This window comes from Oncorhynchus gorbuscha, linkage group LG13, assembly GCF_021184085.1.
Source record: "Oncorhynchus gorbuscha isolate QuinsamMale2020 ecotype Even-year linkage group LG13, OgorEven_v1.0, whole genome shotgun sequence".
Taxonomy (NCBI): Eukaryota; Metazoa; Chordata; class Actinopteri; order Salmoniformes; family Salmonidae; genus Oncorhynchus; species Oncorhynchus gorbuscha.
The window spans coordinates 84,621,532-84,682,479 of NC_060185.1; the positions used below are offsets into that span (position 1 = coordinate 84,621,532).

The 60,948-nt window shown below is 46.7% G+C and overlaps 1 protein-coding gene across 3 annotated transcripts; it reads right to left on the bottom strand.

Annotated features, from left to right (window-relative positions):
• Positions 1-32,771: 32,771 nt before the first annotated feature.
• Positions 32,772-56,892, bottom strand: LOC123993633 (LON peptidase N-terminal domain and RING finger protein 1-like). Of its 3 annotated transcripts, XR_006831483.1 has the most exons (12): positions 56,196-56,892; positions 52,764-52,882; positions 48,938-49,060; positions 46,128-46,461; positions 45,869-45,944; positions 45,651-45,765; positions 44,569-44,690; positions 42,334-42,492; positions 41,984-42,146; positions 37,044-37,193; positions 34,647-36,899; positions 32,772-34,474 (listed from the first exon to the last, which is right to left on the bottom strand). XR_006831483.1 is itself a non-coding variant. In XM_046295993.1 (11 exons), the coding sequence occupies exons 1-11, from the start codon at positions 56,491-56,493 to the stop codon at positions 36,750-36,752; spliced, it is 1,737 nt and encodes a 578-aa protein (XP_046151949.1). In that variant the 5' UTR covers positions 56,494-56,892; the 3' UTR covers positions 34,506-36,749. The 3 variants fall into 3 exon arrangements, 2 of the variants coding, with proteins under 2 accessions (XP_046151949.1, XP_046151948.1); XM_046295993.1 differs by lacking the exon at positions 32,772-34,474 and having other exon boundaries at positions 34,506-36,899; positions 44,569-44,618; XM_046295992.1 differs by lacking the exon at positions 32,772-34,474 and having other exon boundaries at positions 34,506-36,899.
• Between the last annotated feature and the right edge of the window lie 4,056 nt (positions 56,893-60,948).

The window sequence follows — 60,948 nt, forward strand, 5'->3', positions numbered from 1 at the left end:
CTGTATACTCTCTGTTTGAGGTCAACTAGCATTATAGTTTGCTGAGTTTTTTTGTAAATTCTTTCCAATGTGTCAAGTAAAAAAAAAAAATTATCATAATTTGGTTGGGTTTAATTGTGTTGCTGTCATGTTCTGTGTGGTCTGTTTGTGAATAGAACCCCAGGATCTGTTAAGAGTAAATGAGTGAAGAGGTGTGGAGTCAGGCGCAGAGAGCAAAGGATGTGGGAAAAACAACACGCTTTAATGTCCTGGAAACATAACATGAACAAAAGTGGAAACACAAATGAACAGAAATATAAACGGACAGCGTGAAACCCAAAATGCCAACAAAAATACACTCAAACAAGGAAACAGGAGAACAAGCCCGCACGAAACAGAAGCGGGCTGAACAGACTATATATAACCCTATCCTAACAACCAAACTAGAAACAGGTAAACCAATTAGACAAAACTAAACGAACACAGAACAACGGATCGGCGATAGCTAGTAGACCGGCGACGACGACCGCCGAGCGCCGCAAGAAACAAGAAGGGGAGTCACCTTCGGTAATATTCGTGACAGGACCAGCTTGCTTAGGGCCTCTTCTCCAGGTTCATCTCTCTGTAGGTGATGTCTTTATTATGGAAGGTTTGGGAATCGCTTCCTTTTAGGTGGTTGTAGAACTTAATGGCTCTTTGCTGGATTTTGATAACTAGCAGGTATCGGCCTAATACTACTCTGCATGCATTATTTGGTGTTTTACATTGTACACAGAGGATATTTTTGCAGAAGTCTGCATGCAGAGTCTCAATTTGGTGTGTCCCATTTTGTGAATTCTTGGTTGATGAGCGGACCCCAGACCTCACAACCATAAAGGGAAATGGGTTCTATAACTTATTAAAGTATTTTTATCCAGATCCTAATTGGTATGTCGAATTTTATGTTCCTTCTCCAGGTTCATCTTTCTGTGGGTGATGGTGATGATCAATTTGTATAGCAGACCCTCATGCCAAATTGAGTCAAAAGCTTTTTTGAAATGAACAAAGCATGAGAAGACTTTGTCTTTGTTATGTTTGTTAGTCGAACAAGGTGTACAGGGTGAATATGTGATCTGTCGTACGGTAATTTGATAAAAAGACTATTTAGCATTTGGTCAGTATATTGTTTTCATCGAGGAGATGTGCACGTCTGCTATTAATGATAATGCAGAGGATTTTCCCAAGGTTGCTGTTGACGCATATCCCATGGTAGTTATTGGGCTCAAATTTATTTCCACTTTTGTGGATTGGGGTGATCAGTCCTTGGTTCCAAATATTGGGGAGGATGCCAGAGCTGAGGATGATGTTAAAGAGTTTTAGTATAGCCAATTGGAATTTGTTGTCTGTATATTTGATCATTTCATTGATCATTTCATTGAGGATACCATCAACACCACAGGCCTTTTTTGGGTTGGAGTGTTTGTATTTTGTCCTGTAGTTCATTCCAGGTAATTGGAGAATCCAGTGGGTTCTGGTCATCTTTAATAGTTAATTCTAAGATTTGTATTTGATCATGTATATGTTTTTGCTGTTTGTTCTTTGTTATAGGGCCAAAAAGATTTAATAAGTGTGACATGGTTAGGTTGAACCCAGGTGCAGAGAAGAGACCAGACGAGGAATCAGTGGTTAAAGATAAATATAATAATTTACTGAGAAACGGTAGCCGCAGGATCACAGTACACTAGAAAAAACAAACACTAAGTCTCAAAAACTCACTCAGGAAACGAACGCACACGGTAAACAATTACATTTTCTGCAAATCATAAAACACACCTCTTTTAACACCCCCCCTTCTAGGAGTGGCTTCAGCTGTGGAGCCAGGGCAACCACCAATGTAGTTGGTTGAAGTACCGAACAAGTCCCTAATCCAGGATGTCCTGGCCAGGCACCCACACCCGCTCCTCAGGGCCATAGCCCTCCCAGTCCACCAGGTGCTGCAGGGTGCTTCGAACCCGACGAGCCTCCAACAGACCCCGGACATTGTAGGCTTGGAGACCATCAACAAGTCGAGGGGGCAGAGGGGCAGGTGTGGGAGGGAGAGAAGGGACTGGTCCTTACCAGCCTGAGATGGGAGACATGGAAGGATGGACAGACCCTAATAGACCTAGGAAGCTGGAGATGATAGGTGACCGGGTTGATGCGACTCATGGTCTTGAATGGTCCTATGTAACGTGGAGCGAGCTTCTGTGAGTCCACTTTTAAGGGAAGATCACTGGTGGACAGCCACACCCGTTGCCCGGGTCGGAGGAGACGAAGAGGCCTTCGGTGCCGGTTTGCCTGATGTTGGTGTTGGGCAGAGGAGAGGAGCGGAGTGGAGCAAGGAGGATTGCACTCTGATCCAGGTGCGGCAAGATTGTTAAATGAACGCCTCGGGTGATGGCACCCCCGCTTCGGCCTCTTGTTCAGGAAACAGGGGGAACGGAAATGACACTCGAATGGCAACAGTCCAGAAAGAGTTTGGCAGTGTGATCATACTCCACCCAGACATTTGCCCATTCAGCGAATGTCCAGTTTTGACTGGGCTGAGCGGGAACTGTACTTCCTCAGTGGTAGGGAGGCGAGCAGGCCAGAGGTGGATGAACGCAGTGCCCTTGTTTGGGTGTAGGGCCTGATCAGAGCCTGGAGGTACTGAGGTGCCGTTCCCCTCACAGCTCCGTAGGCAAGCACCATGGTCTTGTAGCGGATGCGAGCTTCAACTGGAAGCCAGTGGAGAGAGCGGAGGAGCGGGGTGACGTGAGCGAACTTGGGAAGGTTGAACACCAGACGGGCTGCGGCGTTCTGGATGAGTTGTAGGGGTTTAATGGCACAGGCAGGGAGCCCAGCCAACAGCGAGTTGCAGTAATCCAGACGGGAGATGACAAGTGCCTGGATTAGGACCTGCGCCGCTTCCTGTGTGAGGCAGGGTCGTACTCTGCGGATGTTGTAGAGCATGAACCTACAGGAACGGGCCACCGCCTTGATGTTAGTTGAGAACGACAGGGTGTTGTCCAGGATCACGCCAAGGTTCTTAGCGCTCTGGGAGGAGGACACAATGGAGTTGTCAACCGTGATGGCGAGATCATGGAACGGGCAGTCCTTCCCCGGGAGGAAGAGCAGCTCCGTCTTGCCGAGGTTCAGCTTGAGGTGGTGATCCGTCATCCACACTGATATGTCTGCCAGACATGCAGAGATGCGATTCGCCACCTGGGGGAAAGGAGAAGATTAATTGTGTGTCGTCTGCATAGCAATGATAGGAGAGACCATGTGAGGTTATGACAGAGCCAAGTGACTTGGTGTATAGCGAGAATAGGAGAGGGCCTAGAACAGAGCCCTGGGGGACACCAGTGGTGAGAGCGCGTGGTGAGGAGACAGATTCTTTCCACGCCATCTGGTAGGAGCGACCTGTCAGGTAGGACGCAATCCAAGCGTGGGCCGCGCCGGAGATGCCCAACTCGGAGAGGGTGGAGAGGAGGATCTGATGGTTCACAGTATCGAAGGCAGCCGATAGGTCTAGAAGGATGAGAGCAGAGGAGAGAGAGTTAGCTTTAGCAGTGCGGAGCGCCTCCGTGATACAGAGAAGAGCAGTCTCAGTTGAATGACTAGTCTTGAAACCTGACTGATTTGGATCAAGAAGGTCATTCTGAGAGAGATAGCGGGAGAGCTGGCCAAGGACGGCACGTTCAAGAGTTTTGGAGAGAAAAGAAAGAAGGGATACTGGTCTGTAGTTGTTGACATCGGAGGGATCGAGTGTAGGTTTTTTCAGAAGGGGTGCAACTCTCACTCTCTTGAAGACGGAAGGGACGTAGCCAGCGGTCAGGGATGAGTTGATGAGCGAGGTGAGGTAAGGGAGAAGGTCTCCGGAAATGGTCTGGAGAAGAGAGGAGGGGATAGGGTCAAGCGGGCAGGTTGTTGGGCGGCCGGCCGTCACAAGACGCAAGATGTTATCTGGAGAGAGAGGGGAGAAAGAGGTCAGAGCACAGGGTAGGGCAGTGTGAGCAGAACCAGCGCTGTCGTTTGACTTAGCAAACGAGGATCGGATGTCGTCGACCTTCTTTTCAAAATGGTTGACGAAGTCATCTGCAGAGAGGGATGAGGGGGGATGGAGGATTCAGGAGGGAGGGGAAGGTGGCAAAGAGCTTCCTAGGGTTAGAGGCAGATGCTTGGAATTTAGAGTGGTAGAAAGTGGCTTTAGCAGCAGAGACAGAGGAGGAAAATGTAGAGAGGAGGGAGTGAAAGGATGCCAGGTCCGCAGGGAGGCGAGTTTTCCTCCATTTCCGCTCGGCTGCCTGGAGCCCTGTTCTGTGAGCTCGCAATGAGTCGTCGAGCCACGGAGCGGGAGGGGAGGACCGAGCCGGCCTGGAGGATAGGGGACAAAGAGAGTCAAATGATGCAGAAAGGGAGGAGAGGAGGGTTGAGGAGGCAGAATCAGGAGATAGGTTGGAGAAGGTTTGAGCAGAGGGAAGAGATGATAGGATGGAAGAGGAGAGAGTAGCGGGGGAGAGAGAGCGAAGGTTGGGACGGCGCGATACCATCCGAGTAGGGGCAGTGTGGTAAGTGTTGGATGAGAGTGAGAGGGAAAAGGATACAATGTAGTGGTCAGAGACTTGAAGGGGAGTTGCAATGAGGTTAGTGGAAGAACAGCATCTAGTAAAGATGAGGTCGAGCGTATTGCCTGCCTTGTGAGTAGGGGGGGAAGGTGAGAGGGTGAGGTCAAAAGAGGAGAGGAGTGGAAAGAAGGAGGAAGAGAGGAATGAGTCAAAGGTAGACGTGGGGAGGTTAAAGTCGCCCAGAACTGTGAGAGGTGAGCCGTCCTCAGGAAAGGAGCTTATCAAGGCATCAAGCTCATTGATGAACTCTCCGAGGGAACCTGGAGGGCGATAAATGATAAGGATGTTAAGCTTGAAAGGGCTGGTAACTGTGACAGCATGGAATTCAAAGGAGGCGATAGACAGATGGGTAAGGGGAGAAAGAGAGAATGACCACTTGGGAGAGATGCGGATCCCGGTGCCACCACCCCGCTGACCAGAAGCTCTCGGGGTGTGCGAGAACACGTGGGCGGACGAAGAGAGAGCAGTAGGAGTAGCAGTGTTATCTGTGGTGATCCATGTTTCCGTCAGTGCCAAGAAGTCGAGGGACTGGAGGGAGGCATAGGCTGAGATGAACTCTGCCTTGTTGGCCGCAGATCGGCAGTTCCAGAGGCTACCGGAGACCTGGAACTCCACGTGGGTCGTGCGCACTGGGACCACCAGATTAGGGTGGCCGCGGCCACACGGTGTGGAGCGTTTGTATGGTCTGTGCAGAGAGGAGAGAACAGGGATAGACAGACACATAGTTGACAGGCTACAGAAGAGGCTACGCTAATGCAAAGGAGATTGGAATGACAAGTGGACTACACGTCTCGAATGTTCAGAAAGTTAAGCTTACGTAGCAAGAATCTTATTGACTAAAATGATTAAGATGATACAGTACTGCTGAAGTAGGCTAGCTGGCAGTGGCTGCGTTGTTGACTTTGTAGGCTAGCTGGCAGTGGCTGCGTTGTTGACACTACACTAATCAAGTCGTTCAGTTGAGTGTAATAGTTTCTACAGTGCTGCTATTCGGTAGACGGTGGATGTTTGCTAGCTGGCTAGCTGCTGGGCAGATAGCAGTGTAGACTACGTTAGGCCGACGAAATACGATAATTACGCAATTATCTTTGATACAAAGACGGCTATGTAGCTAGCTAAAGAAGAAATTGCTAAGATTAGACAAATCAAACCGTTGTACTTTAATGAAATGTAATGAAATGTAATGAAAAGTTATACTACCTGCGGACCGAAGTGCGGATGCGACCACTCGCTCCAACCCGGAAGTAAGAATACACTACTTTCCTTCCATCTATAGCATGTCTGAATATTATTCAGTTCCTTTGTCTTGAATGCCTCATGATTGAGTATTGCTCTGTTCAAGTAGACTGTGATTTTCCGATGATCTGATAGTGGTGTCAGTGTAAACTCTCTGAGAGACTCTGGGTTGAGGTCAGTGATAAAGTAGCCTACAGTACTACTGCCAAGGGATGAGCTATTGGTGTACCTGCCGTAGGAGTCCCCTATCCTCTCTATGTCTTTCTCTCCACCCCTTATCCCCTCTTCCTATCCTCTATATGTCTCTCTCTCCACCCCTTATCCCCTCTTCCTCTCCTCTCTATGTCTCTCTCTCCACCCCTTATCCCCTCTTCCTCTCCTCTCTATGTCTTTCTCTCCACCCCTTATCCCCTCTTCCTCTCCTCTCTATGTCTTTCTCTCCATCCCTTATCCCCTCTTCCTCTCCTCTCTATGTCTCTCTCTCCACCCCTTATCCCCTCTTCCTCTCCTCTCTATGTCTCTCTCTCCACCCCTTATCCGCTCTTCCTCTCCTCTCTATGTCTCTCGCTCCACCCCTTATCCCCTCTTCCTCTCCTCTCTATGTCTCTCTCCACCCCTTATCCCCTTCTTCCTCTCCTCTCTATGTCTCTCTTCCACCCCTTATCCCCTTTCCTCTCCTCTCTATGTCTCTCTCTCACCCCATATCCCCTCTTCCTCTCCTCTCTATGTCTCTCTCTCCACCCCTTATCCCCTCTTCCTCCCTCCTCTCTATATCTCTCTCTCCACCCCTTATCCCCTCTTCCTATCCTCTCTATGTCTCTCTCCACCCCTTATCCCCTCTTCCTCTCCTCTCTATGTCTCTCTCCACCCCTTATCCCCTCTTCCTCTCCTCTCTATGTCTCTCTCTCCACCCCGTATCCCCTCTTCCTCTCCTCTCTATGTCTCTCTCTCCACCCCTTATCCCCTCTTCCTATCCTCTCTATGTCTCTCTCTCCACCCCTTATCCCCTCTTCCTATCCTCTCTATGTCTCTCTCCACCCCTTATCCCCTCTTCCTCTCCTCTCTGTCTTTCTCTCCACCCCTTATCCCCTCTTCCTCTCCTCTCTATGTCTTTCTCTCCACCCCTTATCCCCTCTTCCTCTCCTCTCTATGTCTTTCTCTCCACCCCTTATCACCTCTTCCTCTCCTCTCTATGTCTCTCTCTCCACCCCCCCTCTTATCCCCTCTTCCTCTCCTCTCTATGTCTTTCTCTCCACCCCTTATCCCCTCTTCCTCTCCTCTCTATGTCTTTCTCTCCACCCCACCCCTATCCCCTCTTCCTCTCCTCTCTATGTCTTTCTCTCCACCCCTTATCCCCTCTTCCTCTCCTCTTTATGTCTTTCTCTCCACCCCTTATCCCCTCTTCCTCTCCTCTATGTCTTCTCTCTCCACCCCTTATCCCCTCTTCCTCTCCTCTCTATGTCTTTCTCTCCACCCCTTATCCCCTCTTCCTCTCCTCTCTATGTCTCTCTCTCCACCCCTTATCCCCTCTTCCTCTCCTCTCTATGTCTCTCTCTCCACCCCCCCTATCCCCTCTCTCCTCCTCTCCACCCCTATCTCTTCCTCTCCTCTCTATGTCTCTCTCTCCACCCCTTATCCCCTCTTCCTCTCCTCTCTATGTCTCTCTCTCCACCCCTTATCCCCTCTTCCTATCCTCTCTATGTCTCTCTCCACCCCTTATCCCCTCTTCCTCTCCTCTCTATGTCTCTCTCCACCCCTTATCCCCTCTTCCTCTCCTCTCTATGTCTCTCTCTCCACCCCTTATCCCCTCTTCCTCTCCTCTCTATGTCTTTCTCTCCACCCCTTATCCCCTTCTTCCTCTATCCTCTCTCCATGTCCCCTCTTCCTCTCCACCCCTTATCCCCTCTTCTTCCTCTCTCTCTATGTCTCTCTCTCCACCCCTTATCCCCTCTTCCTCTCCTCTCTATGTCTTTCTCTCCACCCCTTATCCCCTCTTCCTCTCCTCTCTATGTCTCTCTCTCCACCCCTTATCCCCTCTTCCTCTCCTCTCTATGTCTCTCTATGTCTCTCTCTCCACCCCTTATCCCCTCTTCCTCTCCTCTCTATGTCTTTCTCTCCACCCCTTATCCCCTCTTCCTCTCCTCTCTATGTCTTTCTCTCCACCCCTTATCCCCTCTTCCTCTCCTCTCTATGTCTTTCTCTCCACCCCTTATCCCCTCTTCCTCTCCTCTCTATGTCTTTCTCTCCACCCCTTATCCCCTCTTCCTCTCCTCTCTATGTCTCTCTCTCCACCCCTTATCCCCTCTTCCTCTCCTCTCTATGTCTTTCTCTCCACCCCTTATCCCCTCTTCCTCTCCTCTCTATGTCTTTCTCTCCACCCCCCCTTATCCCCTCTTCCCCTCTCTCCTCTCTATGTCTCTCTATCTCTCTTCTCTCCACCCCTTATCCCCCCCTCTTCCTCTCCTCTCTATGTCTTTCTCTCCACCCCTTATCCCCTCTTCCTCTCCTCTCTATGTCTTTCTCTCCACCCCTTATCCCCTCTTCCTCTCCTCTCTATGTCTTTCTCCCACCCCTTATCCCCTCTTCCTCTCCTCTCTATGTCTTTCTCTCCACCCCTTATCCCCTCTTCCTCTCCTCTCTATGTCTTTCTCTCCACCCCTTATCCCCTCTTCCTCTCCTCTCTATGTCTTTCTCTCCACCCCTTCCCCTCTTCCTCTCCTCTCTATCCCTCTCCACCCCTTATCCCCTCTTCCTCTCCTCTCTATGTCTTTCTCTCCACCCCTTATCCCCTCTTCCTCCCTCTCTATGTCTTTCTCTCCACCCCTTATCCCCTCTTCCTCTCCTCTCTATGTCTTTCTCTCCACCCCTTATCCCCTCTTCCTCTCCTCTCTATGTCTCTTCTCTCCACCCCTTATCCCCTCTTCCTCTCCTCTCTATGTCTCTCTCTCCACCCTCTTATCCCCTCTTCCTCTCCTCTCTATGTCTCTCTCTCCACCCCTTATCCCCTCTTCCTCTCCTCTCTATGTCTTTCTCTCCACCCCTTATCCCCTCTTCCTCCCTCTCTATCCTCTCTCTTCCCCCTCTCTCTCTCTCTATGTCTTTCTCTCCACCCCTTATCCCCTCTTCCTCTCCTCTCTATGTCTTTCTCTCCACCCCTTATCCCCTCTTCCTCTCCTCCTATGTCTCTCTCTCCCCTCTTCCTCTCCTCTCTATGTCTCTCTCTCCACCCCTTATCCCCTCTTCCTCTCCTCTCTATGTCTTTCTCTCCACCCCTTATCCCCTCTTCCTCTTCCTCTCTCCCCCTCTTCCTCTCCTGTCTATGTCTCTCTCCACCCCTTATCCCCTCTTCCTCTCCTCTCTATGTCTCTCTCTCCACCCCTTATCCCCTCTTCCTCTCCTCTCTATGTCTTTCTCTCCACCCCTTATCCCCTCTTCCTCTCCTCTCTATGTCTCTCTCTCCACCCCTTATCCCCTCTTCCTCTCCTCTCTATGTCTTTCTCTCCACCCCTTATCCCTTCTTCCTCCTCTCTATGTCTTTCTCTCCACCCCTTATCCCCTCTTCCTCTCCTCTCTATGTCTTTCTCTCCACCCCTTATCCCCTCTTCCTCTCCTCTCTATGTCTTTCTCTCCACCCCTTATCCCCTCTTCCTCTCCTCTCTATGTCTTTCTCTCCACCCCTTATCCCCTCTTCCTCTCCTCTCTCTCCATGTCTCTCTCCACCCCTTATCCCCTCTTCCTCTCCTCTCTATGTCTCTCTCTCCACCCCTTATCCCCTCTTCCTCTCTTCCCTCTGTCTCTCTCTCTCTCTCCACCCCTTATCCCCTCTTCCTCTCCTCTCTATGTCTTTCTCCACCCCTTATCCCCTCTTCCTCTCCTCTCTATGTCTTTCTCTCCACCCCTTATCCCCTTCCTCTCCTCTCTATGTCTTTCTCTCCACCCCTTATCCCCTCTTCCTCTCCTCTCTATGTCTCTCTCCATCTTCCTCTCTCTTATCCCCTCTTCCTCTCCTCTCTATGTCTCTCTCTCCACCCCTTATCCCCTCTTCCTCTCCTCTCTATGTCTTTCTCTCCACCCCTTATCCCCTCTTCCTCTCCTCTCTATGTCTCTCTCTCCACCCCTTATCCCCTCTTCCTCTCCTCTCTATGTCTTTCTCTCCACCCTTATCCCCTCTTCCTATCCTCTCTATGTCTTTCTCTCCTTATCCCCTCTTCCTGTCTCTATGTCTTCCTCCACCCCTTATCCCCTCTTCCTCTCCTCTCTATGTCTTTCTCTCCACCCCTTATCCCCTCTTCCTCTCCTCTCTATGTCTTTCTCTCCACCCCTTATCCCCTCTTCCTCTCCTCTCTATGTCTTTCTCTCCACCCCTTATCCCCTCTTCCTCTCCTCTCTATGTCTTTCTCTCACCCCTCTTCCTCCCCTCTTCTCTCCACCCTCCCCTCTTCCTCTCTCTATGTCTTTCTCTCCACCCCTTATCCCCTCTTCCTCTCCTCTCTATGTCTTTCTCCACCCCTTATCCCCTCTTCCTCCTCCCCTCTTCCCCTCTCTATGTCTTTCTCTCCACCCCTTATCCCCTCTTCCTCTCCTCTCTATGTCTTTCTCTCCACCCCTTATCCCCTCTTCCTCTCCTCTCTATGTCTTTCTCTCCACCCCTTATCCCCTCTTCCTCTCCTCTCTATGTCTTTCTCTCCACCCCTTATCCCCTCTTCCTCTCCTCTCTATGTCTTTCTCCCACCCCTTATCCCCTCTTCCTCCTCCTCTCTCCATGTCTTCCTCTCTCTCCACCCCTTATCCCCTCTTCCTCTCCTCTCTATGTCTTTCTCTCCACCCCTTATCCCCTCTTCCTCTCCTCTCTATGTCTTTCTCTCCACCCCTTATCCCCTCTTCCTCTCCTCTCTATGTCTTTCTCTCCACCCCTTATCCCCTCTTCCTCTCCTCTCTATGTCTTTCTCTCCACCCCTTATCCCCTCTTCCTCTCCTCTCTATGTCTTTCTCTCCACCCCTTATCCCCTCTTCCTCTCCTCTCTATGTCTTTCTCTCCACCCCTTATCCCCTCTTCCTCTCCTCTCTATGTCTCTCTCTCCACCCCTTATCCCCTCTTCCTCTCCTCTCTATGTCTTTCTCTCCATCTCTTTCCACCCCTCTCCACCCCTTATCCCCTCTTCCTCTCCTCTATGTCTCTCTCCCACCCCTTATCCCCTCTTCCTCTCCTCTCCTTTCTCTCCACCCCTTATCCCCTCTTCCTCTCCTCTCTATGTCTTTCTCTCCACCCCTTATCCCCTCTTCCTCTCCTCTCTATGTCTTTCTCTCCACCCCTTATCCCCTCTTCCTCTCCTCTCTATGTCTTTCTCCACCCCTCCACCCCTTATCCCCTCTTCCTCTCCTCTCTATGTCTTTCTCTCCACCCCTTATCCCCTCTTCCTCTCCTCTCTATGTCTTTCTCTCCACCCCTTATCCCCTCTTCCTCTCCTCTTTCTCTCCACTGTCTCTTCTCTCCACCCCCACCCCTTATCCCCTTTCCTCTCCTCTCTATGTCTTTCTCTCCACCCCTTATCCCCTCTTCCTCTCTCTCTATGTCTTTCTCTCCACCCCTTATCCCCTCTTCCTCTCCTCTCTATGTCTTTCTCTCCACCCCTTATCCCCCTTATCCCCTCTTCCTCTCCTCTCTATGTCTCTTTCTCTCTCATCCCCCTTTCCCTCCCTCTCCTTTCTCTCCACCCCTTATCCCCTCTTCCTCTCCTCTCTATGTCTTTATCTCCCCCCTTACCCCTTATCTTTCTCTCCACCCCTTCCCCTCTCCTCTCTGTCTGTGTCTCTCCACCCCTTATCCCCTCTTCCTCTCCTCTCTATGTCTTTCTCTCCACCCCTTATCCCCTCTTCCTCTCCTCTCTATGTCTCTCTCTCCACCCCTTATCCCCTCTTTCTCTCCAAACACCAACCTTTTCAGTCTCTTGCTCTCTCTTGAATAAAACCCCCCCAGAATATATTTATATTCAGGGGCAGCTTCTGAACCATCACACCGGTGGAATGTAAATTGATTGGTTGTCGCCGGGCGGAGTGGCAGAGGAGGGTGAAGGGGAAGAGAGGGTTGGGGTGGCGTTGCGGGTTCCATTGTGTGGTGGTTTTTTAAAGTCATGGCATTTTTAGATGATTATACTAATCCACCCCACCCAGGACCTCTCAGCCCCTCAGACCCCTTATCGCTCCTCCAACACACTCTGTCACTCATTAAAAGGCAATCACACGCCACCAACTCTAACAAACCTTAAAGCTAAAGGGAAGATGAAGGGGGGAAGTGAGAGGGGGGAGATTGGGAGAGAGACAGCGAGAGAGAGAGAGACACAGAGAGAGAGAGAGAGAGAGAGAGAGAGAGAGAGAGAGAGAGAGAGAGAGAGAGAGAGAGAGAGAGAGAGAGAGAGGGTGAGAGAGAGAGAAATTACAGTTGGTCGGGCATCCAGCGTTCCCTCTCTTCTGAACGTGACACGAGGAACAGAAATGTTCTTTCTAATCACTTCTGTTGGAAAACATGTTTAAGAATCTCTTGGCCGTTTTCGTTGTTTTGTTAATCCGTGTTAACAGGATGTCCTTTAAATGAAGGGGAGGGATTATAGGAAACGTATGGTTGGGGTTTAAGGCAGCTGGTTGCACGTTGATTGTTTTTACTAGGCTTCTGAAACTCACTTGCATTGCACTTTTGAAGTCTCAGAGATTCAGACAATTTCTAAGCTGACTCACCCTGAGCCAAACACCTGAGAGCCAACCAACACCTCTTGATCTTGAAATCCCACACACACACACTTATGTCCAGGCGTTAGACACACACGCATGCACGCACCTCTGTCCCCCCTACCACCAGTCTAGTCCTCTAAATAACTCTGAATCCCCCTACCACCAGTCTACTCCTCTAAATAACTCTGCCTCCCCCTACCACCAGTCTAGTCCTCTAAATAACTCTGCCTCCCCCTACCACCAGTCTACTCCTCTAAATAACTCTGCCTCCCCTACCACCAGTCTACTCCTCTAAATAACTCTGCCTCCCCCTACCACCAGTCTACTCCTCTAAATAACTCTGCCTCCCCCTACCACCAGTCTACTCCTCTAAATAACTCTGCCTCCCCCTTCCACCAGTCTAGTCCTCTAAATAACTCTGCCTCCCCCTACCACCAGTCTACTCCTCTAAATAACTCTGCCTCCCCCTACCACCAGTCTACTCCTCTAAATAACTCTGCCTCCCGTACCACCAGTCTACTCCTCTAAATAACTCTGAATCCCCCTACCACCAGTCTACTCCTCTAAATAACTCTGCCTCCCCCTTCCACTAGTCTAGTCCTCTAAATAACTCTGCCTCCCCCTACCACCAGTCTACTCCTCTAAATAACTCTGCCTCCCCTACCACCAGTCTAGTCCTCTAAATAACTCTGCCTCCCCCTACCACCAGTCTACTCCTCTAAATAACTCTGCCTCCCCCTACCACCAGTCTACTCCTCTAAATAACTCTGCCTCCCCCTACCACCAGTCTACTCCTCTAAATAACTCTGCCTCCCCTTCCACCAGTCTACTCCTCTAAATAACTCTGCCTCCCCCTACCACCAGTCTACTCCTCTAAATAACTCTGCCTCCCCTACCACCAGTCTACTCCTCTAAATAACTCTGCCTCCCCTTCCACCAGTCTACTCCTCTAAATAACTCTGCCTCCCCTACCACCAGTCTACTCCTCTAAATAACTCTGCCTCCCCTACCACCAGTCTAGTCCTCTAAATAACTCTGCCTCCCCTTCCACCAGTCTACTCCTCTAAATAACTCTGCCTCCCCCTTCCACCAGTCTACTCCTCTAAATAACTCTGCCTCCCCCTACCACCAGTCTACTCCTCTAAATAACTCTGCCTCCCCCTACCACCAGTCTAGTCCTCTAAATAACTCTGCCTCCCCCTACCACCAGTCTTGTCCTCTAAATAACTCTGCCTCCCCCTACCACCAGTCTAGTCCTCTAAATAACTCTGCCTATCCCTATCACCAGTCTACTCCTCTAAATAACTCTGCCTCCCCCTACCACCAGTCTAGTCCTCTAAATAACTCTGCCTCCCCTACCACCAGTCTACTCCTCTAAATAACTCTGCCTCCCCCTACCACCAGTCTTGTCCTCTAAATAACTCTGCCTCCCCCTACCACCAGTCTACTCCTCTAAATAACTCTGCCTCCCCCTACCACAAGTCTAGTCCTCTAAATAACTCTGCCTCCCCTACCACCAGTCTACACCTCTAAATAACTCTGCCTCCCCCTACCACCAGTCTACTCCTCTAAATAACTCTGCCTCCCCCTACCACCAGTCTAGTCCTCTAAATAACTCTGCCTCTCCCTACCACCAGTCTACTCCTCTAAATAACTCTGCCTCCCCCTTCCACCAGTCTTGTCCTCTAAATAACTCTGCCTCCCCCTACCACCAGTCTAGTCCTCTAAATAACTCTGCCTCTCCCTACCACCAGTCTACTCCTCTAAATAACTCTGCCTCCCCCTGCCACCAGTCTAGTCCTCTAAATAACTCTGCCTCCCCCTACCACCAGTCTACTCCTCTAAATAACTCTGCCTCCCCCTACCACCAGTCTACTCCTCTGCCTCCTCTGACTAACTCAGACTCCCGCAAACAGCACAATATTCCCTATATATTGCACTACTTTTGACCAGAGCCCATATGCACTATATATAGAATAAGGTGTCATTTGGGACTCAACTACAGATCAGATCCCCAATCAATCAATCAATCAATCAAATGTATTGATAAAGACCTTTTCACATCAGCCGATGTTACAGAAACCCAGCCTAAAACACCAAACAACAAGTAATGCAGATGTAGAAGCACGGTGGCTAGGAAAAACTCCCTAGAAAGGCAGGAACCTAGGGAGAAACCTAGAGAGGAACCAGGCTCTGAGGGATGGTCAGTCCTCTTCTGGCTGTGCCGGGTGGAGATTATAACAGTACATGACCAAGATGTTCAAACGTTCATAGATGACCACCAGGGTCAAATAATAATCACAGTGGTTGTAGAGGGTGCATAAGGTCAGCACCTCATGAGTAAATGTCAGTTGGCTTTTCATAGCTGATCATTCAGAGTTAGAAACAGCAGGTGCTGTAGAGAGAGAGAGTCAAAAACAGCAGTTCCGGGACAAGGTCAGGGTTCCATAGCCGCAAGCAGAACAGTTGAAACTGGAGCAGCAGCACGACCAGGTGGACTGGGGACAGCAAGGAGTCATTAGGCCAGGTAGTCCTGAGGCATGGTCCTAGGGCTCAGGTCCTCCAGGAGGGAGAGAAAGTGGGAGAGGGAGTGGGAGAGAGAGAATTAGAGGGAGCATACTTCAATTCACACAGGACACCGGATAAGACATAAGAAGTACTACAGATATAATAGACTGACCCTTGCCCCTCGACACACAAACTACTGCAGCATAAATACTGGAGGCTGAGACAGGAAGGGTCGGGAGACACTGTGGCCCTGTCCGACTATACCCCCGGACAGGGCCAAACAGGAAGGATATAACCCCACCCACTTTGCCAAAGCACAGCCCCCACACCACTAGAGGGATATCTTTAACCACCAACGTACTACCCTGAGACAAAGCTGAGTATAGCCCACAAAGATCTCTTGATCTCTTCGAAGTTTAAATGTAAAACATTTTCCACCATCCACTTCCTTGTCTGAAACACAGGTTTCCAGGGAGGGCAATTGGGGCTTGGTCTGACGCCATCAAAAGGTAATTTACCACCTTCATGAGTGCAGTCTCAGTGCTATGATGGGGTCTAAAACCAGACTGAAGTGTTTTGTATACATTGTTTGTCTTCAGGAAGGCAGTGAGTTGCTGCACAACAGCTTTTTCTAAAATTGTTGAGAGGAATGGAAGATTCGATATAGGCCAATAGTTTTTTATATTTTCTGGGTCAAGGTTTGACTTTTTCAAGAGAGGCTTTATTACTGCCACTTTTAGTGAGTTTGGTACACATCCGGTGTATAGAGAGCCGTTTATTATGTTCAACATAGGAGGGCCAAGCACAGGAAGCAGCTCTTCAGTAGTTTAGTTGGAATAGGGTTCGTTATGCAGCTTGAAGGTTCAGAGGCCATTACTATTTTCATGAATGTGTCAAGAGATGTAGGATAAGAAATCTTGAGTGTCTCCCTCGATCCTAGGTCCTGACAGTTCTGTGCAGAATCAGGACAACTGAGCTTTGGAGAAATACACAGATTTAAAGAGGAGTCCGTAATTTGCTTTCTAATGATCATTATATTTTCGTCAGTTCGTGAATTTATCACTGCTAAAGTGAAAGCCATTCTCCCTTGGCGAATGCTGCTTTTTAGTTCGCTTTACGACAGTATCAAAAACACATTTTGGATTGTTCTTATTCTCCTCAATTAAGTTGGAAAAATAGGATGACGTTTGATGTAACCGATTAATGTACTGTACTCTTGCCTCAGTCTTTCTGCCTGTCTGTCTGTCAATAGCTTAGGAAACAGTACAGTAAATTTATGGAAATGAAATGCATTAAAAAGATGGAGTTGGAGAGCAGTTCTCGCTCTCTCTCTCTCTCTCCCCTTCCTTCCTTCCTTCCTTCCTTTCCTTCCTTCCTTTCCTCTCTCTCTGTGTGTGTGTGTGTGTGTGTGTGTGTGTGTGTGTGTGTGTGTGTGTGTGTGTGTGTGTGTGTGTGTGTGTGTGTGTGTGTGTGTGTGTGTGTGTGTGTGTGTGTGTGTGTGTGTGTGTGTGTGTGTGTGTGTGTGTGTGTGTGTGTGTGTGTGTGTGTGGTCTTCAAGCACGCACAGTCTCACGTCAGAATTAAACGTCCATGTTTTTCATGGACATCAAAATTCAAAGTGTTTACTGTCAAGTTTAGGCATTAACTATGAATTTTTAGGTTAGGCATTAGCGCCGAATGATTAAGGTAAGGGTTACATTTTGGGATAGGCTTAAAACAAAAATCTCAAAAACAATTTTACATTAATGGATTCGAATATGCAACCTTTGCTGACAGATGCTGACGCCCATCCACCATCCCCATCCACAAAGCCCTAGCAAAACTAAACCTACTTGAAGGTAACAGCGCTCACTGTTGCCCCTAGTGGCCAGTTTCCACGTCATCTCCCAACGTCCTTAGACATGGATGGACGTTGAGCACTGACTTGTATCACGGGTGACCTGGCTGGTGTTCTCACCCGTGATACTGGCTGGTGTTCTCACCCGTCATACTGGCTTCTGTTCTCACCCGTGATACTGGCTGGTGTTCTCACCCGTGGTACTGGCTGGTGTTCTCACCCGTGATACTGGCTGGTGTTCTCACCCGTGATACTGGCTGGTGTTCTCACCCGTGATACTGGCAGGTGTTCTCACCCGTGATACTGGCTGGTGTTCTCACCCGTGATACTGACTGGTGTTCTCACCCGTGATACTGACTGGTGTTCTCACCCGTGATACTGGCTGGTGTTCTCACCCGTGATACTGGCTGGTGTTCTCACCCGTGATACTGACTGGTGTTCTCACCCGTGATACTGGCTGGTGTTCTCACCCGTGATACTGACTGGTGTGGTAGACAGGCTCAGTGCTCAATGTGCCCATGGATGACAGAAATCCTTCCCTATGTTCCCCAAATCCCCCACAGGGAGGAAAACAGACTGGACAGATTGTGTGTGTTGTGTTTCAGGCCAGGTTGTGCTTACTGGCTTTGGTGTGTGTGTATGGTTTATTCCAAGGATTTTGAGAGCGTGTATTCTTCTATTTCTGAAGAGTTCCAAAGTGTGTGTGCATCACGTTCTCAGACTTTGAAAAGATTGTGTTTTGTGCAGCTTGTTCCAGAATTTAAGAGAGAGTACTCGATTTGACTGTTATCATATGCCTCCTCTAGTGTCCTGCAATGCTGGTAAAGCACACACACACTCACACCGCCAGCTCCATCTCCACGACAACAGCGAGACAAAACAATGCTCAAGGAAAAAGACCACAGAGCTATGTGATAATGAAGTGTCCACTCTGATAACAGGCAGGGAGAGAGACAGACAATCAGATTCCAAGTAGGACAGATATATTTGTCCTATTGTGTATTCATTGGAAATGTTTGTTTTTTGGGGCATATCCCAACTCTCCCTTAGACACCATCGGAGAGTGGAATCAAGACCAGGTTGTGCAATTATTAACAGCGACCCTGAAGCAATTCGGGTTAAAGGCACATTGACACATGTTTCACCTCGTCAGCTCAGGGATTCAAACCAGCAACCTTCTGGTTACTGGCCCGACACTCTGATCGCTAGGATATCTGCCTTTGGTTAGATACCAGCAGGAGAAAAGTAGCCAATCACATACCAGGTCGGAGAAAGGTAGCCAATCAGATACCAGTTAGGAGAGAGATAGCCAATCAGATACCAATAGAAGAGAGATACCTACTCTTACACAACTATCAGAAGTCCTATCCATTCATCCAGACTAGGCAGGGAGGCTCACTGGGTCCACCCAAACAACCATCACTCAAATCTCTTTTACTCAAACCAAACATAAGCAAACACATATCACAAACCCATAGCCTATTAACAGAGTATGCCAAAGCTACCACAACAAGGGTGAAAGAGAAATGGGGGAGGAATCTTGGGACCCAGATCACAGAAGATCAATGGTCTGAAATGAATTAGCAATCCCAAAGATTTTACATTAATACAAGATACAAGCTCTGTCAGTACAAATGTATTTCTAGATCTTATCTAACACCTGTAAAAATGCCTCCTCTCCACACTGGCCTCACGGTAAAGCAGAGACTGGAACTCTATAATACCTGACATGAATCAGCCCAAAACAGTAACAGATTGAAGATTGAAAATATCCTTCACAGGCAAGTACATTTAACTCCCATGAGGACAATCCTTGATGATCTGTCCAATCTACACCTCACATCTCAGAGAATAAAGAATTTCTTTAGCCAGAGTCAATGTCTGTGGCTCGGCGGAAATCTAATTGGCATAATAAAAAAATCCCCATCAAAATCCGTCTTTTTAAGCTAGAGATATTTTTTTAATGTGCTTGTGTCTCAATCTCCCGCTTCGGCCGATGCAAACCTTCCACATCTGGGGTGGAAGGTGGCAGAGCCACAGCGGTGTTTGCCAGACCAGGAGACATCACGAAAACGTCTGTAGCATCTGAATGACTTGGCCAACAAACCAAAATGAAAAGATGAGACTCTCATGAACACGACGGTGTTCTCCATGTTGCTCTACAAATCCCACAAATCCCACTGGACTCGTCTGAAGGCAACCCTGTACCAGTACCGCTGATGTGCCAACGTCTGTCGTCTGTCCAAACTGTTTGGGCTACACACTAATACGACCCCTCTATGGGGGTTTCTGGTATCTCTCAGATATAGGATAGACTTCAAAACACGTTTCCTTTTGTTTGAACTGTTTTTACGTGTATGAATCAGTTATTCAATGCGTTTCTATGGGGGTTTCTGGTATCTCTCAGATATAGGATAGACTTCAAAACACGTTTCCTTTTGTTTGAACTGTTTTTAACGTGTATGAATCAGTTATTCAATGCGTTTCTATGGGCTGATAGCAGTAAGGACAAATGTAATGTTTAAAGGGGCAAACTGCAGTTTGCTACGTCCATTTTTGGACTAATAAATGAATGATATGTTCCCATTGATTCTTGAAAAATCGCATTTAGAAATGCATCAGCTGAATCTAACTGTTGTCACCCATCAGAACCCCCCAAAATGCTTGTTTTTCTCCGATGTTTGTAAACAAAGTAAATGTAAACACACACCATATAGATTCAAAACATGGTTAAACTATAATTGTGATGTCATTGACGGCCAGTCCTTGCATCCATAGCTCTGTCTATGATTGTGATGTCATTGACGGCCAGTCCTTGCATCCATAGCTCTGTCTATGATTGTGATGTCATTGACGGCCAGTCCTTGCATCCATAGCTCTGTCTATGATTGTGATGTCATTGACGGCCAGTCCTTGCATCCATAGCTCTGTCTATGATTGTGATGTCATTGACGGCCAGTCCTTGCATCCATAGCTCTGTCTATGATTGTGATGTCATTGACGGCCAGTCCTTGCATCCATAGCTCTGTCTATGATTGTGATGTCATTGACGGCCAGTCCTTGCATCCATAGCTCTGTCTATGATTGTGATGTCATTGACGGCCAGGCCTTGCATCCATAGCTCTGTCTATGATTGTGATGTCATTGACGGCCAGTCCTTGCATCCATAGCTCTGTCTATGATTGTGATGTCATTGACGGACAGTCCTTGCATCCATAGCTCTGTCTATGATTGTGATGTCATTGACGGCCAGTCCTTGCATCCATAGCTCTGTCTATGATTGTGATGTCATTGACGGCCAGTCCTTGCATCCATAGCTCTGTCTATGATTGTGATGTCATTGACGGCCAGTCCTTGCATCCATAGCTCTGTCTATGATTGTGATGTCATTGACGGCCAGTCCTTGCATCCATAGCTCTGTCTATGATTGTGATGTCATTGACGGCCAGTCCTTGCATCCATAGCTCTGTCTATGATTGTGATGTCATTGACGGCCAGTCCTTGCATCCATAGCTCTGTCTATGATTGTGATGTCATTGACAGCCAGTCCTTGCATCCATAGCTCTGTCTATGATTGTGATGTCATTGACGGCCAGTCCTTGCATCCATAGCTCTGTCTATGATTGTGATGTCATTGACGGCCAGTCCTTGCATCCATAGCTCTGTCTATGATTGTGATGTCATTGACGGCCAGTCCTTGCATCCATAGCTCTGTCTATGATTGTGATGTCATTGACGGCCAGTCCTTGCATCCATAGCTCTGTCTATGATTGTGATGTCATTGACGGCCAGTCCTTGCATCCATAGCTCTGTCTATGATTGTGATGTCATTGACGGACAGTCCTTGCATCCATAGCTCTGTCTATGATTATGATGTCATTGACGGCCAGTCCTTGCATCCATAGCTCTGTCTATGATTGTGATGTCATTGACGGCCAGTCCTTGCATCCATAGCTCTGTCTATGATTGTGATGTCATTGACGGCCGGTCCTTGCATCCATAGCTCTGTCTATGATTGTGATGTCATTGACGGCCAGTCCTTGCATCCATAGCTCTGTCTATGATTGTGATGTCATTGACGGACAGTCCTTGCATCCATAGCTCTGTCTATGATTGTGATGTCATTGACGGACAGTCCTTGCATCCATAGCTCTGTCTATGATTGTGATGTCATTGACGGACAGTCCTTGCATCCATAGCTCTGTCTATGATTGTGATGTCATTGACGGCCAGTCCTTGCATCCATAGCTCTGTCTATGATTGTGATGTCATTGACGGACAGTCCTTGCATCCATAGCTCTGTCTATGATTGTGATGTCATTGACGGCCAGTCCTTGCATCCATAGCTCTGTCTATGATTGTGATGTCATTGATCCTTGCATCCATAGCTCTGTCTATGATTGTGATGTCATTGACGGCCAGGCCTTGCATCCATAGCTCTGTCTATGATTGTGATGTCATTGACGGCCAGTCCTTGCATCCATAGCTCTGTCTATGATTGTGATGTCATTGACGGCCAGTCCTTGCATCCATAGCTCTGTCTATGATTGTGATGTCATTGACGGACAGTCCTTGCATCCATAGCTCTGCCTATGATTGTGATGTCATTGACGGACAGTCCTTGCATCCATAGCTCTGCCTATGATTGTGATGTCATTGACGGACAGTCCTTGCATCCATAGCTCTGTCTATGATTGTGATGTCATTGACGGACAGTCCTTGCATCCATAGCTCTGTCTATGATTTTGAGACCAGGCTCATCCCTTTGTTATTGTTTGAACTGCTGATATATATTTTTTTAATGTATACGTACAGTGATCCTAAAATTGAAAATAAAATAGCTAAGTGTCCTTGGTATGACCATCTTAAAACAATTCCAGATGTTAGCTCAGTAGAAACCCAGGCCCTTAGATCTTAAAGGGGTGGAACCATAAGGATCCTCCTACTATCACTCAATGGATTAACGAGGTCTGTTTTTGCATGCCACTAGAAAAACACGACAAATGCAAGGTAGTCCTTTCACAAGACCGGAGATCCCTGGTTAGAATTACATAGAGTCATCATAAAGATTTACTAGTGGGTCATGTACGTGTGTAGTATGTGATCTGATGTAGCATCTAGAATGGTGTGTTTGCATATGTATTCAGGCATGATTGTATAATATAATTGTGTGATGCATCTATATGCTGTGTGTTGTTTTGTCTCACTGATTGTTGTGCTGGTAATGTGGAAAAACAACAAATACAAGTCTTATCAAGTCACACCCACATAAATAGAATAACCAATTAATTGGCTTGAATGGTGATGCCTGTTCTAGTCATTCTATTTATGGAGTCATACCAATGCCTGATACCTTAGGGTTAGGGTTATGGTTACGGTTGAAGTTGAACTGGGGTGTGGACATGAAGCTAGGTTTATGTTTAACCATTTCCCTGCCCATAACCTGAACCCAAAACCTTTTGTCTGGTTACTTCTTGGTTCAGACAGAATAACTTCCAGAGGAAAACTTAACTAGACTCTTTCTATTCTCCCTTTGTTATAGGGTTTATTGTAATAACCAAGCCAAAGGCTCAACTGGAAACATTATCTGGGGAACAGCTAGGGGGGAATAGAGAAAAAGGGAGGGAAGAGGGAAAGAGTGAGAGAAAGTGAAGTGAAGAGCACTAGCAGCCAGCTGTCTCTCAGCAGGAGTTCACTCAGCCAATCAGTGAGCTGATCAGATGACATCACATCCCCCGCAACGACACAGCTTCCTGTGTCACCCATCCTCCGTCTCACCACGGGGCGGTCCAACTGGCATCAAGACATTCTCTTTCTTTCTCTTCCCCAGTGACAGGTTTGTGACGGAGCTGTGGAGCTCCATCAACCACAAAGAGGAACAAAGTTTGAAGAGTTTTCCACCTGAGTAGAGTTTAAATTCCCCCCAGGGAACAAGTCATAAATCTTAGCTGTTAAAAAAGACGTTTCAAGTTTGTCACCCAATACACAGTGTTCTGACAACTTCCTAAAGAAGTTGTCAGAGTTTGTCGCAGCTTTTTTTCACCTGTCTGTGGAGAGGAAAGGAGAGAGAGGAGAGGAGAGGAGAGGAGAGGAGAGGAGAGGAGAGGAGAGGAGAGGAGAGGAGAGGAGAGGAGAGGAGAGGAGAGGAGAGGAGAGAAAGGGGAGAGAGAGAGAGAGGAGGGAGAGGAGAGGGAGGGAGGGAGGGAGGGAGGGAGGGAGGGAGGGAGGGAGGGAGGGAGGGAGGGAGGGAGGGAGGGAGGGAGGGAGAGGAGAGGAGAGGAGAGGAGAGGAGAGGAGAGGAGAGGAGAGGAGAGGAGAGGAGAGGAGAGGAGAGGAGAGGAGAGGAGAGGAGAGGAGAGAGAGAGAGGGAGAGGAGAGGGAGAGAAAGGGGAGAGAGAGGGAGAGGGAGGGGAGAGGAGAGAGAGGGAGGGAGGGAGGGAGGGAGGGAGGGGAGGGAGGGAGGGAGAGAGGGAGGAGGGAGGGGGAGGGAGGGAGGGAGGGAGGGAGGGAGGGAGGGAGGGAGGGGGAGGGAGGGAGGGAGAGGAGGGAGGGAGAGGGAGGAGAGGGAGGGAGGGAGAGGAGAGGAGGGAGGAGGAGGGAGGGAGGAGAGGAGAGGAGAGGGAGAGAAAGGAGAGAGAGAGAGGGAGGGAGAGGAGAGAGGAGAGAGGAGGGAGGGAGGGAGGGAGGGAGGGAGGGAGGGAGGGAGGGAGGGAGGGAGGGAGGGCCTCCAGGGAGGGAGGGAGGGACTCTGGGAGGGAGGGCCTCCAGGGAGGGAGGGAGATTACTCTGTTCCCTGATTGCCTCCAGGGAGAGAAAGGGGAGAGAGAGAGTTCCCTGGAGAGGAGAGGGAGGGAGGGAGGGAGAGAAAGGGGAGAGAGAGAGAGGGAGGGAGAGGGAGTGGGGAGGGAGGGAGGGAGGGGGGGAGGGAGGGAGACAGAGGAGGGAGAGAGAGAGGGAGGATGGAGAGGAGAGGGAGGGAGGGAGGGAGAGAGAGAGGGAGGGAGGGAGGGAGGGAGGGAGGGAGGAGGGAGGGAGGGAGGGAGGGAGGGAGGAGGGAGTGGAGAGGAGAGGAGGGAGAGGAGAGAGAGGAGAGGAGAGGAGAGGAGAGGAGAGGAGAGAGGAGGGAGAGGGAGAGAAAGGGGAGAGAGAGAGGGGAGGGAGAGGAGAGGAGAGGAGAGGAGAGGAGAGGGTTTAGAAAGGGGAGACAGAGGGAGGATGAGGGCTAGGTACTCCAGGGAGGGAGGAGGGAGGGAGAGGGAGGAGGGAGGGAGGGAGGGAGGGAGGGTTTATCAGAGAGAGGAGAGGAGAGGAGAGGGTGCTGGGTAGAAAGGGTTTAGAGAGAGAGAGGAGGGAGGGAGAGGGAGGGAGGGAGGGAGGGAGGGAGGGAGGGAGGGAGGGAGGGAGGGAGGGAGGGAGGGAGGGAGGGAGGGAGGGAGGGAGGGTTTATCAGGAGAGACAGAGGGAGGGAGGGTGAGGGAGAGAAAGGAGAGAGAGAGAGAGGGAGGGAGAGGAGAGGGAGAGAAAGGAGAGGTAGGGAGAGAAAGTGAAAGGAGAGGGAGAGGAAAAAGATCATTGAATTCCTCTCGGGTCTCTCTGAGTCTCTGTAGTTCCCTGATTGCCTCCATCAGTGTGTCTGATTACTCTGTTCCCTGATTGCCTCCATCAGTGTGTCTGATTACTCTGTTCCCTGATTGCCTCCATCAGTGTGTCTGATTACTCTGTTCCCTGATTGCCTCCATCAGTGTGTCTGATTACTCTGTTCCCTGAGCTGTAGCAGAATGTGGTGTTTGATATGTTTACCCTCTCAGAGACACATATAGAGACAGAGGGAGGATGGGTGCTGGGTACTCCAGGGTTTATCACAGAGACAGAGGGAGGATGGGTGCTGGGTACTCCAGGGTTTATCACAGAGACAGAGGTAGGATGGGTGCTGGGTACTCCAGGGTTTATCACAGAGACAGAGGGAGGATGGGTGCTGTGTACTCCAGGGTTTATCACAGAGACAGAGGGAGGATGGGTGCTGGGTACTCCAGGGTTTATCACAGAGACAGAGGGAGGATGGGTGCTGGGTACTCCAGGGTTTATCACAGAGACAGAGGGAGGATGGGTGCTGGGTACTCCAGGGTTTATCACAGAGACAGAGGGAGGATGGGTGCTGGGTACTCCAGGGTTTATCACAGAGACCGAGGGAGGATGGGTGCTGTGCACAACAGGGGGTTTATCACAGAGACAGAGGGAGGATGGGTGCTGTGCACAACAGGGGGTTTATCACAGAGACCGAGGGAGGATGGGTGCTGGGTACTCCAGGGTTTATCACAGAGACAGAGGGAGGATGGGTGCTGTGCACAACAGGGAGTTTATCACAGAGACAGAGGGAGGATGGGTGCTGGGTACAACAGGGTTTATCACAGAGACAGAGGGAGGATGGGTGCTGTGCACAACAGGGGGTTTATCACAGAGACCGAGGGAGGATGGGTGCTGGGTACTCCAGGGTTTATCACAGAGACCGAGGGAGGATGGGTGCTGTGCACAACAGGGAGTTTATCACAGAGACAGAGGGAGGATGGGTGCTGTGCACAACAGGGGGTTTATCACAGAGACCGAGGGAGGATGGGTGCTGGGTACTCCAGGGTTTATCACAGAGACAGAGGGAGGATGGGTGCTGTGCACACCAGGGGGTTATCACAGAGACTGAGGGAGGATGGGTGCTGTGCACAACAGGGGGTTTATCACAGAGACAGAGGGAGGATGGGTGCTGTGCACAACAGGGGGTTTATCACAGAGACCGAGGGAGGATGGGTGCTGGGTACTCCAGGGTTTATCACAGAGACAGAGGGAGGATGGGTGCTGGGTACTCCAGGGTTTATCACAGAGACAGAGGGAGGATGGGTGCTGTGTACTCCAGGGTTTATCACAGAGACAGAGGGAGGATGGGTGCTGGGTACTCCAGGGGGTTTATCACAGAGACAGAGGGAGGATGGGTGCTGTGCACAACAGGGGGTTTATCACAGAGACAGAGGGAGGATGGGTGCTGGGTACTCCAGGGTTTATCACAGAGACAGAGGGAGGATGGGTGCTGTGCACACCAGGGGGTTATCACAGAGACTGAGGGAGGATGGGTGCTGTGCACAACAGGGGGTTTATCACAGAGACAGAGGGAGGATGGGTGCTGTGCACAACAGGGGGTTTATCACAGAGACCGAGGGAGGATGGGTGCTGGGTACTCCAGGGTTTATCACAGAGACAGAGGGAGGATGGGTGCTGGGTACTCCAGGGTTTATCACAGAGACAGAGGGAGGATGGGTGCTGTGTACTCCAGGGTTTATCACAGAGACAGAGGGAGGATGGGTGCTGGGTACTCCAGGGGGTTTATCACAGAGACAGAGGGAGGATGGGTGCTGTGCACAACAGGGGGTTTATCACAGAGACCGAGGGAGGATGGGTGCTGGGTACTCCAGGGTTTATCACAGAGACAGAGGGAGGATGGGTGCTGTGTACTCCAGGGTTTATCACAAAGACAGAGGGAGGATGGGTGCTGGGTACTCCAGGGTTTATCACAGAGACCGAGGGAGGATGGGTGCTGTGCACAACAGGGGGTTTATCACAGAGACAGAGGGAGGATGGGTGCTGGGTACTCCAGGGTTTATCACAGAGACAGAGGGAGGATGGGTGCTGTGTACTCCAGGGTTTATCACAGAGACCGAGGGAGGATGGGTGCTGGGTACTCCAGGGTTTATCACAGAGACCGAGGGAGGATGGGTGCTGTGCACAACAGGGGGTTTATCACAGAGACAGAGGGAGGATGGGTGCTGTGCACAACAGGGGGTTTATCACAGAGACCGAGGGAGGATGGGTGCTGGGTACTCCAGGGTTTATCACAGAGACAGAGGGAGGATGGGTGCTGGGTACTCCAGGGTTTATCACAGAGACAGAGGGAGGATGGGTGCTGTGTACTCCAGGGTTTATCACAGAGACAGAGGGAGGATGGGTGCTGGGTCCTCCAGGGTTTATCACAGAGACAGAGGGAGGATGGGTGCTGTGTATTCCAGGGTTTATCACAGAGACAGGGGGAGGATGCGTGCTGGGTTCTCCAGGGTTTATCACAGAGACAGAGGGAGGATGGGTGCTGTGCACACCAGGGGGTTATCACAGAGACTGAGGGAGGATGGGTGCTGTGCACAACAGGGGGTTTATCACAGAGACAGAGGGAGGATGGGTGCTGTGCACAACAGGGGGTTTATCACAGAGACAGGGGGAGGATGGGAGCTGGGTCCTCCAGGGTTTATCACAGAGACAGAGGGAGGATGGGTGCTGTGTATTCCAGGGTTTATCACAGAGACAGGGGGAGGATGCGTGCTGGGTTCTCCAGGGTTTATCACAGAGACAGAGGGAGGATGGGTGCTGTGCACACCAGGGGGTTATCACAGAGACTGAGGGAGGATGGGTGCTGTGCACAACAGGGGGTTTATCACAGAGACAGAGGGAGGATGGGTGCTGTGCACAACAGGGGGTTTATCACAGAGACAGGGGGAGGATGGGAGCTGGGTCCTCCAGGGTTTATCACAGAGACAGAGGGAGGATGGGTGCTGTGCACACCAGGGGGTTATCACAGTGTTGTAGGGATTATAGAGCAGAGAAACAAGCCACCTTTATCAGTGCTTTACCCTCACATATGCAAACACACACACACACACACACACACGCAGACACACACACACACGCACGCAGACACACTCAGCATCCTGTTAAATCATTCTAATCCCTGGTGCCGCATAAAAAGGGCAAAGAGCGCCACAGAAAACACACAAATATGTCAAATTGAGCTCTCGCTCTCTTCCACTGTCTCTCTCTTCCACTGTCTCTCTCTTCCACTGTCTCTCTCTTCCACTGTCTCTCTCTCCCTCGGTCTCTCTCTCCCACTGTCTCTCTCTCCCTCGGTCTCTCTCTCCCTCGGTCTCTCTCTCCCTCGGTCTCTCTCTCCCTCGGTCTCTCTCTTCCACTGTCTCTCTCTTCCACGGTCTCTCTCTCCCTCGGTCTCTCTCTTCCACTGTCTCTCTCTCCCTCGGTCTCTCTCTTCCACTGTCTCTCTCTTCCACTGTCTCTCTCTTCCACTGTCTCTCTCTCCCTCGGTCTCTCTCTTCCACTGTCTCTCTCTCCCTCGGTCTCTCTCTTCCACTGTCTCTCTCTTCCACTGTCTCTCTCTCCCTCGGTCTCTCTCTTCCACTGTCTCTCTCTTCCACTGTCTCTCTCTTCCACTGTCTCTCTCTTCCACTGTCTCTCTCTCCCTCGGTCTCTCTCTTCCACTGTCTCTCTCTCCCTCGGTCTCTCTCTCCCTCGGTCTCTCTCTTCCACTGTCTCTCTCTTCCACTGTCTCTCTCTCCCTCGGTCTCTCTCTCCCTCGGTCTCTCTCTTCCACTGTCTCTCTCTTCCACTGTCTCTCTCTTCCACTGTCTCTCTGTCTCTCTCTTCCACTGTCTCTCTCTTCCTCTCTCTCCACTGTCTCTCTCTCCCTCTGTCTCTCTCTCCCTCGGTCTCTCTCTCCCTCGGTCTCTCTCTTCCACTGTCTCTCTCTCCCTCGGTCTCCCTCTCCCTCGGTCTCTCTCTCCCTCGGTCTCTCTCTCCCTCGGTCTCTCTCTTCCACTGTCTCTCTCTTCCACTGTCTCTCTCTTCCACTGTCTCTCTCTCCCTCGGTCTCTCTCTTCCACTGTCTCTCTCTTCCACTGTCTCTCTCTCCCTTGGTCTCTCTTTTCCACTGTCTCTCTCTCCCTCGGTCTCTCTCTTCCACTGTCTCTCTCTCCCTCGGTCTCTCTCTCCCTCGGTCTCTCTCTTCCACTGTCTCTCTCTTCCACTGTCTCTCTCTTCCACTGTCTCTCTTCCACTGTCTCTCTCTTCCACTGTCTCTCTCTTCCACTGTCTCTCTCTTCCACTGTCTCTCTCTTCCACTGTCTCTCTCTCCCTCGGTCTCTCTCTCCCTCGGTCTCTCTCTTCCACTGTCTCTCTCTCCCTCGGTCTCTCTCTCCCTCGGTCTCTCTCTTCCACTGTCTCTCTCTCCCTCGGTCTCTCTCTTCCACTGTCTCTCTCTCCCTCGGTCTCTCTCTCCCTCGGTCTCTCTCTTCCACTGTCTCTCTCTCCCTCGGTCTCTCTCCCTCCTCTCTCTCCCTCCACTGTCTCTCTCTTCCACTGTCTCTCTCTTCCACTGTCTCTCTCTCCCTGTCTCTCTCTTCCACTGTCTCTCTCTCCCTCGGTCTCTCTCTTCCACTGTCTCTCTCTTCCACTGTCTCTCTCTCCCTCGGTCTCTCTCTCCCTCGGTCTCTCTCTTCCACTGTCTCTCTCTCCCTCGGTCTCTCTCTTCCACTGTCTCTCTCTCCCTCTGTCTCTCTCTTCCACTGTCTCTCTCTTCCACTGTCTCTCTCTCCCTCGGTCTCTCTCTATCCCCTCCCGTCATTCATTCCTCTGTACACATATCTTCCTGTATTAGCTTAGTACAAATTGTCTCTCAAAACATTTCACACTTCAAGGACAAAGTTCGTTCATTTTCTAATTGATAATCCTCTCTCCACTTTGAGTTTTCCTCTCACCTATCAGCTCTCTGTTCCTATAGCAACTAAGTGGCACTCAGTGTGTGTGTGTGCATGGTTTCGTGCTTGACTGACTCTTTAGATGAAGAATACACAGTGTAAGACATTATTGTCATCCATTTTTCTAATTTCTGATTGGCACCAAGGAAATTACATTTGTTTTTTTGCTTCTGATGAGTTGTGGAATTTTGACACTTGCTATAGTCCTGCTAAGTAATAGTTGGTAATAGTGCTCTCTCATCTCCATCAGGCAAGTTAGGCAAGTTAGTTAAGAACAAATTCTTATTTACAATGACGGCTCACCCCGGACGACGCTGGGCCAATTGTGCGCCGCCCTATGGGACTCCCAATGACAGCCGGACGTGACGTAGCCTGGATTCGAACCAGGTACTGCAGTGACGCCTCTTGCGCTAAGATGCAGTGTCTTAGACCACTGCGCCACTCAGGAGCACAATGTACAGGCAACCATGTAAAAAAAATCCCAACCGCAATGCTCCCAGGTAGAGAAATAGAGGCTGCAAGAAGAGCCCTGTGGCTTCTGGCTATTTGGAGTGGGAGATGTGGTAGATGTGGGGACTCCATCTCCAAGTAGGCGACACGTAGCTGTGTATGGAAAACATTTCATCACAGGTACGACCTAACTTGTTTAGTATAGTTTGTAACTCCACTCACGCATGTCTAGGAGGTGAGAACAGTAGGGAGACGCCATGTTGAAAGGTCCTCTTCAGACATGCTGTACTTTTCTTAAATGTAATAATGTAATTGACTAAAACAAGCAGACAAGAAAATTGTGTTTGAAAAAGGTCAAGTTTTTGCTGTGAGCCAATGGAGTAACCTAGGTAACCATGGGTTTCCTTCCCCCAAAGGCGGGAGGGGCCGCGACATTCTATCTAATACCAACTGGGACTATGCCCAGAAAGCTCAAGGCAATAATATAGTGACATTCACCCATTCAATTTGGAAGTATTTTCTGTTGAAATAGATACGCATACATGTTTCTGTCTCATACACACATGTGCCACACACACACACACACAACCTAGTATTGTTTTAATCAGCTTGCCTTCAGTTGTCTGTAAGGTACCCTGGGCTGGTACACTTCATGTAAAATGCACTGCAAGTGGTTTGATTTGGCTTTATGTTGACTCTCTTGAATAGAGCTAGCCAGTTTGTAGTCCCCAAACCAGAAATAAGATACATCTGGTTCATTCAGCTATTCCTATGGGGAAAATTAATGGGGAAAGAATATGGTTTTGGAACACCAAAAATAAAGTTAACAGGCTTAGACCTTCTACGTTTTATTCTATGAGGTAATGTCAGTCAGTTAAAATGACGTTCATTAATTAGGAAGCCTTTATGTGCTCTCTGTGAATGTTTTTATTACAGAAATGGTTAAAAATTCACAAAAAAGTAATGTTAGCTGAGGAAGAGTATATCATAGAACAAAAAAGATGTATAATATCTCCTAATCCTGTGTTTAACAGACTTCATATTCAGCGTTTATCCAAAAACCCTACAAAAACTCCATCCATTTTCCCATAGGCTTTGTCCAACAACCCATGGAGGAGTTAATGCTTACAAAAAGACACCATTACTACTGCTCGCTCTTGAACAACTGTTCACTTCAACAGTGTAATTCGCTCTACTTCCTGTTCCATGGAACTCCAGCTGTCCATCCATAGCTACACACTGACCTCTGGTGGGGGCTTTGGTCATTACATCTGTATACATTTGAGAGAGATTCTAACATAATAATATTAAATGCTATTTAGCAGACGCTTTTATCCAAAGTGGATTATAGGCATGCCTGCATACATGCATTTTAACATGTGGGTGGTCCCGGGAAAAGAACACAGTGTGGCAAACGCCACACTACCAACTGAGCTACAGAGGATATACACAGAGTGTGCAAAACCTTAGGAAAGACCTTAATATTGAGATGCACCCCCCTTTGCCCTTAGAACTGCCTCAATTCGTCAAGGGGGTGGATTTTATAAGCTGTCAAAAGCATTCCACAGGGATGCTGGTCCATGTTGACGCCAATGTCACCCACAGTTGTGTCAAGTTGGCTGGATGTCCTTTGGGTGGTGGAACGTTCTTGATTCACACGAGAAACTGTTGAGCATGAAAAAAATATTATGGGAATAATATAATAACTCTACTCCACTTCCTGATAGATCAATAAATGTACATTTGACTTTATTTAAGCCATTGGCTCCTATCAGGAGCATAGGCAATTGACCAATGTCCTCACTCGGATCAAGGCAAGATTTTCCAGGTTACATCAGTCGATGCCACTCAACGATGTCTGCCTGGACGTCTCCACTCCAAGGGTTTCTGGGTAACATTTGATTGCCAATGATCAAAATATCATTCAAACAAACAATGAATCAATCAAATGTATTTTAAAAAACATAACATACAATTTCATTTGAATAACTTTATTTATAATATTAACATTTAAACATCTTCATCCAGGGATATTTGAAGCAAATAAATCCATAAAGTGTTTTACGGTTCATCATCGGTTGCCAGGCAGCTTGTACACAACAGAAGAGGGGTGTATAAATATCAACTGTTTAGACAGACAGTAGTGTAGTAGGCTAGAATGGCTTCCTGGCCAATACATTTCTCTACCATTTAATGTATACATCTCATTGGATAGAACTACACTGGCCAGGGAACACTAAATAAACTGAAGTCTCTGATGACTTGTGTCCTTATGTGTCAAAATCATTCCCAATCATTGGTTCTGATCCAATATCCACACTACTGTCCTAGATACTTAGTATGAAGCAATGTAGTATGGAAGCAGTACAACACACCTGTCTGCGTGTAGCTACACAACTGAACATTCCTGTCTGCGTGTAGCTACACACCTGAACATTCCTGTCTGCGTGTACCTACACAACTGAACATTCCTATCTGTGTGTAGCTACACAACTGAACATTCCTGTCTGTGTGTAGCTACACAACTGAACATTCCTGTCTGTGTGTAGCTACACAACTGAACATTCCTGTCTGTGTGTAGCTACACAACTGAACATTCCTGTCTGTGTGTAGCTACACAACTGAACATTCCTGTCTGTGTGTAGCTACACAACTGAACATTCCTGTCTGTGTGTACCTACACAACTGAACATTCCTGTCTGTGTGTACCTACACAACTGAACATTCCTGTCTGTGTGTACCTACACAACTGAACATTCCTGTCTGTGTGTACCTACACACCTGAACATTCCTGTCTGTGTGTAGCTACACAACTGAACATTCCTGTCTGTGTGTAGCTACACAACTGAACATTCCTGTCTGTGTGTACCTACACACCTGAACATTCCTGTCTGTGTGTAGCTACACAACTGAACATTCAAAAGAAAGAAAAAAAGGGAAGGGAGAAAATAAAATACTATGATGAAGTCAGAATAAATAACATGGATACCACTGCTGAACATTTGAGGAAACAGGTCATGCAGATCTATTATACTGTGCAAGAATAGAAGTCTTCTTCTCCAATAATAAATCATACACGAGAGGGGAGTCGCCTCAATCAAGGACAAGTCAACTGTAGTCAATTTCCACCCAGTTGTTCATTTTAAAAGTCAAGTCTGGTTCCTGAATAGAGCACAGACACTGATCGCTACCTGTTCTCATGTACATCGTAATCAACTATGAGGATAAAACAAGTAGACTTATGCCTGTTCCTGATCAAAGTCCCTTTGAGTCGAATTAGCCAGGGGAATTCAAGATGGCCGAAGTGTAACGTGATCAATGTTTTTGATTGGACCTCAAGTCTTTTTAATGTTTCCATCGGCCAACAATCAGCTGAAGACTTCTATACACACTTCTTGTACATGTCTGACAGCCAGTGATCTGTAGTGATCCTGTCAAAATCTGAACTTTAGAGTCAGTCTACACTGGACCTCATGATCATTACTGTATTGCGCGTATTCAGAAAGCTGGTGTGGGTTCTAAGGTTCTGTGTGGGTACTGAACTGTACATAGCCGGTCAGATTGGTTTTTACTTAGATGACCTGCCTAAACCAGCTCAAAAAGCGCTTTTCAGGAGTGTCAGCATCAACCATGTCCAACTGAACCAACTGAAGCCAAACTAACAAAAGGCAGGCCTTCCTCAGCGATGTTAGAGGGAAAATGTTAGGGGATAAGTCAGAGGCCAGAATAACCTGGGGCCGAGGCCCGGCCTGCACCTGTGCCCAACCATCCGTCCATTTGTCTGTCTGTCCTTTGGAGGGGTATCGTCATGCGTAATGTCAGGCCTTTAAAATGTGACCCTCCAAAATCTAGCACACACAGGTCAGTCCAATCACAGAGGGTTATTATCTATATTATAGCTACACTACTGTAGTCTATAAACAGGCGAGTTACAATGCTGAGTCACCGGTCTGTGAAAAACAATGAGGTCAATCTAATGTGTGAGGTGGTAGCTGGTCCTTCACTGTCCAGCGGATAGAAAACATGGGGAATTAATTACAACGCTTAAGACGAAGGTTGGCTGTAATCTTAATAAACATTTCATTACTGAATACAACTAAATCTCTAAATAAAAACACACAATAACAGTATCTATGGCACAATTATTATAGTAGAAAAATACAGCTTGTGTATGTTTTCACCCAGTTCAAGCCTGTGTGTTAGTAAATCATGTTAAGATTTGCAGTTTCAACATTCGATGGAATGTGGCACTAATAAATTCAAAAAAGAAAATCAACAATGTTTGTCTATTCCCTTCTGCACAAACACAAAATGCTGCCTCCTAGTGGGTGGCCAGGCACTGTAGTCCCCTCCTAGTGGGTGGCCAGGCACTGTAGTCCCCTCCTAGTGGGTGGCCAGGCACTGTAGTCCCCTCCTAGTGGGTGGCCAGGCACTGTAGTCACCTCCTAGTGGGTGGCCAGGCACTGTAGTCACCTCCTAGTGGGTGGCCAGGCACTGTAGTCACCTCCTAGTGGGTGGCCAGGCACTGTAGTCACCTCCTAGTGGGTGGCCAGGCACTGGGGGTGGCCAGGCACTGTAGTCACCTCCTAGTGGGTGGCCAGGCACTGTAGTCACCTCCTAGTGGGTGGCCAGGCACTGTAGTCACCTCCTAGTGGGTGGCCAGGCACTGTAGTCACCTCCTAGTGGGTGGCCAGGCACTGTAGTCACCTCCTAGTGGGTGGTCAGGTACTGTAGTCCCCAACACTAGTGGTGAGAGGGCCACATAGGTAGGGGGCGCTACAGGGGGCAGTGGGAGCCTGGGATGGGCTAGGGAGGCCAACTCCTTTCTGTCCTTCCTGTGGGTGTGAAAGCTACCAGGTTAAAGGAAATATTATTTGATTTATTTATTTCCAAATACTTTGAACGATTGACTGAGACTGATAGACATGGTGTGCACTTTTGGGACTATTGCGTCAGGCAAACTCAATAAAGTGCAACTCAAGCATTTGAAAGAAAACCCATACTATTTGAACTCAGGAGTGGTAGATGTCATATTACACAGGTAGTCTCTTCAATACACACACACACACACACACACACACACACACACACACACCTCTACTGTCCAACAAAGCATCAACTTGTTTGTGTTGTCAGAGGGAGGACTGCTATCCAAAGACTGTTTACATACAGGAAGCTGCTGTGAGGAGAACGGCTCATCATAATGTCTGGAACAGAGCTAATTAAACGGATTCAAACACCTGGAAGCCATGTTTACTGTATTTGACACCATTCCACTGATTCCACTTCAGGTATTACCACGAGCCCATTCTCACCAATTAAGGTGCACCAGCATCCTGTGCATACATACATATGCATGTGTACAGAACACACCTGTTTACACATGTGTAGAACAGCTAAGCTGTACCACCTGTTGTCTTTTTCCACCTTCTTTAACAAAGACCTGGGTCTGAATCCCAAATAGCACCCTATTCCCTATATAGTGCACTACTTTTTCACCGCAGTCCTATAGCGGACCTGATCAAAGGTAGTGCACAATGAAGTGATTAGGGTGCCATTTGGGGTGGAACCCTGTTCAATACATCTTCAAACACTAAAGAGAAGTCAGGCTTCAGCAGCTTTAATTCACATTACTCTGAAATATTATTATTTTCACCCAGGCGGCGCCTTTTTATGTTTCAATGTTTCATAATAGATCATTACTGCAATAACACACTAATATTACATCCTACTCAATATTGGTAACAAGGCAGTGAAGATACAGTAACTGCAATAGTAATTATACTGTCGCGCGAGTCACTCAAAATGGCTGCTGACTGTGTTTGTCACAATATAGTAGCTTCCCAAGGTTTTAAAGAACCCCTAAAAAATACAATATGATTATTATAAACTATATATAACTTTAACCCAAGCCTTATAAATAGCATATTGTGCGTTACCAAGGAAATCAAGTTTTCAGCTCTGCAAGACAGAGCGATCTGTGACACTTTTCTAAATGGCTTTTCTTCAAGCACTTTACAGCCATAGGAATCAGATCTGATTCTGAGATGGCTGGTTATGTCATGCATGAGGGTCAGTTGCCATGGCAGTGTTCTTTATGCTTGGCTGATAAGGGAAACAGTGAGAACAGGGACACCTAGTGGTTATCTGAGACATTACCACCAGGTTTACATCCCTTGGCAAGAATCAGAACAGTTTGAGTTGAACCTTATACTGCAGGGATGTCACACTTATTTTGCCCCGGGTGCTGCATTCGGTCTTCAACGAGGTCCGGAAGGCCGCAATGAAAATGTGTTCAATTTCTTTGCTGTCAAAATTTACAAGAGATATATATATCCAATATATCCATCGTTCGTGACCGTCTATCTTTAATTTGAGTGATTATTAGCGAGCTGGACACAAACAAGAAACAGTATAGTTTCAAGTATTTCAAGCTAGTTTCACCCAAAAAGCACCTTTGATTCAATCTGATTTTTACCTATGATGCATCTACGAACAAATACATTATTCATGTAAGTGATTAAACAATCTCTTTCTGCTCTTGGCCAGGTAAAATGGGTTCAAGCTAGGACATATGATCTCCATGGCGACAGGCTCTAAACCCAGTAACATCTTGCTGAAGATACAGGGGTGGGGAGTGGGCCTGACAGGTAGTGTATGTGGGATCTGTGTGTGAGTGATATATTAGTGGGTGTGTGTGTGATGTTTCACATTATCCAGTCTGTAGAGCTGATCCTCTCCTCTGTGTAGAGTACTGGATATGCAGCAGAAAGCCCAGTATAGCTGTATCCCTTCATCTCCTCCTCTTCTCTAGCTCTGGGAGAAGTACCCCAGAACCATGCGCAGGTGTCCCAGGCGGTCGTTGAGGGAGGGCAGGGACAGGACGGTCGTCTGGTAGGCAGGATCCAGCTGGAGAACTGACAACAACCACCAACACCACGCTGGACCGTTGTTGGAGGCCTGATGGAGAGAGACAGGGAGATAAAAAGGAGAGAGAGAGACAGGAAGAGAGAGAGGAGAGAGATGGGGAGATACCAGAGATTTTCGATACTAGATGAGTGCTGGTCTGGAAGTGATCGGCAAGGTCCATGTGTCTGTGTGTACCTGCATGTTGTTATCCTTGTCAGGCATGGTTCCATACTGTCTGCTGATCTGTTCTCTGAGCTGTGTGTTGAGGAGTGTGTACCAGTCCTGGGCCTGCTCATACACACTGTCATGGAGGCTCTGCAATAACTCCAACTCTGACCCCTCAGCCTAGAAACAAAGGAGGAGATTCTCAACGCAAAATACAATTGATTCTCTTCAAACCTTTAACCCACTAAGGTCAATGTCCGAACCCCTGTGGAAATCTAATTAGCAGCATTCAAAAATCCCCATAAAAATCTGTCAGTGTGAGCTAGAGATATGTTTATTTAGACTGGATGCATCTCAATCCATCGCATCAGGCCAATTTGGCAGTGAACGGTGACAGAGGTAGAGCGGTGTTTGTCAGACCATGAGACATCCCGAAAGTAATTAGAGTCCGAACGGTTTGGCCAAAGACTATTATGACCCCTGTATGGAAACTCTCCCGACCAGGTACAAGCTCTTGGACACCCAGAGGCCTCACAAAACTCATCTGAAGGTCCCCGTTAACAGTCGAAAACATGTAGGGAATTATCTATGGAGACTTCAGTGAAAAAATGTAATCCTGATCTTATATCTCTCAGAGATAGACTATTTATTTTTTTAGGGAGGGGGCTTGGTACCAGCTCGCTTAGGGGGCTCTTCTCCAGGTTAATTTCTCTGTAGGTGAGGCTTTGCAATGAATGTTTGGGAATCATTTCCTTTTAGGTGGTGGTGGAATTTAACATTTCTTTTATGGACTTTGATAATTAGTGGATATCGGCCCAATTCTGCTCTGCATACATTATTTGGTGTTTTACATTGTACACATAGGATATTTTTGGGGAATTCTGCATGCAGAGTCTCAGTTTGGTGTTTGTCCCATTTAGTTCATTCTTGGTTGGTGAGCAGACCCCAGACCTCACAACCATAAAAGGGCAATTGGGTTCAATAACTGATTCAAGTACTTTTAGCCAGATCTAATTGGTATGTCGAATTGCATTTTCCTTTTGATGGCGTTGAAGGCCCTTCTTGCCTTGTCTCTCAGATTGTTCACAGCTTCATGGAAGTTACCTGTGGTGCTGATGTTTAGGTTGAGGTATGAATCATTTCTTGTGCTCTATGGCAATGGTGTCTAGATGGCATTTGTAATGGTGGTCCTGGTAACTGGACCTTTTTCAGAACACCATAATATTTTATTTTTTTACTGAGATTCACTGTCAGGGCCCATGTCTGACAGAATCTGTGCAAAAGATCTAGGTGCTGCTGCAGGCCCTCCTTGGTTGGTGTTAGGAATATTATGAATAAACAATATCTACATTTTAAATAGAACTATAACTAATGAAACTCAGATATAAACAATATTAATTCATATGGAAGGGATTGTGGAGCATGAAACAGGGGCTAATTAAATTAAATAAATACCACAATTCCAGTCTTCTCCAACCTGTCTGGAATAGGTTTTTAAGTAAGCAAAAAGGGTCATTAACCTATGGTTGAACCGACTCAACTTAGCTCTGGGATGTTTAGATAAGGCAGAGAGTGTTTTCCTGAGTTTTCCATGATCTGAAACGGTCTTCTAAATAGTGATGGATGAAGGTGACCATTCCAGAAGTTAATCTAGATAAGTGTGTGTCTGGAGTGAGCGAGCTACTGGGTTGGAATTAACTTTTCAACTTTGTTGTGTCCTGGTTGATAGGTTATAAAACGTTTTTCCTCCTATGATGTCATATGTTGTATATAAACTGTTGTTCGTGGTTACATGGCAGAGAGCTCGAGAATAAATACTATTATCTAATTTTGATAAGACTGGTCTCTGTCTATTTTATGCAAATAAGAATCGTACATATTCTCATAAAATAGACTAAGTGAATTCAATTAATGAAAACATATTGGAATTATGAAATGATATTAACAGTTGGTGACAGAAACCAGATCATCAGCAAACAGTAGACATTTGACTTCAGATTCTAGTAGGGTGAGGCCGGGTGCTGCAGACTGTTCTAATGCCCTCACCAATTCATTGATGCATAAAATTGGGGGGAAACGCATAGTAACAGCACACTTGTTGTTTGTGTACATGGATTTTATAATATTGTATTTTTTTCCCCAAAACCATTTTCCATCCATTTGAATAGCAGACCCTCGTGCCAAATTGAGTCAAAAGCTTTTTTGAAATCAACAAAGCATGAGAAGAGTTATGTTTGTTAGTCGAACAAGGTGTACAGGGTGAATATGTGATCTGTCGTACGGTAATTTGATAAAAAGACAATTTGACATTTGCTCTGTACATTGTTTTCATCGAGGAGATGTGCAAGTCTGCTGTTAATGATAATGCAGAGGATTTTCCCAAGGTTGCTGTTGACATATCTCATGGTAGTTATTGGGATCAAATCGGTCTCCACTTTTGTGGACTGGGGTCATCAGTCCTCGTTTCCAAATATTGGAGAAGATGCCAGAGCTGAGGATGATGTTAAAGAGTTTTAGTATAGCCAATTGGAATTGGTGGTCTGTATATTTGATCATTTCACTGAGGATACCATCAACACCACAGGCCTTTTGGCGTTGGAGGGTTTGTATTTTGTCCTGTAGTAATGTACTTGGAGAATCCAGTGGGTTCTGGTAGTCTTTAATAGTTGATTCTAATATTTGCATTTGATCATGTATATATTTTTGATATGGGACCAAAAAGATTGGAGAAGTGGTTTATCCATGCATCTCTATTTGGGATAGATGACTCGTGTTGGTTTTTGATTAGTGTGTTCCAATTTTCCCAGAAGTGGTTACATTCTATGGATTTTTAAATTACATTGAGCTGATTTCTGACGTGCTGTTCCTTCATTTTCTGTAGTGTAATTCTGTATTGTTTTAGTGATTCACCATAGTGAAGATGTAGGCTCAGGTTCTGGTTGATCAATTCCTTTCTAATGTTTTTGCAATCTTCCATCAAACCATTTGTCATTGTTGTTCATTTTCTTAAGTTGTCTGCTTGACAATTTTTGATTTGATAGGGAAGCCGAGAGGTAAAATATACTGTTTTGGTTTTCTACGGACAAGTTTACACCTTCACAATTACAGTGAAACATTATGTCCAGGAAGTTGCCTGAAAGGGATTGAATTTGTTGTTGCCTAATTGTTTTTTGGTAGGTTTCTACACTACTTTCCTTCCATCATTAGTGTTTCTTTATAGTATGCAGTTTCCTCAGCTTTGATGCCTCGTGATTGAGTATTGCTCTGTTCAAGTAGACTGTGATTTTGCTGTGGTCTGATAGGGGTGTCAGTGGGCTGACTCTGAACACAGAGACTCAGTGATAAAGTCATCTACAGTACTACGGTCAATGGATAGGTGTACCATAGGAGTCAACTTGAAGCCTACCATTGACTATGTACAGACCCAGCGTGTGACAGAGCTGCAGGAGTTGTGACCCATTTTTGTTGGTTGTTTTGTCATAGTTGTGTCTAGGGGGGCATATTTGGGAGAGTATGCTGTCGCCTCCAGGTAGGAGTTTGTTCTGAGAGGGTCAGGTTCTTGTCCAGTTGTGGAATTTACTAGGTCGCCACAGAGTTGTACATGTCCCTGGGCTTGGAAATGGTTGCTCTCCCCTTCTATGATGGAGAAGCTGTCATCGTTAAAGTATGGGGATTCTACTGGGGGGGGGAATATAGCTAGCACACAAGGACATTTTTGTTAAGATAAATTATTTTTTAATTTATAGCCAGATTTGACTAATTTAATAGAGTGGGTGAAATTAGCATACACCCCCCCCCAGTCTCTTCCTTGTTTCACACCAGGTAGCTTGGTGGATGGTACTACGAGCTCTCTGTAACCTAGAGGGCAACCAGTGGGTCCGTCTCCTCTATACCACCCACCTGGTAGCTTGGTGGATGGGACTACCAGCTCTCTGTAACCTAGAGGGCAACCAGTGGGTCCGTCTCCTCTATACCACCCACCTGGTAGCTTGGTGGGTGGGACTACCAGCTCTCTGTAACCTAGAGGGCAACCAGTGGGTCCGTCTCCTCTATACCACCCACCTGGTAGCTTGGTGGATGGGACTACCAGCTCTCTGTAATCTAGAGGGCAACCAGTGGGTCCGTCTCCTCTATACCACCCACCTGGTAGCTTGGTGGATGGGACTACCAGCTCTCTGTAATCTAGAGGGCAACCAGTGGGTCCGTCTCCTCTATACCACCCGCCTGGTAGCTTGGTGGATGGGACTACCAGCTCTCTGTAACCTAGAGGGCAACCAGTGGGTCCGTCTCCTCTATACCACCCGCCTGGTAGCTTGGTGGATGGGACTACGAGCTCTCTGTAAGCTAGAGGGCAACCAGTGGGTCCATCTCCTTTATACCATGTTTCTAGTAGGATGACAATGTCTGTATTTCCCATTTCTTTGATGTTCATCCAGGGCCAGGATTAGGTTAGAACAACCTGTGGTCACTTACCTTGTGGTCCTGCATGTATTCTATATCAGCAGTGTGGTATCTAGCTCTCTTCAGTGTGTGTGGGATTGTCCCTTGTGGTCCTCCATGTATTCTATATCAGCAGTGTGGTATCTAGCTCTCTTCAGTGTGTGTGGGATTGTCCCTTGTGGTCCTCCATGTATTCTATATCAGCAGTGTGGTATCTAGCTCTCTTCAGTGTGTGTGGGATTGAACCTTGTGGTCCTCCATGTATTCTATATCAGCAGTGTGGTATCTAGCTCTCTTCAGTGTGTGTGGGATTGTACCTGGTGGTCCTGCATGTATTCTATATCAGCAGTGTGGTATCTAGCTCTCTTCAGTGTGTGTGGGATTGTCCCTTGTGGTCCTCCATGTATTCTATATCAGCAGTGTGGTATCTAGCACTCTTCAGTGTGTGTGGGATTGAACCTTGTGGTCCTCCATGTACTCTATATCAGCAGTGTGGTATCTAGCTCTCTTCAGTGTGTTTGGGATTGTACCTTGTGGTCCTCCATGTACTCTATATCAGCAGTGTGGTATCCATCTCTCTGTCTTCTCTTCAGAACCCTGAAGCGACTTCCTCCCACACAGTCCACATACGAGCGACCGTCAGGCAACACCTCTAAGCTATGAATCTCCAGCATACAGCCGTAGTCTGCAAATCTGGAGGATACACAGAGACACACAGACAGAGAGTTGTTGGAAGCAAGCTGAAAGGGTAATGTGAAAGACAATCAGATCCCCAGCACAGTGTGGCTCAGCATAGTAGTGTAAAAGGTGAAGAGAGCCAGATACACTCAGGGTTCATTTTCATACCAGTATTTTCAGATTGTATACATCCACGACCCACCCTTTTCCATGTTCGTAGCTGCACATGCCAAACTTCCTGGTGCCCGTCTCCATGCATCGTCTCATCATGAGGCGGTAACGAGGCTCGAAGATGTGGAGAGGACAGGGCACGCCCGGGTATGCCACCGTACACACAAAGATAGGGATGTCCTTAGTTAGACTGGGGGATGGAGGGAGAGAAACAGAGAGCGAGACAGAGAGAAAGCAGAAAGTGTGACAGAGGATGAAAAAAAGAGAGGATACAGAGAAAGACAAATATATATTTAATCAGGATAACAGTGGTGTTGAGGTGGTGTGTATTTAATACACACAGTCAAAAGTTTGGACTCACCAACTCATTCAAGGGTTTCTTTATTTTTACTATTTTGTCAAATAATATAGTGAAGACATCAAAACTATGAAATAACACATGGGTAGTAACCCAACAAGTGTTAAACAAAGTAGCCACCTTGATGAAAGCTTTGCACACTCTTGGCATTCTCTCAACCAGCTTCATGAGGTAGTCACCTGGAATGAATTTCAATTAACAGGTGTGCCCTGTTAAAAGTTAATTTGTGGAATTTCTTTCCTTCCTAATGCGTTTGAGCCAATCAGTTGTGTTGTGACAAGGTAGGGGTGGTATACAGAAGATAGACCTATTTGGTAAAAGACCAACTCCACATTATGGCAAGAACAGCACAAATAAGCAAAGACAAACGACAGGCCATCATTACATTAAGACATGAAGATCACTCAATGCGGAAAATTTCAAGAACTTTTTGCAGTCGCAAAAACCATCAAGCTCCATGATGAAACTGGCTCTCATGAGGACCGCTACAGGAAAGGAAGACCCAGAGTTACCTCTGCTGCAGAGGATAAGTTCATTAGAGTTACCAGCCTCAGAAATTGCAGCCCAAATAAATGCTTCACAGAGTACAAGTATCAGACACATCTCAACATCAACTGTTCAGAGGAACCTGCGTGAATCGGGCCTTCATGGTCGAATTGCTGCAAATAAACCACTACTAAAAGGACACCAATAATAAGAAGAGACTTGCTTGGGCCAAAAAAACACAAGCAATGGACATTAGACCGGTGAAAATCTGTCCTTTGGTCTGACGAGTCTAAATTGGAGATTTCTGCTTCCAACCGCTATGACGTTGTGAGACGCAGAGTAGGTGAACGGATGTTCTCCGCATGCATGGTTCCCACCGTGAAGCATGGAGGAGGATGTGTGATGGCGTGGGGGTGCTTTGCTGGTGACACTGTCAGTTATTTATTTAGAATTCAAGGCACACTTAACCAGCATGGCTACCACAGCATTCTGGAGCGATATGCCATCCCATCTGGTTTGCACTTAGTGGGACTATCATTTGTTTTTCAACATGACAATGACCCAACACACCTCCAGCTTGTGTAAGGGCTATTTGACCAAGAAGGAGAGTGATGGAGTGCTGCATCAGATGACCTGGCTTCCACAATCACCTGACCTCAACCCAATTGAGATGGTTTGGGATGAGTTGGACCGCAGAGTGATGGAAAAGCAGCAAACAAGTGCTCAGCATATGTGGGAACTCCTTCAAGACTGATGGAAAATCATTCCAGGTGAAGCTGGTTGAGTGAATGGCAAGAGTGTGAAAAGCTGTCATCAAGGCAAAGGGTGGCTACTTTGAATATAAAATATATTTTTATTTGTTTAACACTTTTTTGGTTACTACATGATTCCATAAGTATTATTTCATAGTTGATGTCTTCACTATTATTCTACAATTTAGAAAATAGTAAAAATAAACCCTTGAATGAGTAGGTGTTCAAACTTTTGACTGCTACTGTATACATGTTTCAGTGTTGCTCTTGTCCAGCAGCTGGTGTTGTTGCCTTGTGCGGTGCTTTGCCAATAACCTCACGGTCACAACGTCTAATCTTTACTGTATGAGGAGCTTGATGCCCGTTGCCATGGTTACCATTAAGGTTGTCAACTCGCCCCAAGCTCATTCTGTCGAGCATATGATAGCCCATCAACGATTTCACGTTTCAGTCTCATTTCATTCAGGCATTAAGAATTTCTACCAAAATAGTTCCAAAGCTCGTTTTACAGGTAAGGGCCAATTTTGGTAGCCTGGTTAAAGCAGACTGAACGCTGCAGTCAAAGATGAAACAGAGAAATCAGATTGGGTGCCAGGTTACCGTTGTGGGAAACTAGAACAAACCGACCTCCGTTTACCCCTGGTTACAGTGCGTCAGCGACTGGACTCACTTGGATAGTTCGGCCATCTCAGTCTCGTGGACCTGTTTCCTCTCATCCAGCTGCAGGGGGAAGAGGTGAGACATGATCTCCTGCAGCAGCACCGTGGGGTTGTACTTACTGTTCTTAAAGTACTACACAGGAAAGAAGAAGTGATTCCACATTATTGGGAAGAAAAGTAACATCATTATGATGTTATATACAATGTGTTTCTGATTGAGTCCATGTACACAGACAAAGGCCCTAGTTATGTAATAGTGTCCATACAGTGCCTTTCAAAAGTATGCAGGCCGCTTGGATTTCTTTACATTTTATTGGGTTACAAAGTGGGATTCAAAAAGTGTATTTTTTAGCAGTATTACTTTTGTACCTTACTGCATACAAGATTCATGTTTTGGAATATTTTATTCAGTATTTTTGTATTATTCTTTTCACTCTGTCATTTAGGTCATTATTGTGGTGTCACTACAATGTTGTTGATCCATCCTCAGTTCTCCTATCATAGCCATCGGACTCTGTAGCCGTTTTAAAATCCCCAATGGCCTCATGGAAACATCCCTGAGCAGTTTCCTTCCTGTCCTGCAGCTCAGTTCAGAAGAATGACAATATCTTTGATGTGTCTGGGTGGTTTAATATATATATATATCCACTGCATAATTATTCACCTAACCATCCTTAAAAGAGATATTCAATGTCTGATTTGTTATTGTTACCCATCTACCAATCACTGGCCATCTTTATGAGGCTTTCCAAAAGCTCCCTGATCATTGTAGTTGAATCTGTGTAGGGACCTTACAGGAGTAATTTAGGCTTGCCTAAACAAAGGGTCTGAATACTTATGCAGTGACTATATTTTAGTTAAGGTTTTATTTATCTTATACTAAAAAAACATCTTCCTCATCTACATTATAGTATTTTGTGTTGATTGTTGACAAATGTGAATACTGAATATTTTTGCAAAGCAATGTTGTTACGTAGGCCATAGTTACGTAGGCCATAGTTACGTAGGCCATAGTTACGTAGGCCATAGTTACGTAGGCCATAGTTACGTAGGCCATAGTTACGTAGGCCATAGTTACGTAGGCCATAGTTACCTCCTGTAGTGGCTGTTTGCAGAGGGCGCAGCGGAGGTTGTGGTCGAGGCTTCTCTCGAGGCAGGTCCTACAGAAGGTGTGTCCACAGGGAGTGGTCACTGGCTCATAGAACAGCCTGTAGAGGTACAGCACTAAAATCAGAGTACAGCACAAGTTGCTCAACAACTACACAGTACCACAAGACTGCACAGGATGTACCACTTATGGAAACTACTAACCTGATACAGAGGGGACATTCAAAGTCAGACACAGTGAGGACACTCAGAGATTCTCTTCGGTCCAGACGGCAGCCTCCTGAGGGAGACAACATAGAACCAATATCAACCATCTACATGTCCTCTTCTCTCTTCCTGTGTGTGTGTGTGTGTGTGTGTGTGTGTGTGTGTGTGTGTGTGTGTGTGTGTGTGTGTGTGTGTGTGTGTGTGTGTGTGTGTGTGTTCCTGTGTGTGTGTGTGTGTGTGTGTGTGTTCTATGTACCCCTGCTGTGCCTCTCCTCCCTCCTCCTCATCATCTCCTCATCATCCTCTGCTGTAGGGAGGAAGGACACGGCCTGACAGAGACTGAGACAGCACTCAGTACTGGTCCCATGTTTCACCTTTGGCCCGGTCTCCAAGTCTCCTCTCTTGTCCCCGTCTGCCCCCTCCACCTGAGGGTATCGGAAGCTTTTGTTGAGGCAGTGTGTGTGGCTGTGTGTGTGGGTCTCAGGGAACAGGATTGTGATGGGGGGGCAGTGGCCTCTGAGGTACTCTGAGACCACTTGGAGGATCTGGGGCACCTCCTCAGGCACTGACATGCCCTCCGTCTCCAGGATCTGACCAGGGAAAACATACACACAGATCAATCTATCCATCCATCCCATCGATCATTTAAAAACATTATAGTGTTACTTCATAATACACGTTCCATCATTATAAACTTAGCCCACAAAAAATTCATCCTACAATATCAGATGTGGCTTTAATCAATCATTCCATCAACCATTCATTTAGAAACCCACAACTTGCTGAATATTTCAAAATAACTAGGCTGAACATGCAAATGACTAGGCTGAACATGCAAATGACTAGGCTGAACATGCAAATGACTAGGCTGAACATGCAAATGACTAGGCTGAACATGCAAATGACTAGGCTGAACATGCAAATGACTAGGCTGAACATGCAAATGACTAGGCTGAACATGCAAATGACTAGGCTGAACATGCAAATGACTAGGCTGAACATGCAAATGACTAGGCTGAACATGCAAATGACTAGGCTGAACATGCAAATGACTAGGCTGAACATGCAAATGACTAGGCTGAACATGTAAATGACTAGGCTGAACATGCAAATGACTAGGCTGAACATGCAAATGACTAGGCTGAACATGCAAATGACTAGGCTGAACATGTAAATGACTAGGTTGTCTTCTGTGACATTGCATTTCTAAAACGTATCCAACCTCAGATAACCTGAGGTTAGCCTACAACTGACCCTACAACTGACCCTACAACTGTAACTGACCCTCTAACTGACCATTTAGCAGTTATGTAGAAGTGTTTAAATTGCCTAATATTGTCCCATGTCATATCCTTTTCTAGCATAGATGACCCCTCGCCTTAGTTGACCTGACACACATAAGTGTTAGTAGATCGTCTGACAGTGTTCCATGACATATCATAGCATTTACAATACTAGCCGGTCCTTGAATAACCCCACCCAGTCAGTAATCCTTGCTCTTGGTATACGGTTATATGGCCCCCAAGCCAGATTCATCCCACGAGTCCATTCAATCCGGCCCAGGGGAGGTTTGAGAATTTTATAAACTTCCAGGACACTCTTGAACGTCTAAAACTAGGTAGAAAGCATGTAGAAACACTAATGGATCAATACATTTTCAAATAACTTTTTCTGGCCCGCAAATTGCTTTTGAAAAACAAATCTGAATTTTGAAATCCGATGTGGTCCTCGGGTTGAAATCATTGCCCACCCCTACTGTATATAAAATCAGCAAAAAAAAGAAACATCCCTTTGTCAGGACCCTGTCTTTCAAAGATAATTTGTAAAAATCCAAATAACTTGGCAGATCTTCATTGTAAAGGGTTTAAACAATGTTTCCCCATGCTTGTTCAATGAACCATGAACATGCACCTGTGGAACGGTCGTTAAGACACTAACAGCTTACAGACAGTTGGCAATTAAGGTCACACTTATGAAAACTTAGGACACTAAAGAGGCCTTTCTACTGACTCTGAAAAACACCAAAAGAAAGATGCCCAGGGTCCCTGCTCATCTGCGTGAACATGCCTTAGGCATGCTGCAAGGAGGCATGAGGACTGCAGATGTGGCCAGGGCAATAAATTGCAATGTCCGTACTGTGAGACACCTAAGACAGCGCTACAGGGAGACAGAACAGACAGCTGATCATACTCGCAGTGGCAGACCACGTGTAACAACACCTGCACAGGATCGGTACAGCTGAACATCACACTTGCGGGACAGGTACAGGACGGCAACAACAACTGCCTGAGTTACACCAGGAACGCACAATCCCTCCATCAGTGATCAGACTGTCCGCAATAGGCTGAGAGAGGCTGGACCGAGGGCTTGTAGGCCTGTTGTAAGGCAGGTCCTCACCAGACATCACCGGCAACAAGGTCGCCTATGAGCACAAACCCACTCGTCGCTGGACCAGACATGACTGGCAAAAAGTGCTCTTCTCTGACGAGTCACGGTTTTGTCTCAACAGGGATGATGGTCAGATTCGCGTTTGTCGTGGAAGGAATGAGGGTTACACCGAGGCCTGCAGTCTGGAGGTGGAGGGTCTCAGTTGTTGAATCTTGTTAGGTTCATACAAATATTTACACATGTGAAGTATGCTGAAAATAAACGCAGTTGACAGTGAGGACGTTTTTGTTTTGTTGCTGAGTTTAGTATACAGTACGTGTTGAGATTGTCTAACACTGTTCCAAGGAATTCCAGTCCTTAAAGCATTCCTAGAAGCAGCAACTACCACCCATTCCTAGAACCTTAACTGATCCCATAGTCATTCAGCCAGGCAGTCACTGACACACTAAGCTAATGAGACTGAATGAGCCAGTGAAGCAGTCAGGCAGACAGTCAATGAGTGGAAAACAGTCAGTCAGTAAGACTAACTGGAACAGTGAAACAGCCAGTAAAGCACAGTCAAGCCGACAGTCAGTAAGGGAAAAATAGTCAGTAAGTAACTGGAACAGTGATTGGTAAACAGTCAGTAAATGAGCCAGTTAGTAAATGAGACAGTCAGTGTTGGCTATAGCTACTGACCTTTTTAATCTGGCTCTTGGCAGGAGTGAAGTCGGCCTGTAGCTTGAGACAGCGGTGAAACTGGATCAGGGCTTCAGACTGACGACCCATCTCCAGTAACACATTACCTTTACGAAGGAAACCCTGGGGAGAACAGACAAGAGGGAGAATACTGGATGAGAATGAGACTTAGATATAGAGAGAGACGGAGAGAGACCCAAAGAAATCAGAAACATAGACATCGTCATCCTACAAGAAACATTGTGGAGGAGACGGACCCACTGGTTGCCCTCTAGGTTACAGAGAGCTTGTAGGCCCATACACCACACAACCAGGTGTGAAACAGGTAGGGGGTATGCTAATTTGGTATAGAGCAGACCTAACTAGTTTATATTATATTATATTTGGCTAGAAATTCAAAAGGAAATGATCTGAACAGAGAAAAATGTCCTCCTGTGTGCTACTTATATCCCCCCGCAGGAATCCCCATAGTTTAATGAAGACAGCTTCTCCATCCTGGAGGGGGGAATTAATCATTTCCAGCCCCAGGTAAATGTACTAGTCTGTGGTGACCTAAATGCCAGAACTGGACAAGAACCTGACACCTTCAGCACACAGTGGGACAAACACCTACCTGGAGGTAACAGCATTCCCTCCCCCATATGCCCCCCTAGGCACAACACAACCAACAAAAACGGGTCACAACTCCTGCAGCTCTGTCACACGCAAGGTATGTATATAGACAATGGTAAACTTCAAGGGTACTCCTATGGTAGGTACACCTATATAGCTCATCTCTTGGCAGTAGTACTGCAGACTACTTTATCACCGATCTCAGCTTCCCTATCAAATCTAAACATTTCAAACAGAAAACTAAAAACAATAACAAATTTGATGAAGAATGCAAAAACCTAAGAAAGAAATTGAGAAACCTGTCCAACCAAAAACATAGACCCAGAAATCCTGAGCCTACACCTTCACTATGACGAATCACTAAAACAATACAGAAATACACTACGGAAGGGCCTCCCGGGTGGCGCAGTGGTTGAGGGCGCTATAATGCAGCGCCAGCAGAGTCCCTGGGTTCGCGCCTAGGCTCTGTCGTAACCGGCGGGAGGTCTGTGGGGCGACGCACAATTGGCCTAGCGTCGCCCGGGTTAGGGAGGGGTGTCCTTGTCTCATCGCGCACCAGCGACTCCTGTGGCAGGCTGGGCGCAGTGTGCGCTAGCAAAGTGCTTGTTTCCTCCGGCACATTGGTGAGGCTGGCTTCCGGGTTGGATGCACATTGTGTTAAGAAGCAGTGCGGCTTGGTTGGGTTGTGTATCGGAGGACGCATGACTTTCAACCTTCGTCTCTCCCGAGCCCGTACGGGAGTTGTAGCGATGAGACAAGATAGTAGCTACTACAACAATTGGACACCATGAAATTGGGGAGAAAAAGGGGTAAAAAAAAATATTAAGTAGTCAAATGTCTACTGTTTGCTGATGATCTGGTGCTTCTGTCCCGCCAACAACACGTAGCTGTCATAGCACTCACCCACCCAGTAGTGTCCAATGATTCAGTTACATGATGACATAAGTAGCCGTTTGCACTATGTGCCCCAAATGACACAACATACTGTACACTTCTACAGACACACTCCATCAGCAGCAGCAGCCACAGAGAAAACAACCAGGACACACAAAACTAGAATGGTGTCCAAAATGGCACCCTATTTAGTGTAGTACTTTAGACCAGGGCCCATAGGGGTTTGGTTAAACACTATGAAGAGGATATTAGGGTGCCATTTCAGAAGCACACTAGGAAACTGAAAACAACCAGGACACACAAAACTAGAATGGTGTCCAAAATGGCACCCTATTTAGTGTAGTACTTTAGACCAGGGCCCATAGGGGTTTGGTTAAACACTATGAAGAGGATATTAGGGTGCCATTTCAGAAGCACACTAGGAAACTGAAAATATGCCAAGAAATCTAAATCAGTCTGATTTGGTACGTGGTGGTGACCTATTATGACAACAACTGATCTGAAAACACAGTAGACTATTGAGATGTACCCATAGATGACAGATCATTCAAGGGGAATAAACAGTGATATTAAGGGAAAACGTAGAAGCTGCAGCAGGCGTATAGACACCTAGGCAGGCCCGTTTCAGTTACACCAGAAGATGCTGTAACCTCGGTCCAAACACCTCCTCGCTCCTGGTATGGTCTGACTTTCTACTTTTAAACTCTGACAAAACAGAGAACATACCAAGACTGTTTCAAGGACAGCTTTTCTCCATCTATGTAACATTGCAAAAAAAAAAAAAAAAAAAAAAAATTCTGCCCAAAAATGATGCAGAAAAATGAACCCATGCTTTTGTCACTTCTAGGTTAGACTACTGCAATGCTCTACTTTCCGGCTACCTGGATAAAGCACTAAATAAACTTCAGTTAGTGCTAAATACGGCTGCTAGAATCCTGACTAGACCCAAAAAATTGTATCATATTACTTCAGTGCTAGCATCCCTACACTGGCTTCCTGTTAAGGCAAGTGCTGATTTCAAGGTTTTACTGCTAACCTACAAAGCATTACATGGGCTGCTCCTACCTATCTCTCTGATTTGGTCCTGCCGTACATACCTATACATACGCTACAGTCACAAGATGCAGGCCTCCTAATTGTCCCTAGAATTTCTAAGCAAACAGCTGGAGGCAGGGCTTTCTCCCATAGAGCTCCATTGTTATGGAATGTCTGCCTACCCATGTGAGAGACGCAAACTCAGTCTCAACCTTTAAGTCTTTACTGAAGACTCATCTCTTCAGTGGGTCATATCATTGAGTGTAGTCTGGCCCAGGAGTGGGAAGGTGAACGGAAAGGCTCTGGAGCAACAAACCGCCTTTGCTGTCTCTGCCTGGCCGGTTCCCCTCTTTCCACTGGGATTCTCTGCCTCTAACCCTATTACAGGGGCTGAGTCACTGGCATACTAGGGCTCTTTCATACTGTCCCTAGGAGGGGTGTGTCGCTTGAGTGGGTTGATTCACTGATGTGATCTTCCTGTCTGGGTTGGCGCCCCCCCCTTGGTTTGTGCCAAGAGATCTTTGTGGGCTATATTCGGCCTCGTCTCAGGATGGTAAGTTGGTGGTTGAAGATATCCCTCTAGTGGTGTGGGGGCTGTGCTTTGCCAAAGTGGGTGGGTTTATATCCTTCCTGTTTGCACTGTCCGGGGGTGTTATCGGATGGCGCCACAGTGTCTCCTGACCCCTCCTGTCTCAGCCTCCAGTATTTATGCTGCAGTAGTTTGTGTCGGGGGCTAGGGTCAGTTTGTTATATCTGGAGTACTTCTCTTGTCCTATCCGGTGTCCTGTGTAAATCGAAGTATGCTCTCTCTAATTCTCTCTTTCTCTTTCTTTCTCTCTCTCGGAGGACCTGAGCCCTAGGACCATGCCTCAGGACTACCTGACATGATGACTCCTTGCTGTCCCCAGTCCACCTGGCCGTGCTGCTGCTCCAGTTTCAACTGTTCTGCCTGTGATTATTATTATTTGACCATGCTGGTCATTTATGAACATTTGAACATCTTGGCCATGTTCTGTTATAATCTCCACCCGGCACAGCCAGAAGAGGACTGGCCACCCCACATAGCCTGGTTCCTCTCTAGGTTTCTTCCTAGGTTTTGGCCTTTCTAGGGAGTTTTTCCTAGCCACTGTGCTTCTACATCTGCATTTCTTGCAGTTTGGGGTTTTAGGCTGGGTTTCTGTACAGCACTTTGAGATATCAGCTGATGTACAAAGGGCTATATAAATTAATTTGATTTGATTTGAAATTTGATTTGACATAGCACTAATAACATGGTGTTTCTTACCTCTGTCCAGTTGGGGTGAACGCAGGAGAGGTCTTCCAGGTCTCTCAGGGCATCAGAGAAAAGTCTCAGTCCCATATTGGCTTCCGCTCTCCACACCTTCAGACTCACATCACCAGGAGCTGGGCGAGGGAGGGAGGGAAGAGATAGTGATCACTGTTAATTATATCGAACTATCAGTGATTGTAGTATGACAGCTTCCCAGTCAGAATGGGTTTAGTTCGATTTGCCCTTGCAACTGCAATGCATAGGGAATATTAGATAACACTGGACATCTCCCAAAAACCTGAAGTGACATGAGCTCAACCCAACTCCATTCTTGCTACAAATTGCACATCTGATCTCATACCCTGACCTTCCCTATGCTACCTACTAGTTTTACAGCGAAGCCTGCAGAGTATTAATATAATGTGATTATGTGTATCAAAACAATGGCACAGCAGGGTTGCATTAAAACCAGAACTGCCATGCATAGTCCTGTGTGGTGCGTAGAAACGGTTATTTATGCAAAGTGTTTGGTGCACTGAAACCCCAGTATGACAAACCAGACAGAAAAGCAATTAAACTACTGGTGGGTGGAGGAGAAAGACTCGTCACAGACTTACTCTTATAGGAGGTTGTTTCATTCTCTGTTGATCCACATTGAATGTAACGACAGACCATTAGTATGAGCCTTCACTATGAAACATAACTCCCTCACACCTCTGCATGTCTGTTACACATTACTACCAATCTAATCTCAGCACCCAGAAACAAATCAGCCGCCGGATAAGGCTGTCACGACTCCAAACAGGGGGGAAAACCAGCAATGACAAAAATGCACCACAAGAAAGAGAAGGAAACTGTGCCTATCACCTCAGAAGTAACCCTGGTCACCTTCCTAAACACTGCTGTGCTTCTCTGGGGGAGTGTCACGTGTGAAGACTACTGGCATTACTGACCGGCCATAGCAAAGAGGAACATTAGCGAAGACTCACCAACCAATGCTTATAACACAGCCACTTGAGTGTGGTGCGTGCATGCACGTGTGTCACCCACTCACAACAGATTACACGTCACTGGACCCAGTGTTACAGAAGTCTGGCTGGGTTGTTTGTGTACATTGATTTTATAATGTATGTTTTTCCACCAAAACAGCTTTCCATCAATTTGTATAGTAGAACTCCATGCCAAGATGAGTCAATTTGAGCCTCTCCACCCCCCCACACACACACACACACTTCTTGGGGGGGAGGCAGGGATGCAGCCTTGAGCCCCCCCCCCCCCTCTTCAACATATACACTGAGTGTACACAACATTAGGAACACCTTCACCCTCAGAACAGCCTCAATTCGTCAGCGGGATTGATTTACAAGGTGTCAAAAACGTTCCACAGGGATGCTGGTCCATTTTGACTCCAATACCTCCCACAGTTGTGTGAAGATGGCTGGATGTCCTTTGGGTGGTGGGCCATTCTTGACCCGTCTCCTCCCCTTCATCTACACTGATTAAAGTAGAATTAACAGGTGGCGTCCATAAGGAATCATAGCTTTTACCTGGATTCACCTGGTCATTCATTAATTCTTTCATAAGTATGGGGACACCCCAAAATTGCTGACAGGTGTACAAAATTAAGCACACCTCCATTGACAAACATTGGCAGCAGATTGAGCTCTTCAGTAAGACCAGTGACTTTCAACATGACATGGTAGCATCATAGGATGCTACCTTTCCAACGAGTCAGTTTGTCAACTTTCTGCCCTGCTAGAGCTGTTTCCGTCATCTGTAAGTACTACTATTATGAATTGGAAAATTCTAGGAGCAACAACGGCTCAGCTGCGAAGTGGTAGGCCACACAAGCTCACAGAATGGGACCGCCGAGTGCTGAAGCACATAAAAATCATCTGTCCTCAGTTGCAACACTCTACCAAGTTCCAAACTGCCTCTGGACGCAACGTCAGCACAATAACTGTTCGTCGGGAGATGAAATGGGTTTCCATGGCCGAGCAGCCGCACATAAGTCTAAGATCACCATGCACAATGCCACTCATTAGCTGGAGTGGTGTAAAGCTCACCGCCATTGGACTCTGGAGCAGTGGAAACGCATTCACTGGAGTGATGAATTATGCTTCACCCTCTGGTAGTCTGACGGACGAGTCTGGGTTTGGCGGATGCCAGGAGTACCCTACTTGCCCGAATGCATAGTGCCAACTGTAAAGTTTGGTGGATGAGGAATAATGGTCTGGGGCTGTTTTTCATGGTTCAGGCTAGGCCCCTTAGTTCCAGTGAAGGGAAATCTTAACACCACAGGATACAGTGACATTTTAGATGACTCTGTGCTTCCAACTTTGTGGCAACAGTTTGGGGAAGGCCCTTTCCTGTTTCAGCATGACAATTCCCCTGTGCACAAAGCGAGGTCCATACAGAATTGGTTTGTTAACATCAGTGTGGAAGAATTTGACTGGCTTGCACAGAGCCCTGACCTCAACCCCATCGAACACCTTTGGGATGAATTGGAACCCCGACTGCGAGCCAGGCCTAATCGCCCAACATCAGTGCCCGACCTCACTAATGCTCTTGTGGCTGAATGGAAATAAGTCCCAGCAGCAATGTTCCAATATCTAGTGGAAAGCCTTCTCAGAAGAGTGGATGCTGTTATAGCTGCAAAAGGGTGACCAACTCCATATTAATGCACATGATTTTGTAATGAGATGTTGGACGAGCAGGGGTCCACATACACTACATGGCCAAATGTATGAAAGCGCAGGGTGACAACCTCAGTTTCTTTAGGTAATGTTGGACAACTGTGACTGCAGTACTGCCTCCCACCCACCATGTGGCTCTTATGTGACCAGGCTATGGGCTACAAGAAGGAGTGCATGCCAGGCAGTGGCAATCTCGGTGGGGCAAACTCAACAAAAATAAAATGTTGATACATGCCAGCAAAGCCACTACATAACACTAAACAAAAACACTGAGCTTTTACATTGCTTGCAAACTGATACTTGACACGTACATGCCAAAAAAGCATGCAAAACAAGCACACACACAAAAAAAAAAAATTAAACAGGTGGGGCTCAATGCCTTGAATGATGCCAGGTCACTACACCACTAGCATATTGTAGCAGTTCCAACAGTATTTTATTTAACCAGGAAAATACCGTTTTGCAAGGGGGGCTTGATTGTGTAGTCTATATTGCACTGAAGACAAAATCATTTCATCTAAACAACATTTTATTTCATACGTCTTGGCTGGAGGTTTTTCGGGCAAATAGCTGTTTGTGGTAAATTTACGTAATTAGGGTCGTGTGGGGCTTTTATAAGTGGGTGGATTCGATTTTACACAACGAACATACACATTTGATCATAGGTCTGTCCTGCAGCCTACTCGAGGGTTGCATAAGGAGATGTTTTCCCAAACGTGCTCAAGTTCACACATTATTTTTAGGAACCTACCTAGTCGTATCCCTTCATTCGAGATGCGTAAAGCTTCTGTGAACTCGCTGGTTTTGAGTTTCTCCAGAATATGACACTTTATCCTCGTCTCTTCTGGGCAGCACTTCTCAATGACACTGAATAGTAGGATGTTGTTCTTGATGTTTTTGGCGTCTCTCTGTTTAAATATTTCCTTGCAGGCTGGACACCCGGATGACAAGTAGTTCCCCAAGCAACTCCGGCAGAACGTGTGACCACAGGACATGGTGGCCGGTTCACACATGAGAAACAGGCATATTGGGCACTCAAGTAGATCCATGGTGGCACAGTTGCGGGGTTATGTCACCACCGCCGGTCCGGGAGCAGTTTGAGTCCCTATCTAATCACCATCTAAGCAACGACGGACACTCTTCTCCGATTAACATGACCTGACTGCTAGACTCTCTGATTTAGTAAACAAAGGCTAGCGGAACCCAAGATCCAACCATAAAGACCTTAGTGTAATTCCAACTGACAAAACCCTTCCGATTCATTCACATGCGTTTTCCAAGCATAAAGTATTTGGTTTGGAACAACACCACGTAACGTCTTCTCTTTCCTGGCATCATGATGAACAGAAGGTCCGATCGTCTCTTCGCGTCTCGTACTTCTCACTCGTACTGTAAAAGCACAGCCGGGAGAAGTAGGCTTCCTGCTCTAATGCGCATCGTGTGGATAGTGCTCGAAAAAGCCCAAGCCACACAGTGGCCTTACCTTACATAAATAAAGATCATGTGATGGGTATGCTATTGGTGGACAGACCCGAGTCCCGCCCTGTTGTGAAACCGATTTCATAACACGCTTTTACTCCGACTGCTAGTGGCTTTATATATTTCTCGAAAATCATAAAACGCGCACCGACAAGTTACTAATCTCCAAACGCTATTATAATGACCTGGGCCGTTCTAGTGATCTAAATACAGGGAATCTGCCGCCTGCAGAAACATGATGTGACAGAAACACGTGAAATGTGTTTTTTTTCTGGCGTCTCTTCATTCAGCCTCATTAACTGCCTTTAAAATAAACAGCTGACATGGCTGACTTGCTTAAACAAATGTGGTTTCTACTGACAATTGAGATGTACAAACTATGGCGTAAGGGGATGACAAGCAGATACGAGGCAATCCGTAGTTTCCATTAAGACATTAATGAACGAGATAGGACGGACGTGGTCAATATAACTATTTGTTCAACACTTTTGAAATGTACAGCAACATAATTTAGAACATGGGCCATTCTTACAATATTCTCCCTGTAAGTCAGAACCATAAGATAAATAAAGGGGGCATACTCTGGGTTCCTCTGTCCAGTGTCTGTGTTCTTTTGCCCATCTTAATCTTTTATTGGCCAGTCTGAGATATGTCTTTTTCTTTGTATCTCTGCCTAGAAGGCCAGCATCCTGGAGTCACCTCTTCACCGTTGACGTTGAGACTGGTGTTTTGCAGCTACTATTTAGTGAAGCTGCCAGTTGAGGACTGTCTGTTTCTCAAACTACACACTCTAATGTACTTGTCCTCTTCCACAGTTGTGCACCAGGGCCTCCCACTCTGCTTTCTATTCTGGTTAGAGTCCGTTTGCACTGTTCTGTGAAGGGAGAAGTACACAGCGTTGTACGAGATCTTCAGTTTCTTGGACATTTCTCGCATGGAATAGCCTTCAGTTCTCAGAACAAGAACATAGACTGACGAATTTCAGAAGAAAGTGCTTTGTTTCTGGCCATTTTGAGCCTGTAATCAAACCCACAAATGCTGATGCTACAGATACTCAACTAGTCTAAAGAAGGCCAATTGTATTGCTTATTTAATTAGCACAACCATTTTCAGCTGTGCTAACATAATTGAAAAAGGGGTTTCTACTGATCAATTATTCTTTAAAAATGCTAAAGTTGGATTAGCTAACACAACGTGCCATTGGAACACTGGAGTGATGGTTGCTGATAATGGGCCTCTGTACGCCTATGCAGATATTTCATATAAAATCAGCGGTTTCCAGCTACAATAGTATTTTACAACATTAACAATGTCTACACTGTATTTCTGATCAATTTGATGTTATTTTAATGGACATCAAATCTGCTTTTCTTTCAAAAACAAGGACATTACTAAGTGACCCCAAACTTTTGAACTGTAGTGTACCTATATTGATTTATATATATATATATATACAGTGCCTTGCGAAAGTATTCGGCCCCCTTGAACTTTGCAACCTTTTGCCACAATTCAGGCTTCAAACATAAAGATATAAAACTGTATTTTTTTGTGAAGAATCAACAACAAGTGGGACACAATCATGAAGTGGAACGACATTTATTGGATATTTCAAACTTTTTTAATAAATCAAAAACTGAAAAATTGGGTGTGCAAAACTATTCAGCCCCTTTCCATTCAGTGCTGCAAACTCTCTCCGGAAGTTCAGTGAGGATCTCTGAATGATCCAATGTTGACCTAAATGACTAATGATGATAAATACAATCCACCTGTGTGTAATCAAGTCTCCGTATAAATGCACCTGCACTGTGATAGTCTCAGAGGTCCGTTAAAAGCGCAGAGAGCATCATGAAGAACAAGGAACACACCAGGCAGGTCCGAGATACTGTTGTGAAGAAGTTTAAAGCTGGATTTGGATACAAAAAGATTTCCCAAGCTTTAAACATCCCAAGGAGCACTGTGCAAGCGATAATATTGAAATGGAAGGAGTATCAGACCACTGCAAATCTACCAAGACCTGGCCGTCCCTCTAAACTTTCAGCTCATACAAGGAGAAGACTGATCAGAGATGCAGCCAAGAGGCCCATGATCACTCTGGATGAACTGCAGAGATCTACAGCTGAGGTGGGAGACTCTGTCCATAGGACAACAATCAGTTGTATATTGCACAAATCTGGCCTTTATCGAAGAGTTGCAAGAAGAAAGCCATTTCTTAAAGATATCCATAAAAAGTGTCGTTTAAAGTTTGCCACAAGCCACCTGGGAGACACACCAAACATGTGGAAGAAGGTGTTCTGGTCAGATGAAACCAAAATTGAACTTTTTGACAACAATGCAAAACGTTATGTTTGGCGTAAAAGCAACACCCTGAACACACCATCCCCACTGTCAAACATGGTGGTGACAGCATCATGGTTTGGGCCTGCTTTTCTTCAGCAGGGACAGGGAAGATGGTTAAAATTGATGGGAAGATGGATGGAGCCAAATACAGGACCATTTGGAAGAAAGCCTGATGGAGTCTGCAAAAGACCTGAGACTGGGACGGAGATTTGTCTTCCAACAAGACAATGATCCAAAACCTAAAGCAAAATCTACAATGGAATGGTTAAAAAATAAACATATCCAGGTGTTAGAATGGCCAAGTCAAAGTCCAGACCTGAATCCAATCGAGAATCTGTAGAAAGAACTGAAAACTGCTGTTCACAAATGCTCTCCATCCAACCTCACTGAGCTCGAGCTGTTTTGCAAGGAAGAATGGGAAAAAATGTCAGTCTCTCGATGTGCAAAACTGATAGAGACATACCCCAAGCGACTTACAGCTGTAATCGCAGCAAAAGGTGGCGCTACAAAGTATTAACTTAAGGGGGCTGAATAATTTTGCACGCCCAATTTTTCAGTTTTTGATTTGTTAAAAAAGTTTGAAAGATCCAATAAATGTCGTTCCACTTCATGATTGTGTCCCACTTGTTGTTGATTCTTCACAAAAAAATACAGTTTTATATCTTTATGTTTGAAACCTGAAATGTGGCAAAAGGTCGCAAAGTTCAAGGGGGCCAAATACTTTTGCAAGGCACTGTATATATATATATACACAGTACCAGTCAAAAGTTTGGACACACCTACTGATTCTAGGGTATTTCTTTATTTTGTAGAATAATAGTGAAAACATCAAAACTATTAAATAAAACATATGGAATCATGTAGTAACCAAGAAAGTGTTACACAAATCAAAATATACTGTATATTCTTCAAAGTAGCCACTCTTTGCCTTGATGACAGCTTTGCACACTCTTGGCATTGTCTCAACCAGCTTCACCTGGAATGCTTTTCCAAAAGTCTTGAAGGAGTTCCCACATATGCTGAGCACTTGTTGACTGCTATTCTTTCACTCAGAGGTCCAACTCACCCCAAACCATCTCAATTGGGTTGAGGTCAGGTGATTGTGGAAGCCAGGTCATCTGATGCAGCACTCCATCACTCTCCTTCTTGGTCAAATAGCCCTTACACAAGCTGGAGTTGTATTGGGTCATTGTCCTGTTGAAAAACATGATAGTCCCACAATGCGCAAATCAGATGGGATGGCGTATAGCTGCAGAATGCTGTGTTATCCATGTTGGTTAAGTGTGCCTTGAATTCAGTGTCACCAGCAAAGCAACCCCACACCATCACACCTCCACCTCCGTGCTCCACGGTGGGAACAACACATGCAGAGATTATCCATATACCTAATCTGCGTCGCACATAGACAGTGGTTGGAACCAAAAATCTCACATTTGGACTCATCAGACGAAAATACATATTTCCACCGGTCTAATATCCATTGCTCGTGTTTCTTGGTCCAAGCAAGTCTCTTCTTGTTGGTATCCTTTAGTAGTGGTTTCCTTGCAGCAATTTGACCATGAAGACCTGATTCACGCAGTCTCTTCTGAACAGTTAATGTTGAGATGTTTCTGTTACTTGAACACTGTGAAGCATTTATTTGGGCTGCAATCTGAGGTGCAGTTAACTCTAATGAACTTGTCCTCTGC

Bases quoted from the DNA above. Each gene is read 5' to 3' on its own strand.
- LOC123993633 (XM_046295992.1), bottom strand. From the start codon at position 56,493: ATGGATCTACTTGAGTGCCCAATATGCCTGTTTCTCATGTGTGAACCG. The intron at 44,691-45,650 runs GTAACTATGGCC...TTTCCTGTGTAG, and splicing joins GCAAACAGCCACTACAGGAG to TACTTTAAGAACAGTAAGTA. The intron at 42,493-44,568 runs GTGAGTCCAGTC...TCCATCCCCCAG, and splicing joins GAGATGGCCGAACTATCCAA to TCTAACTAAGGACATCCCTA.